This window comes from Zea mays, chromosome 1 (assembly GCF_902167145.1).
Source record: "Zea mays cultivar B73 chromosome 1, Zm-B73-REFERENCE-NAM-5.0, whole genome shotgun sequence".
NCBI classification, from domain to species: Eukaryota; Viridiplantae; Streptophyta; class Magnoliopsida; order Poales; family Poaceae; genus Zea; species Zea mays.
Genome location: NC_050096.1, coordinates 243,812,218 through 243,884,306, shown reverse-complemented (window position 1 = coordinate 243,884,306; position 72,089 = coordinate 243,812,218). Strand labels below are relative to the sequence as shown.

The 72,089-nt window shown below is 45.6% G+C and overlaps 1 protein-coding gene and 2 pseudogenes across 1 annotated transcript; 1 reads left to right on the top strand and 2 right to left on the bottom strand.

Moving 5' to 3' along the window:
* Positions 1–32,554: 32,554 nt before the first annotated feature.
* Positions 32,555–33,759, top strand: LOC100285715 (small heat shock-like protein). Its single transcript, NM_001158606.2, has 2 exons — positions 32,555–32,853; positions 32,948–33,759. Exons 1-2 carry the CDS (start codon positions 32,754–32,756, stop codon positions 33,448–33,450), a joined length of 603 nt encoding a protein of 200 aa, NP_001152078.2. The 5' UTR covers positions 32,555–32,753; the 3' UTR covers positions 33,451–33,759.
* Positions 33,760–34,487: 728 nt separating this feature from the next.
* LOC118473193 (probable isoaspartyl peptidase/L-asparaginase 2) lies at positions 34,488–34,858 on the bottom strand (annotated as a pseudogene).
* Positions 34,859–35,657: 799 nt separating this feature from the next.
* Positions 35,658–39,595, bottom strand: LOC103643536 (microtubule-binding protein TANGLED1-like; annotated as a pseudogene).
* Positions 39,596–72,089: the final 32,494 nt, after the last annotated feature.

Genomic DNA, 72,089 nt, shown 5'->3' with positions numbered 1-72,089 from the left:
GGCGCATGATGATTTCTTTAATGTCTTCCCCGACCTTCAAATCATTTTTCACGTAAAACCACTCCTCCATCCAGGCCCTGGGCCATCTCTTCCGAAACGTTGGCACTGGGTAGCTTGCGCCAGAGCGAGCAACGAAGCTGTAGCAACCAAAATTGTTATGATATTGTTCTTTACCCTAGGGTTTCGTCTCATACGAAAGTTCATGCATACTGCAAAAGCATCTTGCACTTGGCTCTAGACCTTGGCTTCTCACAGCCCAAACAAAGATTCCCATTCTAATAATTGCTTCAGGAGTGATCTGGTGAAGAAAAATCTGGTATGTCTTCAAAACTTCAACCACAAACCTGCTCAACGGGAACCAAAGCCCAGCTTTGAAGAAGCTTTGGAAGATCACAACTTCGTTTTCTTCAGGAGCAGGAACAGCCCTGTCTACGTCAGCCCTCACAATAGACATATCTCGAAAATACCTTCCTCTCATATTATCAAGATGACTCTGTTTGATAGTTGATTTCCCGAAGACTGCATGACTTGGTCGCCAGGGCCGATCTTCAGAGTCTTCGCCTCCACTCTCCACATCATAGCTGTCACTATCATCAGTATCTTCAGACAAGCCCTCCAAAATTTCTTTAGTAATCTTCTCTGTATTCGTTTTCGCTATTGACTCAACAAATCCAGCAGTCTTCTCCTCAAGAAGCTTCTCCTCTTCGGTTAGCTTCGTCTCAGCAACTGTCTTCTTGTCTTGAGACATCTTCTCTTCGGAAATGATGAAAACGTGTCCTTCAAACTGAAGCTAAAAAGCTTGAGAGCTATCAAGCGCTAGTAAGCAGCAAGTTAACAAATTGAGAAAATAAGGCAAATGGCACAAGCAGCGTATCAAATGCAGTCGGTGTGAGATCCTATTTATACGCCCAGCGCACTCCAAGTTGGAGGGCCCCGTCTGTCATTGATTGTTGCTATTCTAGCAAAGGGAAGGTGTTTTTCGGACCTTCGGCTTAGGGACTTCGTCCATGTCGCAATCTAAATTCGTTATTCTAACAAATTAATATTGCGAGGGGCTATTGTTGGGGGCCTTCGTCTTTCGAAGGTCCTCAAAAACATAATTTAACAATGTTTTCCGAGTGTAATATGTGAACAGGCGCCTTCTGTCTCGGATCAGAATCACATGGTGAGAAGAGCATGAACAACACGAAGGTTGATGCAGTGCCGAAGCAACATGCAAGGGAGCTTCGGCATAACGGTGGAAAAGGGGAACCGACTTAAAAGGGAAAAGGCTATTTAGACCTCGATGGATTACCTTAAAGTTATTAGCAAATGTAAAGGGCCTGGATGTAATTTTACACGGGCTGTGTCCCGTGCCTATAAATAGGTGAACAGTACCCCCGTACTGTTCACGCTGACTTGTACTTGCTCGTGCGTCACGCTTGTACTTTTACCTTCTATCAAGCCGAAGGTACATTTGTAATTTGATATCATTTCTATTTTTCCATGATAATAAAATGGGAATGAGTTGATAATGCTATATAATTGTTCATGTTATATCTTATATTTCATATGATTCTCCTTTTATTAACATACAACAATGATGAAGGTATGTCCTTCATGACCTTCGTCTGAAGATCATTATATCCTAAGGGAAATAATGTTTCGAAGGACGAATGACATTACCATTTAATATTTTTGTGTTGCCTTGTTCTTAACTCATAGCACTTGAGAACAAGTCCCCAACAATATGCTTATTGGATGCATCAACAATCTTTTTCTTAGGCATTTTGATATGAGTTGTATGTTTAGAGCTAGAAGCCTCATTACTATACATATAAGCATGGTGAGAAACAGAATGAGATTTCTAGCATGAATTCTTTTATTTTTGTGCTCATGATAGATTTGAGGATATAAAATGTAACCTTCACTATCCTGAACCATGGGAGCCTTGCCCTTAACAAAATTAGAAAGCCTGTTCTTAGGGACATTAAGCTTGATGTTGCTTTGGCTCTCTTGTTGGAAGTCAATGCCATCCTTAATGCTAGGGCGTCTCCCATTATAAAGCATACTACGAGCAAATTTAAAATTTTCATTCTCTAGTTCATGCTCGATAATTTTAGCATTTAATTTGGCTATGTGATCATTTTGTTCTTTAATCATAGCAAGGTGATCATTCATAACATCAATATTAACATCTCTACATCTAGTGCAAATAGTGACATGCTCAACAGTAGATGTAGAAACATTGCAAGCATTCATTTCTTCAACCTTAGCAATTAAACTAGCGTTCTCAGTTCTAAGACAAGAAATTGAATTATTGCAAATATTAAGCTCTTTAGACAAGTTTTCACATTTTCCTACTTCAAGAGCATAAGCATCTTTTAGTTTAACAAACTTCTTATTTTCCTTAACAAGCAAGTCTTCTTGGTATTCCAAGATATCATCCTTCTCGTTAATGGTTTCTATTAATTCATTAATTTTCTTCTTTTGATCTTTGGTAAGGTTTGCAAAAAGAGAAGTTAAATCATCATCATTATCACTAGAGCTACCATCATCATCAGAAGTAGTGTATTTGGAGGTTTCTCTAGAATGTACCTTCTTCTTTTTGCTATCCTTAGCCATGAGGCATCTGTGGCCGACGTTGGGGAAGAGAAGGCCTTTGTTGACGGTGATGTTTGCGGCGTCCTCGCTGGAGGAGGAGTCGGTGGAGCTCTCGTCGGAGTCCCATTCTCGCCCCATGTGCACCTCGCCACCATTCTTCTTGTTGTAGTATTTTTTCTTTTCCATCTTCTTCTTCCCTTTCTTGTCGTCATCCCTGTCATTGTCACTTGTATATGGACATTTAGCTATAAAGTGATCGGACTTACCACACCTATAGCAAACCCTCTTGGAGCGGTGTTTGTAGTCCTTCCCCTTCCTTTGTTTGAGGATTTGCTGAAAGCTCTTGATGACAAGAGCCATGTCCTCGTTGTCGAGCTTGGAGGCATCGATTGGGAGTCTACTTGGTGTAGACTCTTCCTTCTTCTCTTCTGTTGCTTTGAACGCAACGGGTTGCACCTCGGGTGTGGAGGTGGCGCCTTGCTCCAAGTTGACAATGTGTTTGGAGTCTTTGATCATATGTTCAAAGCTCACAAACTTGCCAATGACCTACTCGGGAGACATCTGTTTATATCTAGGATCTCCACAAATTAATTGAACTTGAGTGGGATTACGAAAAAAATAAGAGATCTTAAAACAACCTTGACCATTTCATGGTCATCCCACTTGGTGCTCCTAAGGTTGCGGACTTGGTTGACCATCGTCTTGAGCCGTTGTACATTGTTTGTGGCTACTCTCCTTTGTTGAGGACAAATCGACCGAGTTCTCCCTCAATCATTTCGCGCTTAGTGATTTTGGTCACCTTGTCCCCTTCATGTGCCATTTTGAGAACGTCCCAAATTTCTTTGGCACTCTTCAACCATTGCACCTTGTTGTACTCCTCCCTACACAAGGAAGCGAGGAGTATAGAGGTGTCTTGGGAATTGAAGTGCCTTATTTGGGTGGCCTCATCGGAGTCGTAATCCTCGTTGCCCACCTGTGGTGCCTACGCTCCAAACTCAACAATATCCCATATACTTTCGTGGAGTGAGGTTAGATGGTGCCTCATTTTATCACTCCACATGCAATAATCTTCACCATCAAAATAGGGTGCTTTGCCTAAGGGAACAGAAAGTAGAGGAGCGCGTTTAGGAATACGATGATAGTGAAGAGGCATCTTACTATATTTCTTACGCTCTTGGCGCTTCGAAGATGTGGACTCGTCGCCGGATGTGGAAGGTGAGGAAGAATCAGTCTCGTAGTAGACGACCTTCTTCATTTTATTTTTCTTCTTGTCACCCTTCCTATGTGACTTGATGGAGCCGGCGGAGTCCTCCTTGTGCTCCTTGTTCTTGTCACCGACCTCCTTCGATGGGGTTCTTTCTTCGATCTTATTTCCCAAAGATCTGGCCTTTTCCTCGGTCACTATTTCCCTCTTGGCGTTTTCTCCTGACATCACTTCAAGTTGTTACACTCTAATGAAGCATCGGGTTCTGATACCAATTGAAAGTCGCTAGAGGGGGTCGTGAATAGGCGAAACCTGAAAATTATAAACTCTAAACATGCACTTCACCCGGGGTTTTAGGGTTTAGGGTTTAGGGTTTAGGGTTTGAGATAAATTATAGTGAATTCGGAGTGCGGAATATAGTTCTTCTTGCTATGAGTTGCTCAATCAATGCGGATTACTTTGGGAGCCAACTCAAAACAATATAAGAAAGAGAACTTGAGAGAGAGAGAGAGAGAAGAGGTAAGAAACAAATCGAGTGATGAAGATCAACACAATTGAACACGGTGATTTGTTCCCCAAGGTTCGGTTCCAAGGAACCTACTCCCCGTTGAGGAGGCCACAAAGGCCGGGTCTATTCCAACCCTTTCCCTCTCTCAATCGGTCACTTAGATCGGTCAGGTGCTTCTTCTTAATCACACGGATCACTAAGACTCCGCAAGGATCACCACGCAATTAGGTGTCTCTTGCTTGCTTTACAAAACACTTGAGAAGTTTAGAATGAGAAGAAGAAAGCAACCAAGCAACAAGAGCAACAAAAGAAACACAAATCACCCTCTCTCAAGTCACTAAACGCTTTTGATCACTTGACTTGATTTTGGAACTTGGAGAGGATTGAATGCTTTGATCGTGTCTTTGGAGTGTATTCTTTGCTCTTGTATTGAATGAGAAGAGTGAGAAGCTTGGATGGCTTGAATGGGGGTGGTTGCGAGGTATTTATAGCCCCAACCGCTATTCCAGCCGTTGCTGTCGTTGGGCACACCGGACAGTCCGGTGGTGCACCAGACACTTCACTGTCCGGTGAGTGCCACGACAGCCAACCATTGGAGTTTGGAGCTGTTGACCGTTGAAGTCTTCTATCTTCTTGCGGCACCGGACTGTCCGGTGGAACACCGGACAGTCCGTGCGTCCTGTCATCACAGACTGTCTTCTGACTTCTGGTACTACAGACTGCGCATGCAGTCGCGCAGTCGACCGTTGGGCGAAGTTGACCGTTGCTCCGTTGTCTCACCGGACAATCCGATGGTACACCGAACAGTCCGATGAATTTTAGTGGACGAGCTCTAGGAAAACCTGAGAGCAGTTAGTTCGCGAGGTGCTCCGGCCTGGGCACTGGACAGTGTCCGGTGCGCCACATGCTGCGCCAATTCTGTTTTGCTCCAATCGTGTAGAATTCTCCCAAGTCATTTTCTTTGTATGTTTATGTGAACTTTATGCACCTGAGAAAAAAATATTCACTAGGCAAACTAGTTAGTCCATATGGTTTGTGATGGACGTCAAACACCAAAATCGATTATAGGAAATGTTGAGGGCATTTCCCTTTCAAGCATACACCACCACCGAACACTCAAAGAAAATATGCTATGGGGATTCCACAAGGCCACAACATAAGCAATTTGTGTCCCGATTCCAAACTCTTAACTTGAGGTTCACCTTTGACAAAATCCTATTATTAACAGTGAGCCACAAAAACACTTTAATTTTTTGAGGAATTTTAACTTTCCAGAGGAACCTGTAAGGGACTTTAGCTCCCTTGTTTCTGTAAAACATGTACAAAGATTTAACAATGTAACCTTTTGTATTAAGAAGCCATTTCACTCTATATTTATCTCCTGTTAACACTTGGTTATTACAGGAGTCTTTTAGATCCTCAAGGCTTGAATTTCCTTCCCCCAAAATTCGCCTTCTAAACAATAAGTTACTCCAATTGGAGACCAATGCTTCATTAACATTAATCTCTTTATTAAGAGATAGATCAAACGATCTTATGTATATCTCATAGAGAGGCCTATCACCATTTCGGGTTACTCTCCAAAACTAGTATTACATCCGCCCCACTTCTTTTCTACAAAATCTGTAGAAAATGTCTTCTGCTTCTAAAAAACCCTGCCAGAAGTGTGAATCACCCTGCCTTTTCTTAATCAAACAAATGGGTTTGCCTCTAACATATTTTTCCTTAACAATTCTTTGCCATAAACCATCAAAGGTTTCAAGCTTCCAGACCCATTTAGCTAATAAACATAGATTCATATCATTTAAACTCAGCACACCCAATCCCCCTTGATCTTTTGAAAGGCAAACAATGTCCTAATCAATCAGATGATATTTACGAGTTGCCTTGCCACCTTGCCATAGAAGACATTTCCTGTAAATGTCCATTTTTTCTAATAACACCTTTGGGAGCAAGATAGAGGGAGAACATGTACAAAGTTACATTAGATAGATAACTATTGATAAGCACCAGTCTACCACCCAAATGCAAGATCCGTCCTTGCTTGGATCCCAACCTTATTCCCATTTTTTCTTTAGAGTCAATCCATTGAGAAATAACGAGTATTTTTATCAATAGGAACCCCTAGATTTCTCATAGGAAGATGTATATTGGGACAAGTAAAGATATCATCATATATCTCTTTGTTTGCTTCAGCATCCCCAAAACAATAACCCTCACTTTTTTTGAAGTCTAATTTCAGGCCTGACATCTGTTCAAACAATATCAAGATGAATTTCAAGTTCGTGGCTCGCTCCAAATTATTTTGCAAAACAATTATAGTGTCATCTGCATATTGAAGCATTGCACAACCTCTTTCTATGATATGTGGAATTAGTCCTTCAATAAGGCCCATCTCTTGGACCTTCCTGATCAGACATGCTAATCCATCTGCAGCGATGTTAAACAGAAGTGGAGAGAAAGGTTCTCCCTGTCTCATCCCTTTGTGAGTTGGAAAAAAGGACCAGTTAAATCATTGGTTCTAATGGCCACCTTACCTCCTTTCATTGTTTTCAAAACCCAACCCCCACTTCTCACCAAAACCTTTTAGCTCCAACATCTTATATAGAAAATACTAATTAACTTTATCATAAGCCTTTTCAAAGTCAAATTTGAAAAGAATACCACTTTACCTTTTCTTTTTAACTTCATGAATAATCTAATGAAGAACTACTACACAATCCATAATATATCTCCCCTTAATGAACCCATATTGCTGATCACTAATGACTTTTGAGATGCAATTAGCCAATATATTGTTAAAGACCTTGGTGATGATTTTGTAACATACATTCAGTTAACATATTGGCCTGGAGTTCTTCATTTCTTTTGCATTATTAGTTTTAGGTAATAGAGTCAACATACTATAATTTAGTCTCTTAATGTCCGGAATTCCTTTCCAAAAGTTGATACACATGTCAAACATTTCTTTTTTAATGAAATCCCAAAAATCTTGGAAGAACTCATCTGGAAGGCCATATGGGTCGGGAGCACTATTGCCTTTTCTTTTTAACTTCGTGAATAATCTCATGAAGAACTACTCCATAGTCCATAATATATCTCCCCTTAATGAACCCATATTGTTGATCACTGATGACTTTTGAGATGCAATTAGCCAATCTATCGTTAAGGACCTTGGTGATGATTTTGTAACATACATTCAGTTAACATATTGGCCTAAAGTTCTTCATTTCTTTTGCATTATCAGTTTTAGGTAATAGAATCAACATACCATAATTTAGTCTCTTAATGTCCGAAATTCCTTTCCGAAAGTTGATACACATGTCAAACATTTCTTTTTAATGAGATCCCAAATATCTTGAAAGAACTCAGTTGGAAGGCCATATGGGACGAGAGCACTATTGTGTTTTAAATAAAACACCACTTTCTTGAGTTCCTCAAGAGATAAAGGAGAAGTGAGCTTGACCCTATCATCCTCATTAAGCCTATCCATCACAAAGTTATCCATGTTAGTATGAGTTCCACTAGGTGGACCAAAGAGATATTTGTAGAAATTAGTAGCTATTAAATTGATCTCCTCCTTTTCAAAGACCACTTGATCATTGTGAACCAATGAATGTATTTTCATTCTCCTTTTATTACCCTTTACTTTAAGAGGAGGAGCAGGATGATGCTGCTCAGCAGATTCCTCCTCCACCTCCTCCTCAGCACCATCAGTATTGGGTACTACCCCCTGACTACTTTGATCCATACTTTTCTAGCATGCAACAGGAGATAAAAACACCATCACTCCTCAATTCCAAAAAAATAAGGAGTTACATGGAGGGACAGTTCAGTGATCTCAACTCCAAGTTTGAGGGAGTTGATGAGATATTCGATGATGTCATTATAGGTATTCAAAATTTCTAGGAGAAAGTGAAGACTCGGATTTATGATCCCATAATGACAAGGATGAGCAGCATGTAAAATGAACCAGCTTAACATCGGTAAAATGAACATGCATTTACATCAGTCTCAAAACAACTATTTTGAGAGAAGGTCTAAATTACAGTTTGGGGTGATTTAAGGTAAAATGGACTGTTCAACTATGGATGTTACGTCTGTTTACCAAAACATCTAGAATAAATCAAAATTAAACAAAAACTGATTAACAGTGATAAAATGAACATGCATTTACATCAGTCTGGAAACATTGTTTTGAGAGAAGCTTTAAAATGCAGTTTGGGGTGATTTAAGGTAAAATGAACTGTTCAACTATGGATATTATGTCTGGTTACCAAAAACATATAGACTATCCTTTCGGTTTGGGGGTGATTACCAGTAGATGTCGCTGTTGCATGAACGCCGCTGTTGCAGGAATGCCACTGTTGCAGGAATGCCACTGTTGTAGGAATTCAAGTGGAGAGAGGGGATTGATGGGCGCTACCAGTCGTAGTGGGTGTACAGGTCTTCTGCCGCGCGGTAGGCTTTGGAATGGGGTGGAGGCATCGGTTTGGACATCTTTAAGGGCACGGGATCCTCGACGTTGATGGTAGATGCACGCATCGATGGTAGTTAATTACCAATCAGTGCGAGATGCGCGCGTTGGGGAGGGATTGTGGAGTGGAGTGCCTCCGTCATGCACGCTGGCGGATGCGAGATGCGCGCGTTGGGGAGGGATTGCGCGCTGCGGAGCCGGCGCACATGGGAAGTAGATGCGCGTGTTAGGGGAGGGATTGCGGGAAGGGCGTGGAGAGATTGCAGGTTGGGGAGGGATTGCGCGCTGCGGAGCCGGCTGGCATGGGAAGTAGCCATGCGTGTTGCCGGATGTGTGGGAAGCGTTGTCGGATGCCATGCGCGGGACAGATGTGCGGTGGCCGGTGGGGATGGGCGGGGGCATGGTGAGTAATGTGGACGCCCATAGTACGTTCATATAGGATAGTAGATATTAGTATCTAAGAGCATCTCCAAGAGCTTATATAAAATATTAGCTAAATATAGAGTTTTCTAAAAGACTTCTAAAATAGATAGCTGATTGGAGAGTGGGGTATACCAACGGAATCACCAAATTACGCGTTTACCTCCCGACGCTCGGAGGCTCCTACGTCGCCATCGCAAGCACCCACGCCGCCATCGATTGTGGCAATAAACCAATACGTACGACGTATTGTCTAGAACAATGTGTTGACATTTTACAATTTTCCAAGAACTTCTGGCAGACAACTAGACCATTGTGATCCTTAGTGCAATTTAGTAAGCAACCTCCATCTGCTTGTATTTAAATCTGTGAAATTATAAAGGTATGCAACATACATCACTAAAAAGGTTCTTTTCAAAACAGGTTCTACTCACATCTGTGAAACTAGATATATTTAACTCAAATCTGGTGTCTTCCCGTTAACCAAAAAATGTTCTATTCACTTATATGCATATAACATTATACCTTTCATAAATAATAACTAATAAGGCACTGCTATGCCCATCATTCCCTTCAAGAAATGTGAAAAGTGTCCATATGCAGATAACAGTCAGTTGTATGTACCAATACATAATCCAGATCAGACTCATGAGTAACAAAGCACTACTACGCTTTCAGCAAATATCTTTGAAACATAGACTGTATCCTATGATTTGCCTCCCAGTAGTTTAAAGAAACACAAGATTTCTAAACATGGACGACTTCCACCTCAGGGCAATACATAATAATCTCTGCTCGTGCATGAGAAACAACGAAAAAAGGTATAATTTATTCACCAGATTGAACGACTTCCACCTCAGGATGATTTGCCTCGTGTTTCCACCGTGCTTGGCACAAATTGTGAAAGATCTGCAGATCCAATCCTTATTACAGCTGATTCCTCAGCCTCCGTTGGATACAGATGCAGCGACCTGAACTTGGTTGACTCTGGGCGAGGAAAGAAAGTGGCGTCGGGGGCTGAACACGACGGCGAGGTTGCAAGGGCGTGGCCACGGGAACCCATGCCGGATGGTGCGGGAGCGGGAGGGCGCGACATCTCCACGACGGTGAGGTCTCTAGGGCGCGGCCATGGAAACAGAGTGGGGGCGGGAACCTGAGCAAGAGGGAGTAGTAGGAGGTTTGGAGCGCACGTCACAGGGAGATAGCGAGGCCCGACCGCTAGCCAAAGATGACGAGCGATGGGGAGGCGATGGCGAGCGAGATGAGATGGCGAGGTAGATGCTGTTGGAAGGCGTTTGCATGACGAATTTCTTTTTTAGCGAGCTTGGGTTATTTAACTAGTCTGTTAAAGTTGCTCTAAGAAAGCTTATCTTACCTAAAATAAAATTATTCTCACTACCAAATTATTTTAACTACCAAGTTATGTAATTATATGGTTTGTTATATTTGAGATATTTGAAGTTAAACTTATTTTTGTGTGTTTGATATTTTGAGTGATTCATATATTAGAATTGAGAGTGCGGCTACCCGCAAGGCGATATAGATAACCCATGAGTAGATTTTTTATGTTTAGAATATGAATGATAATAGACTAATAGTATATACCCGCTGTCATTGCTCGGCCACACGATCCGCCTCGCCCGCTCCTTGGCCGGCAACCTAGGCACCGTCCGCTCATAGGCGCATCATTTGGCGATCTCCAGCACGTGTGGGAGCACATCGCGTTGGGGCTCTCCCGCGTCACCACCACGTGGTTGCTCCCCATCTCCTCAGCCGCCACACTGACGGCCGGCCACCGGTTGCTTGGTCGCTTGCCGGTTGACTGGTTGATTGAAGTCCCTGTCTTCTTTTCTTTTGTTGTTTGCTCGTCGGTGCAGCAATGAAGCTCACAGTACTATTTTTTAGGAGAATTAAAGAGAGTTGTTGGAGTATGAACTTTTTTAGGTACTCAAGTCTTTTAGTAAGCTTCAAATCCATAGTGTTGACGCCTTTTCGGAGCGCCAAATACTCAATAAGAACTGGCGGCGGTGCTCTCTGGTCAGGCGCGGACGGTCCGCGGCACAGGGCCGGACGGTCCGCGACCTGGCGTGAGGCGGTGGTGCTCTCTGGTCAGGCGCGGACGGTCCGCGGCACAGGACCGGACGGACCGCGACCTGGTGCAGGAGCTCGGGTTCCCTGCCTGACGGCCGGACGGTCCGCGCGTGCGCAGGGGCGGCGGAAGATCGCCGGCGGCGCCTGGATCTCGCTCCCGGGAGGGACCCCGTCGGAGAGGAGAGATCCTAGGAGTTGTCTAGGCTCGGGCAGGCCGACCTAGACTCCTCTAATCGACGTAGAGTCGAGGAGAGGCGAAGAATTTGGGGATCGAGAGGCTAAACCTAAACTAGACTAGAACTACTCCTAGGATATAATGCGGAATAGAAGTTATATTGATTCGATTGATGATTACAAATCGGCCGTAGACCTCTCTTTTTATAGAGGAGGGGGGCTGGACCCTTTACACGACTGGATTCCGAGCTAATTCCGCAAATCTAGCCAACAAACATAGCACAAAACTCAGAACCCTAAACTGATCTGCGCATGCGCGGACCGTCCGGCCTCAGGGTCGGACCGTCCGCCAGGCTCAAAATGGTGCTCAACATATGCCCCCCTGCCTTTTGGTGGAGCTGAGCAAACCAAAAGCAACTAACTCGATGTGATTACATCGGTTTTCTTAGGCATCTTGCCACATACTAGGATGGTACTGTTTGAGGAAACTTCCATTTAAAGCCTTAGGCAAATCCTTGCCTTGTAATGTTTGTAGCAAATAGGCGTTGCCAGACATCACCTGTTTTACTTTATAAGGACCCTCCCAGCTTGGCGACCATTTCCCGAACTTCCGGTCTTTATTCCTTAGAGGCAGAATAGTCTTCCACACCAGGTCCCCTACTTGGAATGATTTTGCTTTGACCTTTTTGTTGTAGGCCCTGGCTACCATGATCTTGTCCTTTTCTATTGCTCCCAAAGCTATCATCCTCTTGTCGGTCACCTCATCAATATTATCCGTCATTGAATTATAATAATCAGTAGCAGTTAGATCATTTTGTCTGGCGAACCTGACAGCATTCAAACTTATTTCCACAGGCAACACTGCTTCCTGCCCATAGACAAGCTCAAAAGGAGATACTTTAGTAGCCCTATGTTTAGATATTCTATGAGCCCATAAAGCTTCAGACAAAATCTTATGCCAATGTTTAGGATTATCAGATATCTTCTTTTTTATCAAATTAATCAATGTCCTATTACTAGACTCGGCCTGTCCATTGGCCTGAGCATAATATGGGGATGAATTAAGCAGCTTAATTCTGTATAATTCAGCAAATTCACGTACCTCCTTTGACATAAAAGAAGTACCTTGGTCTGTAGTCAAGGTCTGGGGAATGCCGAATCTATGAATAATATGCTCAGTTATGAACTCAATTACCTTCTTGTGCGTCATGTTCTTTAGAGCAACGGCTTCAGTCCATTTGGTGAAATAGTCAGTGGCAACTAACACAAACCGATGCCCCTTTGATGATGAAGGATGAATTTCTCCAATAAAGTCTAATCCCCATCCTCTGAACGGCCAAGGCTTGATGATAGGATGTAATTCGGCTGCAGGGACCAACTGTAGGTCGCCGAATTTTTGACACACTTGGCAACCCTTGTAGTACTTGAAACAATCAGCTATCATACTAGGCCAATAAAAACCAGACCTTCGCAACAACCACTTCATCTTTGGAGCTGATTGATGAGTACCACAAATTCCTTCATGTACTTCGGCCATGGCTAATATAGCATCATCTGAGCCCAAGCACTTAAGCAGGATGTCATTGACTGTTCGGCGGTAAAGTTCACCACTCATCAAAACATACTTGAAAGCTGTTCGCCGAATGTTCTTATCTGTCCTGATATTGGGATCTCGTAAATAATTAAGTATAGGTGTCCTCTAATCACTTGCATCGGCTTCATTGTCAGCCGAATCGATTAAGAGAACATTTCTGGTAACCCCGGACGGTCCGGCGTCATCACGCGGACGGTCCGCAACCTGGGAATTTGGCTCTGCACTGGTTATCATATTTGCAGTTTTGTGAAATTTCCCTCTCTTTATCCGATAACCTGATGCATCTTGTGCCAAATCGTTAGCTCTATGATTCTCAACTCTAGAGATATGCTGAATACTGAATTCGTCAAAAGAATGGATTATGCTCCAACATTTCTCAAGGTAACTATTTAGAGTACCATCAAAACATTGATATTCTTCTAACACTTGTTGGACAACCAGCTGAGAATCACCAAATACCTTCACATGTTTTACTCCCATACCATTTAAAAGTTCTAAGCCGAATAGGAGGGCCTCATATTCAGCTTGATTATTAGTGCAATAAGTTTTCAATCGGCTAGAGAAGTCAAAGGAGACATTACTTGGTGAAACAAGCACAATGCCAATTCCTTGCCCTTCATTGCAAACCGATCCATTAAAATATAAAGTCCAAGGAGTAATAGTGAGGTATGACATGTCTAGTTCATGAATATCATTAACCCGATGTTCTACAATGAAATCCGCTACAACTTGGCCTTTCATAGATTTCAATGGTTCATAGGCCAAGTCATATTCTATGAGTGCATAAGCCCACTTACCAATTCTACCACTCATAATTGGGTTATGCAACATGTATTTGATCACATCGGCTTGACCAGAAACAGTGCAATGACTAGACAGTAAATAACATCTACATTTGGTGCATGCATAAAACAAGCATAAGCATAATTTTTCAATAAAAGTGTACCTTGTTTCAGCATCCACCAACCTTTGGCTTAGATATGTCACCACATGCTCCTTTCCCTCAGTTTCTTGTGTCAGAACAGCCCCAATGACCTTATCCTTAGCTGCAATGTATAATCAGAATGGTACTCCTGCTCGTGGTGCTTTTAATACGGGAGCCGAAGATAAGTATTTTTTGATGAGATCAAATGCTTCTTGCTGTTTTGCCCCCCAAGCGAATTCAGCATCATTCTTAAGCCGAAGAATAGGGGTGAACGCATCAATCTTCCCGGCTAGGTTAGAAATAAACCTTCGTAAATAATTCACCTTGCCGAGAAACCTCTGTACCTCGACCTTACAGATCGGAGGTCCCACATTCCGAATAGACTTGATTCGGTCAGGGTCTATCTCTATACCATGTTCATGTATGACAAATCCTAAAAACTTACCAGCCGACACTCCAAAAGCACATTTACGTGGGTTCATTTTCAAACCATACTGACGCATTTTATCAAAGGCTTTGCGCAAATCAGCTATATGAGAACTAAACTCAGCCGATTTGACTACAATATCATCAATGTAAACTTCCACAGTGTTTCCTAACAATTCATGGAAGATCAAATTCATAGCCCTCTGATAAGTAGCACCAGCATTTTTCAGACCAAATGTCATGACAACCCACTCAAATAAACCAATGAAGCCTGGACATATAAAGGCCGTTTTAGACGCATCTTCTTCGGCCATGAAAATCTGATTATATCCGACATTACCATTAAGGAAGCTAATAATTCTATTTCCTGATGCATTATTGATTAATGTGTCGGCTATGGGCATGGGATATTCGTCTTTAGGAGTTGCTCTATTTAAATTGCGAAAATCAATGCATACTCTAAGTTTACCTGACTCCTTCTTCTCCACCGGCACAATATTGGAGACCCACTCTGCGTATCTGCAAGGTCTGATAAAATCAGCTTCTAGCAGCCGGTTGATTTCGTCCTTGATGCGTGGGAGAAGATCTGGACGAAATGTTCTAGCTCTTTGCTTGAAAGGTCTGAAACCAGATTTAATAGGCAGCCGATGCTCTACGATCTCTCGGCTTAATCCAGGCATCTCAGTGTAATTCCAAGCAAAGCAATCTGAATATTCCTTCAATAGACCGATCATCTCATCTCTAGGATCAGTCTCCAGGGTCTTGTTTACAAAAGTCGGCCTTGGAGTTTTACCATCTCCTATGTCAATCTCCTCCAAAGGATCGACCGATGTAAATCCCTGTCCTAGTTTATCAAGATCTCTGAATTCCTCTATCATGTTCCCCACAGAGGAATTAGAAGATCTTTGTGTGACGGCGGACTTTCCGGTCTCAGGGACCGGATCATCCGTAACACTGTCCTTTTGCTGTGATATATGTTCGGTCTTAAAGTCCGAACCCTTTTGTGAAAGACCAGACCATCCGGCCTTGGAAGCCGAACTGTCCGTGATCAGAGACTCATGAACTTTGTGTGTATTCAACATTTAAACTTTATTTAGGATTTAGCCGATTCTCCATCGGCTCTAGCATTACAGGAATGAAACCTTTCTTGTCTATACTTATGAATTGATAATCAGAAAAATCTACTCATGTGAGACATGTAGCAGTCTCATAAGTCCAGAGTACAGGGGCATCGGCCACAGCGATGCAGGCCGATACATCAGCATGTACTTGTTCTATGTCATCGCCTACCCATTGTATTAGCATTTGATGTAATGTAGAAGGTATACATTGATTGGCGTGAATCCAATCTCTGCCTAGGATTAAACTGTAATTTCCTTCTACATCAGCGACGAAGAATGCAACAGCAAGGGTCTTAGTCCCGATGGTTAATTCAACGGACGTGACTCCCCTGGCTTTGATCGAACTATCAGTTCCAACACCGCTGAGGGTCATGTTGGCCTTGACAAGTTCGTCATCTTGTTTACCTAATTTTCTGTACAATGAATAAGGCATTAGATTTACAGCCGCCCCTCCATCTACCAACATCTTAGCAATCGGTATCCCATCAATGTGGCCGCGCACGAAGAGCGGCTTTAAATGATTTACCGATTCTTTTGGTTTAGTAAAGGCAGCTTCTTTAGGACCAAAATCAAACTGGGCAACAACAGGTTCATCGTCGCCGATAATAGTACAATCGGCGGAAAATGTAATAATATTTACATCCATACCTGGGCGTTCTGGAGAAGCCTCGTAGTCGACCAGGTCTTCTCCCAGCAGGTCGTCCTCCTCCATTGATGTTGTCGTGTCGTTGGAGGCTTCCTGGTGAACGGCGGACGGTCCGCGCGCGGGGGCCGGACGGTCCGCGCCTGGTGCAGGTTGTCCAGAGGCCTCTTGGTGAAGAACGGACGGTCCGCGCGCAGAGGCCGGACGGTCCGTGCCTGGTGCAGATTGTCCAGCCTTTCTGGCCGGGCTATCTGCCATACCTGCAGGGTGCTGCACAAGTATTGTTTGATTTTCTATTTTTGTGGCCGTTTGTTTTTCCTCAACGGCCTTTGGTCTCCATTTCTTTTGCGGTGGCGGGTGAAAGGGAATTAGGCTTACACCTAGTCCCTAATTAATTTTGGTGGTTGAATTGACCAACACGAATAATTGGACTAACTAGTTTGCCCAAGTGTATAGATTATTCAGGTGTAAAAGGTTCACACTCAGCCAATAAAAAGACCAAGTTTTGGATTCAACAAAGGAGCAAAGGGGCAACCGAAGGCACCCCTGGTCTGGTGCACCGGACTGTCCGGTGTGCCACCGGACATGTCCGGTGCACCAGGGGACTCAGACTCAAACTCGCCACCTTCGGGAATTTCCAGAGGCACTCGCGCTATAATTCACCGGACTGTCCGGTGTACACCGGACAGTGTCCGGTGCGCCAAGGAGGAGCGGCCTCAGGAACTCGCCAGCTTCGGGAATCGCCAACGGCTAGTCCGCTAAAAATCACCGGACTGTCCGGTGTGCACCGGACTGTCCGGTGCGACTCCGGAGCAACGGCTACCTCCGCGCCAACGGCTCTCTGCGGTGCAATAAATGCGCGCGCAGCGCGCGCAGATGGCAGGCTTGCCCATACTGGCACACCCGACAAGGAACAGTAGATGTCCGGTGTGCACCGGACACCCTGGAGGGCCCACATGTCAGAAGCTCCAACGGTCAGAATCCAACGGCAGTGATGACGTGGCAGGGGGCACCGGACTGTCCGGTGTGCACCGGACTGTCCGGTGCGCCATCGAACAGACAACCCTGCCAACGGTCAAGTTTGGTGGTTGGGGCTATAAATACCCCAACCACCCCACCATTCATTGCATCCAAGTTTTCCACCTCTCAACTACTACAAGAGCTCTTGCATTCAATTCTAGACACACCAAAAGAGATCAAATCCTCTCCAATTCCACTCAAGCCTTTAGTGACTAGCGAGAGAGATTTGCCGTGTTCTTTTGAGCTCTTGCGCTTGGATCGCTTTCTTTCTTTCTCACTTGTTCTTGTGATCAAAACTCAATTGTAACCAAGGCAAGAGGCACCAATTGTGTGGTGGCCCTTGTGGGGAAGTTTTTGTTCCCGTTTGATTGAGAAGAAGAAAAGCTCACTCGGTCCGAGGGACCATTTGAGAGAGGGAAAGGGTTGAAAGAGACCCGGCCTTTGTGGCCTCCTCAACGGGGAGTAGGTTTGAGAGAACCGAACCTCGGTAAAACAAATCCTCGTGTCTCACTTCATTATTTGCTTGCGATTTGTTTTCACGCCCTCTCTCGGACTCGATTACATTTCTAACGCTAACCCGGCTTGTAGTTGTGTTTATATTTGTAAATTTCAGTTTCGCCCTATTCACCCCCCCTCTAGGCGACTTTCAATTGGTATTAGAGCCCGGTGCTTCATTAGAGCCTAACCGCTCGAAGTGATGTCGGGAGATCACGCCAAGAAGGAGATGGAGACCGGCGAAAAGCCCACTACAAGCCACGGGAGCACTTCATCGGAAGAATCCCGCACCAAGAGGAAGGAGAAGAAGAAGGACTCCTCCAAACGGAAGGAGAAAAAGTCTTCCTCTTCTCACCACAAAGAGAAGAAGGAAAAATCTTCTTCCCACAAGCCGCATCGGAAAAGCGACAAGCACAAGAGGATGAGGAAAGTGGTCTACTACGAGACCGACACTTCATCAACATCGACCTCCGACTCCGATGCGCCCTCCGTCACTTCTAAGCGCCAAGAGCGCAAGAAGTATAGTAAGATCCCCCTACACTACCCTCGCATTTCCAAACATACACCTTTACTTTCCGTCCCATTAGGCAAACCACCAACTTTTGATGGTGAAGATTACGCTAGGTGGAGCGATTTAATGCGATTTCATCTAACCTCGCTCCACAAAAGTATATGGGATGTTGTTGAGTTTGGTGCACAGGTACCTTCGGTAGGGGATGAGAACTATGATGAGGATGAGGTGGCCCAAATCGAGCACTTCAACTCTCAAGCAACAACAATACTCCTCGCCTCTCTAAGTAGAGAGGAGTATAACAAAGTACAAGGGTTGAAGAGCGCCAAGGAGATTTGGGACGTGCTCAAAACCGCGCACGAGGGAGACGAGCTCACTAAGATCACCAAGCGGGAAACGATCGAGGGGGAGCTCGGTCGGTTCCGGCTTCGCAAAGGGGAGGAGCCACAACACATGTACAATCGGCTCAAGACCTTGGTGAACCAAGTGCGCAACCTCGGGAGCGTAAAGTGGGACGACCACGAAGTGGTTAAGGTTATTCTAAGATCTCTTATTTTCCTTAACCCTACTCAAGTTCAATTAATTCGTGGTAATCCTAGATATACTAAAATGACCCCCGAGGAAGTTATCGGGAATTTTGTAAGTTTTGAGTGCATGATCGAAGGCTCGAGGAAGATCAACGAGCTTGATGATGCCACCACATCCGAAGCTCAACCCGTTGCATTCAAGGCAACGGAGGAAAAGAAGGAGGAGTCTACACCAAGTCGACAACCAATAGACGCCTCCAAGCTCGACAATGAGGAAATGGCGCTCGTCATCAAGAGCTTCCGCCAAATCCTCAAGCAAAGGAGGGGGAAGGATTACAAGTCCCGCTCCAAGAAGGTTTGCTACAAGTGTGGTAAGCCCGGTCATTTTATTGCTAAATGTCCTATATCTAGTGACAGTGACCGAGGTGACGACAAGAAGGGGAGGAGAAAGGAGAAGAAGAGGTACTACAAGAAGAAGGGCGGTGATGCACATGTTTGTCGGGAGTGGGACTCCGACGAAAGCTCAAGCGACTCCTCCGACGACGAGGACGCCGCCAACATCGCCGTCACCAAGGGACTCCTCTTCCCCAACGTCGGCCACAAGTGTCTCATGGCAAAGGACGGCAAACGAAAGAAGGTTAAATCTAACTCCTCCACTAAATATGAGTCTTCTAGTGATGATAATAATAGTGATGAGGAGGATAACTTGCGTGTTCTCTTTGCCAATCTTAACATGGAGCAAAAAGAAAAATTAAATGAATTGATTAGTGCTATTCATGAAAAGGATGACCTTTTGGACTCCCAAGAGGATTACCTAATTAAAGAAAACAAGAAACATGTTAAGGTTAAAAATGCTTACGCTCTACAAGTTGAAAAATGTGAAAAATTGTCTAGTGAGCTAAGCACTTGCCGTGAGATGATTGACAACCTTAGGAATGAAAATGCTAGTTTGAATGCTAAGGTTGATTCACATGTTTGTGATGTTTCAATTCCCAATCTTAGAAATGATAATGTTGATTTGCTTGCTAAGATTGATGAATTGAATGTATCGCTTGCTAGCCTTAGAGTAGAAAATGAAAAGTTGATTACTAAGGCTAAAGAACTAGATGTTTGCAATGTTACAATTTCCGACCTTAGAACTAAAAATGATATGTTGCATGCTAAGGTTGTAGAATTAAAATCTTGCAAACCCTCTACATCTATTGTTGAGCATGTATCTATTTGTGCTAGATGTAGAAATGTTGATATTGATGCTATTCATGATCATATGGCTTTAATTAAACAACAAAATGATCATATAGCAAAACTAGATGCTAAAATTGCCGAGCACAACCTAGAGAATGAGAAATTTAAATTTGCTCGTAGCATGCTTTATAATGGGAGACGCCCTGGCATTAAGGATGGCATTGGCTACCAAAGGGGAGACAATGTCAAACTTAGTGCCCCTCCTAAAAGATTGTCAAATTTTGTTAAGGGCAAGGCTCCCATGCCTCAGGATAACGAGGGTTACATTTTATACCCTGCCGGTTATCCCGAGGACAAAATTAGGAAAATTCATTCTAGGAAGTCTCACTCTGGCCCTAATCATGCTTTTATGTATAAGGGAGAGACATCTAGTTCCAGGCAACCAACCCGTGCTAAGTTGCCTAGAAAGAAAACTCCTAATGCATCAAATGATCATGCTATTTCATTTAAAACTTTTGATGCATCCTATGTTTTGACTAACAAATCCGGCAAGGTCGTTGCCAAGTTTGTTGGGGGCAAACACAAGGGGACAAAGACTTGTGTTTGGGTACCCAAAGTTCTTGTGTCTAATGCCAAAGGACCCAAAACCGTTTGGGTACCTAAAGTCAAGAACTAAACTTGTTTTATAGGTTTATGCATCCGGGGGCTCAAGTTGGATACTCGACAGCGGGTGCACAAACCACATGACAGGGGAGAAAAAGATGTTCTCATATGAGAAAAACCAAGATCCCCAACGAGCTATCACATTCGGGGATGGAAATCAAGGTTTGGTCAAAGGATTGGGTAAAATTGCTATATCACCTGACCATACTATTTCCAATGTTTTTCTTGTTGATTCATTAGATTACAATTTGCTTTCCGTATCTCAATTATGTCAAATGGGCTACAACTGTCTATTCACTGATATAGGTGTCACTGTCTTTAGAAGAAGTGATGATTCAATAGCATTTAAGGGAGTGTTAGAGGGTCAGCTATACTTGGTGGATTTTGATAGAGCTGAACTCGACACTTGCTTGATTGCTAAGACTAACATGGGTTGGCTCTGGCACCGCCGACTAGCCCATGTTGGGATGAAGAATCTTCATAAGCTTCTAAAGGGAGAGCACATTTTAGGACTAACAAATGTTCATTTTGAGAAAGACAGGATTTGTAGCGCATGCCAAGCCGGGAAGCAAGTTGGCACCCATCATCCACACAAGAACATCATGACGACCGATAGGCCGCTTGAGCTACTCCACATGGATTTATTCGGCCCGATTGCTTACATAAGCATCAGCGGAAGTAAGTATTGTCTTGTAATAGTGGATGATTATTCTCGCTTCACTTGGGTGTTCTTTTTACAGGAAAAATCTCAAACCCAAGAGACCTTAAAAGGATTCTTGAGACGGGCTCAAAATGAGTTTGGCTTAAGGATCAAGAAAATAAGAAGCGACAACGGGACGGAGTTCAAGAATTCTCAAATCGAAGGCTTCCTTAAGGAGGAGGGCATCAAGCATGAGTTCTCTTCTCCCTACACGCCACAACAAAATGGTGTAGTGGAGAGGAAGAATCGAACTCTTTTGGACATGGCAAGGACCATGCTTGATGAGTACAAGACTCCGGACCGGTTTTGGGCCGAAGCGGTCAACACCGCCTGCTACGCCATCAACCGGTTATATCTTCACCGAATCCTCAAGAAGACATCATATGAACTCCTAACCGGTAAAAAGCCCAACATTTCATACTTTAGAGTTTTTGGTAGCAAATGCTTTATTCTTGTTAAAAGAAGTAGAAAATCTAAATTTGCTCCTAAAACTGTAGAAGGCTTTTTACTTGGTTATGACTCAAACACAAGGGCATATAGGGTCTTTAACAAGTCCACTGGACTAGTTGAAGTCTCATGTGACATTGTGTTTGATGAAACTAACGGCTCTCAAGTAGAGCAAGTTGATCTTGATGAGATAGGTGATGAACAGGCTCCATGCATAGCACTAAGGAACATGTCCATTGGGGATGTGTGTCCTAAGGAATCCGAAGAGCCTCCAAGTGCACAAGATCAACCATCCTCCACCACGCAAGCATCTCCACCAACTCAAAATGAGGATGAGACTCAAGTTGATGAAGTAGAAGATCAAGCAAATGAGCCACCTCAAGATAATAGCAATGATCAAGGGGGAGATGCAAATAATCAAGAAAAGGAGGATGAGGAAGAACCAAGGCCGCCACACCCAAGAGTCCACCAAGCAATTCAACGAGATCACCCCGTCGACACCATCCTCGGCGACATTCATAAGGGGGTAACTACTAGATCTCGGGTTGCTCATTTTTGTGAACATTATTCTTTTGTTTCCTCTATTGAGCCACACAGGGTAGAGGAAGCTCTCCAAGATTCGGATTGGGTGGTGGCGATGCAAGAGGAGCTCAACAACTTCACTAGAAATGAGGTATGGCATTTGGTTCCACGTCCTAACCAAAATGTTGTAGGAACCAAATGGGTTTTCCGCAACAAGCAAGATGAGCATGGTGTGGTGACAAGGAACAAAGCACGACTTGTGGCCAAGGGATACTCCCAAGTCGAAGGTTTGGATTTCGGTGAAACCTATGCACCCGTAGCTAGGCTTGAATCAATTCGCATATTATTGGCCTATGCTACTTACCATGGCTTTAAGCTTTATCAAATGGACGTGAAAAGTGCCTTCCTCAACGGACCAATCAAGGAAGAGGTCTATGTTGAGCAACCTCCCGGCTTTGAAGACAGTGAGTATCCTAACCATGTCTATAAGCTCTCTAAGGCGCTTTATGGGCTCAAGCAAGCCCCAAGAGCATGGTATGAATGCCTTAGAGATTTCCTTATCGCTAATGGCTTCAAAGTCGGCAAGGCCGATCCTACACTCTTCACTAAAACTCTTGACAATGATTTGTTTGTATGCCAAATTTATGTTGATGATATCATATTTGGGTCTACTAACGAATCTACTTGTGAGGAATTTAGTAGGATCATGACACAGAAATTCGAGATGTCTATGATGGGGGAGTTGAAGTATTTCTTAGGATTCCAAGTAAAGCAACTCCAAGAGGGCACCTTCATCAGCCAAACGAAGTACACTCAAGACATTCTAAACAAGTTTGGGATGAAGGATGCCAAGCCCATCAAGACACCCATGGGAACCAATGGGCATCTCGACCTCGACACGGGAGGTAAGTCCGTGGATCAAAAGGTATACCGGTCGATGATTGGTTCATTGCTTTATTTATGTGCATCTCGACCGGACATTATGCTTTCCGTTTGCATGTGTGCAAGATTCCAATCCGACCCTAAGGAATCACACCTTACGGCCGTAAAACGAATCTTGAGATATTTGGCTTATACACCTAAGTTTGGCCTTTGGTACCCTCGGGGATCCACTTTTGATTTAATTGGTTATTCAGATGCTGATTGGGCAGGGTGTAAGATTAATAGGAAGAGCACATCGGGGACTTGCCAGTTCTTGGGAAGATCCTTGGTGTCTTGGGCTTCAAAGAAGCAAAATTCGGTCGCTCTTTCCACCGCCGAAGCCGAGTACATTGCCGCAGGTCATTGTTGCGCGCAATTGCTTTGGATGAGGCAAACCCTGCGGGACTATGGTTACAAATTAACCAAAGTCCCTTTGCTATGTGATAATGAGAGTGCAATCAAAATGGTCGACAATCCCGTCGAGCATAGCCGCACTAAGCACATAGCCATTCGGTATCATTTTCTTAGGGATCACCAACAAAAGGGAGATATCGAGATTTCTTATATTAACACTAAAGATCAATTAGCCGACATCTTTACCAAGCCTCTTGATGAACAAACTTTTACCAAACTTAGGCATGAGCTCAATATTCTTGATTCGCGCAATTTCTTTTGCTAGATTGCACACATAGCTCATTTATATACCTTTGATCATATCTCTTTCATATGCTATGACTAATGTGTTTTTCAAGTCCATTTCACACCAAGTCATAGGTATATTGAAAGGGAATTGGAGTCTCCGGCGAAAACAAAGGCTTCCACTCCGTAACTCATCCTTTGCCATCGCTCCAAGAAAAGGACCTTGTCTTTGGGGGAGAGAGTACAAGCCCTAAGCAAAAGGACCGGACTTCGTCTTTGGTATAATCTTAACTCATTCACTTATGACCAAAGGGGAAGATAGTACTTAATGGGCTCTAATGATTCCGTTTTTGGCGATTAATGCCAAAGGGGGAGAAAGTAAGAGCCCAAAGCAAAAGGACCGCACCACCACCAATTTCAAAATTTAGTGCTTTCCAAGAGTATTTTTCAATTGGTATCCTATTGTGTTCAAAAGGAAGAGAAAATTAGTTTTTCAAAAATGTATATCAAAACCCTCTTGAACACTAAGAGGTGGATCTCCTTTAGGGGGAGTTTTGTTAAGTCAAAGGAAAAGCATTTGAAACAGGGGGAGAAAATTTCAAATCTCGAAAATGCTTTGCAAATCCTATTCATTTACCTTTGACCATTTGCAAAAGAACTTTAAAAAAAGGATTTACAAAAGAGTTTGCAAAAACAAAACATGTGGTGCAAACGTGGTCCAAAATGTTATATAAGAAAGAAACAATCCATACATATCTTGTAAGTATTTATATTGGCTCAATTGCAAGCAACCTTTACACTTACATTATGCAAACTAGTTCAATTATGCACTTCTATATTTGCTTTGGTTTGTGTTGGCATCAATCACCAAAAAGGGGGAGATTGAAAGGGAATTAGGCTTACACCTAGTCCCTAATTAATTTTGGTGGTTGAATTGACCAACACGAATAATTGGACTAACTAGTTTGCCCAAGTGTATAGATTATTCAGGTGTAAAAGGTTCACACTCAGCCAATAAAAAGACCAAGTTTTGGATTCAACAAAGGAGCAAAGGGGCAACCGAAGGCACCCCTGGTCTGGTGTACCGGACTGTCCGGTGTGCCACCGGACATGTCCGGTGCACCAGGGGACTCAGACTCAAACTCGCCACCTTCGGGAATTTCCAGAGGCACTCGCGCTATAATTCACCGGACTGTCCGGTGTACACCGGACAGTGTCCGGTGCGCCAAGGAGGAGCGGCCTCAGGAACTCGCCAGCTTCGGGAATCGCCAACGGCTAGTCCGCTAAAAATCACCGGACTGTCCGGTGTGCACCGGACTGTCCGGTGCGACTCCGGAGCAACGGCTACCTCCGCGCCAACGGCTCTCTGCGGTGCAATAAATGCGCGCGCAGCGCGCGCAGATGGCAGGCTTGCCCATACTGGCACACCAGACAAGGAACAGTAGATGTCCGGTGTGCACCGGACACCCTGGAGGGCCCACATGTCAGAAGCTCCAACGGTCAGAATCCAACGGCAGTGATGACGTGGCAGGGGGCACCGGACTGTCCGGTGTGCACCGGACTGTCCGGTGCGCCATCGAACAGACAACCCTGCCAACGGTCAAGTTTGGTGGTTGGGGCTATAAATACCCCAACCACCCCACCATTCATTGCATCCAAGTTTTCCACCTCTCAACTACTACAAGAGCTCTTGCATTCAATTCTAGACACACCAAAAGAGATCAAATCCTCTCCAATTCCACTCAAGCCTTTAGTGACTAGAGAGAGAGATTTGCCGTGTTCTTTTGAGCTCTTGCGCTTGGATCGCTTTCTTTCTTTCTCACTTGTTCTTGTGATCAAAACTCAATTGTAACCAAGGCAAGAGGCACCAATTGTGTGGTGGCCCTTGTGGGGAAGTTTTTGTTCCCGTTTGATTGAGAAGAAGAAAAGCTCACTCGGTCCGAGGGACCATTTGAGAGAGGGAAAGGGTTGAAAGAGACCCGGCCTTTGTGGCCTCCTCAACGGGGAGTAGGTTTGAGAGAACCGAACCTCGGTAAAACAAATCCTCGTGTCTCACTTCATTATTTGCTTGCGATTTGTTTTCACGCCCTCTCTCGGACTCGATTACATTTCTAACGCTAACCCGGCTTGTAGTTGTGTTTATATTTGTAAATTTCAGTTTCGCCCTATTCACCCCCCCCCTCTAGGCGACTTTCAGCGGGTACTGTGGATGTGTGTCATACTGTCATTGAATATCTTTTCCGCCTCTTTCTCCTGGCTCTCCTTTGCTCTTAGGCGCTGTAATTTTCTCTTTTGGGACCGTGTCAATCCCGCTGGGCACCATCGAGGCATGGAGTATTTTGAATCGGCTGTTTTGATGGTAGCCGTATCTTTTTCGGTTGTGTTGGCCGATTCGCCAAAAATCATCGGCCCTTTATTGTCTCCCTGTATGACAACATCTGCAGTGCCTATTTTGATGATGTCCTTTTTTGTTGTTCTTTGAGTTGCTACAGGCATATGCCCCCCTGCCGGATTGGTCGGCCTAGGAGGCCGAGTCGTCCGGCAATCTTGTTGGGCCTGTACTGGCGGCGCCAACCTGTCAAAAACGGATGTTTGGGATGCCCCCCAGGCGGGGTACTGTGGCATGCCAAATAGATATGGTGGCATGCCCCACATTTGATTTGGGACATATGGTGGAGGTAAGTATGTGTATGGATATGGCATAGATGGATAAGGGGGTGGAGGTGTCCATGTCGGTATGTTAGGTCTCAATTGTACAATATGACCTTTCATTTCTTCCAATTGGTGGGGTGATCCAATCGGCCTGACCTGACGTGGCTCATGAATGGGTGAGCGGGGTCGCTTTGCTGGCCGGTCACTGGGACCGGCCTTCTTTTTCACGTATTTAGACAACAATTGATCGAAAGTCGGGCCAGGCTTGATCAGCCGACCAGCTGCTTTAAATGTATTTGTTTTCCACGTACCTATCTCTGGTCGTCGTGGTTTGAAGGTACGTGGTCGCTGCGAGTCCTGAGCATGGCCGGACCGTCCGCTGGAGTCCTCCGGACCGTCCGGAGAAGCGTCGGACCGTCCGCGTCTGGATGGTGGACTGTCCGCGATGCGCAGCACGGGTTCCTGCAACTGTCTCCCTGTCTGCGCTTGCCCCCCAGTGCTAGAGGCTGTGATGGTCACCTTTAGGGTCTCCCCTCCATCGGGAGTCTTCTCGGCCACCACTTTCCTGCAAGAAACTTTACAATCCCCATCGGCCTTTTTAGCATTGTCGATGATTGTTTCCTTGCTTTTGCCTTTATCGGCTGTATTTGGCCGAACCAGGACTTTCTTGCCCTCGAAGTCAATCATGTTCATCGGAAAGGGCTCTGTATCCACCTGCATTTCCTGAAATTTCAATCGTCCTTCGTTAATGGCCGATTGAATCTATCGCCGAAATACATTACAATCATTAGTGGCATGAGAAAATGAGTTATGCCACTTGCAGTACACACGACGTTTTAGCTCGTCGGCGGATGGAACAGTGTGATTTATTTTAATATTGCCATTTTTGAGTAATTCGTCAAATATTTTATCACACTTACCAACATTAAACGTAAACTTAACCTCCTCTTGCCGTTTCTTTTGAACCGGCTGTAAGGAGGAACAAGCCGACGATTTGGCTTGTTTTGGCCAAACCATTTCAGCAGCATACACTTCTACTGATTCGTCATCTGAGCTACTTTGGTCGCATTCTACTATATGTACGTTATGACGCACTGTTTTAGCAGTTTCTTTGCTCTGGCTTTCGCAAGCCAAAGCTCTCTGGTGTAACTGTGCTAGTGTAAAAAATTGGATGCCTTCTAATCTTTCTTTTAAATAATATCGTAGACCATTAAAGGCTAATCCTATTTGCTGTTTTTCTGCTAAATGAATTTGAAAGCATCGGTTTCTTGTATCTCGGAATCTCCGGATGTAATCATTAACCGATTCATCTTTTGTCTGTCGCAATGACACTAAATCTACCAAATCCAACTCATAGTCACCGGAGAAAAAATGATCATGAAATTTTTGTTCTAGATCCCCCCATGATGAAATGGAATTAGGAGGTAAAGTGGCATACCATGCAAACGCGGTTCCTGTTAGCGATAATGAAAATAAACGCACGTGAAATGCCTCTGTGTCGGCCAATTCTCCCAATTGTGCTAAGAACTGGCCTATATGTTCACGCGTGTTTTTCCCTTGATCACCCAAAAATTTTGCGAATTCGGGTATTCTAGTTCCCTGTGGGTACGGGTGGTGATCAAATCGGCTGTCATAAGGTTTCCGATATGATTGTCCCCCAGGGATCATGCTTACTCCGAGCTTATCTCGAAACGCCCCGACTATTTCTTCCCTCACTATATCAATGGCAGCCGGTGCAAGACCACCGACTCTCTGGTCAAACAAGGTGGGGTTGGTTGCATGTTAGTATGTTGTCGTTCCCCCCATTGGTTTGAGCTACGTGGTGCATTTCCATTTGCCCTATATGGCTCATAGGTTTGATCGTTTCTTTCCGACCTTTTAGGTGGGGCCGGAAATCTTTCCTGGGCTCTGGATCCTGAATTAATGGGCTGGTGCACTGCATAGTGCGATGGGAAGTGTTGCTGGGACGGGCGAGGATTCAGGTAATAATCCTCCTCAAAAGACTCATGCGTGGACTGTCCGGATACGTACCCGGACCGTCCGTAATTATATGCGGACCGTCCGTCGTTGTATGCGGACCGTCCGACTAGGTAGTTTGGGTTCTGTGTCATATGTGGTGGCTCGGGTGCGTGTCTGGGTACTTCATTAAAAATGGGCCCGGCCGTGACTGGCCCGGACGGTCCGCGCTCACGTGCGGACGGTCCGGACATGTGCAGATCGGCTGTTTTGCTGCCGATTTGCGGTTGCTCAGGGTACGTGTCCATCGGCATCCCATAAAGGGGTTGTGACTGGTCGTGACAACCTACAGCCGATGTATTACGCGTGTTACCCCCTAATTCTACCTCGTGTGATGGAAAATTTGCAATACTAGATTTGTCAAATGCACGCGCTAATCTCCTATAGTCGTTTTGCATATCCCCTATGATGTTTTGCATTTGTTCACGCTGTTCATCTACATAATTCTTAAGAGATTGTAGCTTGTTTGTATTACTCACATTGGGGATGTCTAGCGTGGGTCGCAGTGAAGTCGGATCTGTCGCCCGATGTCGGACGACTTTGTTGTTCCTGTCCACTTTGAAGTTGGCCAAGAACCTCGCTTTTGCCTCCTGGATCATCTGCTCCTTGTGCTCCTTGAACTGGAGCTGTTCGTCAGCCGGCAATGTATCCAAAGTCGGCTCTATGATGTTGCTTGGGGAAATATCAGAGCTATCCCTTGAACCGGCCATTGAGGGCCGATTTGATAGGTCTAAATATGTCTTCCCCAGCGGAGTCGCCAAAAAGTATGTTGACGCCTTTTCGGAGCGCCAAATTCTCAAGAAGAACCGGCGGCAGTGCTCTCTGGTCAGGCGCGGACGGTCCGCGGCACAGGGCCGGACGGTCCGCGACCTGGCGTGAGGCGGCGGTGCTCTCTGGTCAGGCGCGGACGGTCCGCGGCACAGGGCCGGACGGTCCGCGACCTGGTGCAGGAGCTCGGGTTCCCTGCCTGACGGCCGGACGGTCCGCGCCCTAGGGCCGGACGGTCCGCGCGTGCGCAGGGGCGGCGGAAGATCGCTGGCGGCGCCTGGATCTCGCTCCCGGGAGGGACCCCGTCGGGGAGGAGAGATCCTAGGAGTTGTCTAGGCTCGGGCAGGCCGACCTAGACTCCTCTAATCGACGTAGAGTCGAGGAGAGGCGAAGAATTTGGGGATCGAGAGGCTAAACCTAAACTAGACTAGAACTACTCCTAGGATATAATGCGGAATAGAAGTTGTATTGATTCAATTGATGATTACAAATCAGCCGTAGACCTCTCTTTTTATAGAGGAGGGGGCTGGACCCTTTGCACGACTGGATTCCGAGCTAATTCCGCAAATCTAGCCAACAAACATAGCACAAAACTCGGAACCCTAAACTGTTATGCGCATGCGCGGACCGTCCGGCCCACAGGCGCGGACTGTCCGGCCCACAGGCGCGGACTGTCCAGACCGTGAACCGTCCGGCCTCAGGGCCGGACCGTCCGCCAGGCTCAAAATGGTGCTCAACACATAGGTATTGGAAGATATATTTTTATAAGCAGTGTTACCTCGGTGCCATAGATTATGGCGTCGAGGTATTCGCCTCGATGGCGTGTGCAGATCGACCTGGCGCTGACGTGGCCGAGCTCGGCGCCAAGATCTATGGCGCCGAGCTCAGCTGTGGCTACTGTGGAACAAGGAGCTCGGCTACGTGTGTGCAAGTGGCACATAGGCTAAGCAAAAAAAAAGTTGTCGAAACTACGCATGAACAGGGGAAAAGTTGAGGCCATCTATAGATGTCCAAACGGGCCACCCGGCACGGGCACGACCCGAACCCGATTCGGCCTGGTCCAAATAGTGCCGGGCCAGGCACGACTCGTTAATGGATCAGGTCGGGCTATACCGGCCCACGTGCTTAGCCGTGTGCCCAAGCACGGCACGTCCATGTCTAGATCATGCCGGGCCGGCCCGAAAGCCCACCGTGCTTAACGGGTCGTGCCCAACACTGGCCCGCACTGTTTAGACATCTATATGTGCGTGACTGCATGCATACCTTCTCCCTGTCTCTGTTCTGCGTTCGGTTCGTCTCGCAGTTAAGCCTGCGCTTGTCAAGGAAGGACCTCTTGAACTCTTCCGCTTCTGCGATGATCTCGTTGCGACGCTCCCTCTCCTTCCGTTCATTCTCCTCCAGCATCAGTGCATTCTGGCTGCAAATCAAGCCATCCGTTCGCAGTTCGCGATCTTGTGGTCAGAAACCATCCAGATCGCGCTTGACATTTTGCATGCACTGGCACCAGAAGCGATCGGGTATTCAGAGTAGGGAACTTGTGAATGCAAAACGAGTCACTCACCGGCGCCACTCTCGGCGGAGAATGCCCTCCTCGACCATGAGTGCAAGCACAGGGTCCTGGAGGACGAGGCGACGGAGCGGGAGGCGAGTCGCAGTTGCCTGGCCTTCCCCAGACGGGCGGCGCGCGCGGCCAGGGCACTCGTCTCCTCCGCCCTCGGCCTCAACAACCTGCAGCCGAGCAGGGCCGCCGTGCGGAGGTTCGAGTAGTACGCGGACGACGCGGGCGAGTTCCTGCGATTTGTGGAGCTCGGCTGCTGCGCGTCGCGCTGCCGCGTGCCCTCCGTCGCCGATGCTTTCATCCGGAACCTCGCTGCGGGGAGGAAGCTGCAACACATGGTGGAGCTGGCGGACCGGTGCACGTTCTTCTTGCTGTGGCTGTCGTTTTTCATCAGTGATTCTCCGGTGGAGGAACGCGGGGTTTTTGACTGCTTCGTTCGTCTGGCTGGGTTGGGCTGTCTGTGGCTGGCTTACGGGCCGCTGCCGTGCCGGCCTGCAGCTCGTGCCGGGCCGGGCCATAGCACGCGAGCCTCCATAGCCGCCTAAACCCGGCCCGCTTAACGGGCCGTGTCGACCCGAACCCGTTACTAACCGTATCGGGTCGTGCTTGGACCGGGCCAGAATCGTGTCGGGTCACGGGCCAAACGGACGGCCTGTACTGTTTGGACATCTATAAGGCCATCTGCGCTCTGTTGCCGTGATAGATGAACAATATAGTTGAACAGTGGATAAAGGACAACACACACAAAGTCTGATAAAAAAACTCGACCCATATGGTTGGAAAGTCTGATAAAAAAACTCGAGACCACTATTGTGAAGCCTGATTAAATATGTTTTTATAGATATTTGATAAGTTTGATGTTGTTGATTTATGAGAAATGGAGATTTATTTTGATTTTGTTTAATGGTGTGAGGTGGGGGAATAGTTCACGTGCCTGATACACTATTGCTCCTAGTCCGTTCTTGTGTTTGTCTGCTTTGCATGACGTGACTTAGTGGGTGTTTGTTTGGGATTATAATCTATCCAGATTATATAATCCAACAAATTTTTAACTAACACTTAGTTCAAAATTTATTGGATTATATAATCTAGGCAGATTATAATCCCAAACAAACACCCCTTAAGCGTGCGGCCACACGGACGGACGTGCCGAGCGAGGCTCTGGCAAGCGCAAGGACTCAGCACTGTGCGGAGCAGGTTGCAACCGAGTTTCACACGTAAGCAAGCTAGGCACTGTGCGGAGCAGGTAGCCTGTGAGCCAAGCACAAGGAGGATTTCATATTCCGCGGCAGACTAAGGCGCACAACCGAGCTCGACGCTAAGATCTATGGTGCCGAGTTCAGCCGAGTCAACGTCAGACCGTCCTATACACGCCAGCGAGACTAATGCCTCGGCGGTATAACCTGTGGCACCGAACAGTATTATCTCAACGTCGCAGTTTATGGCGCCGAACAAAGGGCGTAAAAATGGGAATAGTTTTTTCAAAGGTGTAAATGTGAAATTTTTTCGAAAAAAGGGGCTAAAAAAATCGGCCGCACGCGACCACTGTGCTTCGGCGTTCGAGGACGGTGACCGGTGGGCCGGTGACACGCAGACGCGATCCTGCGGAAGAAGACGTGGTCCAGGGCGACGGACAAGGTATCGCGCCAACCCCCCATCGGAGTTGCCCGCCCCAAACTCCACCTGCAAAATTACCCCTCCGTCAAGCGATTCCTACTCCCTCGACCCGCGCTACTGCTCACGATGACCATCTCCCTCCACGCGTGCAAAAAGTGTGCACCTGTGTATATATTCATCTGGCCATCAACGCAGCCTTGCATGTCCTCTGTCCCGTGCCGTGCATACTACTCCTCTCCCAGACTTTCCTTGGATTTTTTGTTTCTTTTTAATTTCTCGTTCGTCCATCTCCGTTATCTCTGAATTTGGAGGCAGAACTGAAGAGAGAGCTAGAAGCGGGTGACCCATGGCTTCCAGCAAGCGCGAATACGAGGACTTCGTGCCTCCGCACAAAACGGAGCGCGAGCCGGCCACCCACACCCTCACCGTCAACCTCTCCGGCCAAGGCAAGCAATGCGCGCGCGCGCGCATACACACTTGTCGGTCCATTCTTCCCCTTGCAAGCAATGCTAATCATTGACTAGCTGGGAATAATGGCAGGGTTCAAGAAGGAGCACGTCAGGGTGCAGATGGTCCACAGCCAACGGCGCCTGATCGTGCGCGGGGAGCGCCCCGTCGACGGCAACCGCTGGAGACGCTTCGGCCTCGAGCTCCTCGTCCCCGACGGCTGCGACGCCAAGGCCATCCACGCCAGGTTCGAAAACGGCGTCTTCCGCGTCACCATGCCTGCCGTCCCGCCGGAGCAAGTCCCGGTCGTCGCCAGCGCTGCGAAGCAAGACGGTGGTGACCGTGCCGCGCGAGGGCGAGAAGACAACAAGCACGAGACGCCGCGGAAGCAAGAAGCGAGGCAGCGCGTGGTGAGCTCGGCCAGAGACCCCGGCGGTAGTAGCAGCAAGAACGACGGCGCCGGTGGCGGTAGCAGCGCTCCTCCGTCGTCATGCCAAGGCTTCCTCAGCAATCCGAAGATGGCCACCACTGTGCTTGCCGTGGTGCTCGTCCTCATCAGCCTCGGCATCTATGTCAAGAACAGCGTCTGGCCGTAAACTCCGTCCTGGCGCGTGCATATGTGTGGTATACGGGATGTGGTAACGATTCCTGGACGCAGTTGGTGAAAGTTCCTCGCGTACGGTACGTATCGAAGCGATTGGAGGGATATGTGTGTTTAATTTCATTTGTTTCTAGAAAATGAGCGAAAAAAATGATTTACCTGCAAATGCTGCAAGAGCATACTCCCTCAAGGTCCAATTAAATGGGTGCATAGAACAATTCCGAGTTGGATTGTTTATCTAGTTTATATAAGATTTGATCAGCTATAATATTTCAAGACCATTTCAAGAGAAACGAACAAAGACCTAAGAATCTGTTCAATTACTTTAGAATAACGATTTCTAGCCAGATTGCTTATGTAATTTATAAAAGTTTAGATCATATGAATTGATTCCGGAACAAAATCAGGAAGAAACGAACATGACCTAGTTTAGGTCACATAACAAAAGTATTAAAAAAGACATTATAGTTTATCGCGACTAGTCAAGACGGTTTTGCCCTTGCGTTAATACTCCTATCTCGCCTTTTCATTGTGTTGCGCACACATTCTTGGGACATGCATTCTAGAGGGGGCATGCACGAGTTCCCACAATGCCATGCATGTGTGTGTAAATATATATATCAGGGTAGTCGCAATAGCGTAGATAGCACACCCTCTATAGCAACATCCATATCATCTATATACTATATTGTTAGAGTATACTAGTTAGTTGTCCGTGCGTTGTGACGGTACACGAACACTGCATTAGTAGTAATTAATTTTGGATCACTTTATGAGATGTGCTCTCCCAACAGGAGGAAAAGGAGGAAAGACCCATTCATTTTTTATTCATCAATTAGAACAAAGTAGAAGAAGCAACTAAACACCATACATGTTCATATATCAAACCCATATATTGTCTAATACCTACACCTGTGATCAATAAGATGTTATTAATCAATTACGAGATTTCCTATGGATACACGATGTGTCAATACTAATACACCATTTTTCCTCAAAAACAATTATATAGGGATATGTTGTTTTGTAAAATTAGTAAAGATTTGTAAATAGTTTATATTGGCTAATTATTGATAATAGTTGTTTTCGGATATTTTGCATCGTGCCCCTGACATAGTAGTTGACGACCTGCTGCAGGGGTAGGCCCTTGTACTCCATGACAATGGCCATGTCCCACTTGAGCGTGCCCGACACAGTGCACACGCCGCATGTGTATGTGCCGAACCTGATCAGCGATGAATCCCCAATGCGCCCGAGCATCTTGCTCATCAACTTTCTGTGGACATGGCCGTCGCACACCCCAACGTCTCCGATACGTACACACTGATGGGCAACCCGTTCATCACCATGCCCGCCTTGTGTACGGTGTCGCTATCCACGCTGTTCGCGCTACACTTGTCCATTCGCGCTGCATTTGTCCATCCCCATCGGTGGGATGAGGTAGTCGAACTGCGCGAGCGCGAAAAGTAGGAAAAAGAACAACCATGGTTGATGAGCAAGATGAGGAGTAAGAAAATGATGGACAACCTCTTTCCTTGGCCAAACACCCTATTGATGCATTTAAGGGGAACATGTTATATAAATAATAAATGTAGAAAAGGGAAGAAAAAAAAGGAAAATCACAACTTGCTTCTCATAGATACTTCTTGTTAATAGACCGAAACGATTCATATGAGATGGCTGTCTTTATCCTTCTCATAGAAAGTTAAGATCAAATATATGTATGAAGGGAAAACTTAATTTAATTTTTCAGCATATACGAAGGAATACAACTTCTTGAAAAACTTCTTAGAAAACTGTGATTTTTTAGATGCCAGAGGAGAGAATGCCTTAAATTGATATGTTTCTTGCTTGAAACGAACAGGACTGAGACCAACCGGATGCATTGGCACCAGGTTTGAGTGAACCAACCGGGTTCATTGAATCCTTTACTTGGAATCATTCTGGTTGGAACTGAAACGCATTGTACCAAACGAGCCTTAGAGCAGGTCTCGTGCTTGTAGAGCCTAACTGCTTGACCTTTCACAGGCGAGCACGTGCTTGCTTCCAAGTTAGTCTCATCGGCACTACTCTTAAAAGTAACGTGTTTGGTCCCGCTGGCTGCTTCATCCTGCTGAATTGTAGCTTTCCGAAAATTGTTGTTTGCAAAATCCCGAGATTCTAGTGCAAGCGCAGTATCTTCTGAAAGCCTCAAGTCCTGACTGAACAACAATCGCAGATCAAGTGTATTGCCTTTCGATTATAGGGTCGAGGAGACCACCCCTGTATTATCACCAAGGATCAACAAAAATTACAGATAACCGTAATGAGTGTGTGTACAAGTACCCCAAGACAAGAGCTTTCCCAGCTGAGAATATCTTATTTTTGAAGAAGATCAACGCAATTCTCTCCTCTCCAATCTGTACCCCCTCTCGTCTTCACATGACGCTGAAGACAAACGAAGATCATCACCTCGATGATATCTTGCTCGACATCGTTCACACCATCAAGCTAACACCTGGCCGCTGCTTCAGCCCGCTCATCAGGCCACCGTCGACACCGACGTCGCTATCCTGGTTCCTGCCCAGCGATAGCCTCGCTTTGATAGGCGACATGAGCCTTGTCGCCAACCTTGACGGCGAGAACGAGCAGCTCCGCGTTTTTGCAGGTGACACCTGCGCCTTCACGGATGGCGGCGGGTCTCGCGGGTAGGGCCTTCCCGTGCATCCTGAGCTTGGATCCCAGCGCACTCGGTGGTGACTTTGACCAGGAACTTGTGCGGCGTCTGCTGGGCCACGACAGGGGACCGCGTCTTGTAGAGCCACTTCTGCTTCTTGGAAGGCGACGACGTCGCGCATGAGTCGGTGGCGGCAGAGGTGGAGGCGTGGAACATGGAGTTCGGAAACATCACCACCTTCTTGACCCACGGTCGGTTCTTGGGGGAAACGCGGTTGGCAGACACGAACGGCCGGCCGACGGTGACTGACGACACGGGCTTGAACTGGATCCGGGACCGCACGCGGCTGCGCGACGGCGGCGTGGCGCGTCAGCGCCCCGTGTCACAGTGCCACCCCGATGGCTCTGCTTCACCCGGCCACGCCACGCGTGGAGAGGCGTCGGCTCGCCCGCCGCCGGCTTCCTGGTCCTGGGAGCCGGTTTCGGGGTCCTCGGGGGCTCCCGATTCATAGCGCCGACAGCCGTCATGATGTCCCGCGCGAACTGGCTGGCCTACACGATCTCTAGCACGGTCTCGCCGAGTAGCATCGCTGGCAGCAACATTCGCCGCCACTGCGTGCCCTCTCCGCCGACGACGCCACCAAACTTGCCGCTTGGGGACCTCTTCTGCGCCGACGCGCCGCCCTCATCCTGCGCCAGTAAGACTCAGAGTAAGAGACAAAATTCGCACGCGTGAGCCAAGGATCTAGGGCCGAATTCAGAGGGGGTAACACGGGGTAGAGAGAGCGCCTGTCATGGCGGCGATTCTAGTGGGCATGCGCAGGGTGGGGCGGGGGCGTGGTCGAGTGGGGCATGCAGAACCTTCCATCCGCGGCCCAGGCAGAACCGTGCACCAGGTGAATTGTGGACGCCTACACTTTGCTCTTCAAGAGTAGTAGAGATTAGGCATCTTAGAGTATATTAGACAACTCCTGCTATGGTTGGTTTAGTATTGATTGTAATCCCGATATAACCTTCCTTGTATCTCGGATAACCTTCCTTATCTCTAGGATAGTCTTCTTGCCATATTCCTATATATTCTCCCTAAAGCTTAATGCAACACATCTAACATATTATACACATTCTCTCCTTTCTACATGGTATCACGAGTCTGTCACACTCGGTTTTGGGGGCAAAACCGAATGCATAGCATATTTGTGCTAGGATCCATTTTCCACACATAAGTTGACGTCACAAGTGTAATATATTACAAGACAATGCAATAAAGGCGTAAAGAGGGTAAAGTAACTTTATTACATCATCCAGACATAAGTGTCTTAAATAGTATCATCATCAAAGTACATCGGATAAAACACGGACGCTCTTCCACAGGAAGATGACTAGCACATCGTTAGACTTAGTACTCGTTAACATCATATGGTAAGTCTTCTTCATCACCCTCTGATCAAAATATTAGCAAGGGGTGAACCCACTTTGGTCGAGGCTCGGCAAGTGGGATGAGTAATGCAAGTTTAACAAGGTAGGCTATGGATAAGCGGTAAGCATTATAGTTGGTCAAAATTTTATTAACAATGCCTGACTTACTAATTGTAAGTGTATCCCAAAATATCCCAATTAAACATAAGCATATGATTATATAAAAACACTTAAGTGAAACCACTTAAGCAAACCATTTATAAATCATCGGGTCACGATTTATTTTCCATCTTTAAGTTCAATTATCATGTGAGGGTTCAGGTTGCTCTTAACCATGAGCACGTCTGACATATCATTTTTACACTCTGCGGAGGTGGTACAACTTTACCCACAAGCCATGTATCCTATCTAGCCTGGGTTGTATGGACCCGTAAACACTGCCGAGGTAAATGGCTAGTGATTCTATATGAGGCTTTCACAAAATATCCTTAGTACAAAGCCACCCGCTAAGGTTTCCACATCAGTATTGATGGCCCTCTAGGCGAGGTAACTTAGCCAAGACTACCACCTCATGTTAACATGAGCTGCCACCAAACCACTGCCGCCCCCTCTTGCCCATCTTTCAGGTAGGGTTGCTAAGCACTAAGTCTATAGAGCTAATTACCAAAGCCAGAGCCATTATAGCACTCATGGTTGCACTGTTATACTAGGTGTTCACTCCATGTTCCATTTAATATGAAATTATCTTGTTTTAACCATCGGGTTAACATCATAATACAAATTTCATTTCTAGAACAATAGTATCATTAAAGAGTGACATCATAATTATCAAGCTGAGTAGTAGCACAAATTGCTAAGCATAGTATTTATTCCAGAGTAATCAAGGAATAGCATTGGTTTTTCTAGGAAATCCTATTTAGGTAAATCCCATCAAATTATGCAAATATCCAAAAACTAAACATTATTATATGCATTACTTGGGTACAAACAGAAATGCAGAGGGAAAATCCACTTGTCTTGCTCGAACGTGTCTTGCGGGTCGTCTTTGAACGTTTCTGGTTCTTCTACCACACAGTCAGCTTCTAATATCGATTCGCATATCGTACATACAAAGGAAAACATACACCATTACATGGGTAACATTCATCATTACATGAAAAAGCATATACCACAGAAACTATACATAAAAATAGTGCCTAAAATATGCTACTTCACCTTTTCTTTCCAAAATTTTGAATGGGCCGATATAGCGAGGAGATAATTTGCCTTTAACCTTAAATCTATTCATTCCTCTCATTTGTGAAACCTTAAGATATACGAAGTCTCCAACTTCAAAGATCAATTCTCTTCTATTGTCAACATAGCTCTTCTGCCTTGACTGTGTTGTTTTTAGATTTTTCTCTGACAATCTGCACTTGCTTTTCTGCTTCTTGGAGAATTTATGGACCAAATACCTGACTTTCTCCCGTTTGATTCCATAGCGGTGTTATGCATTTCTGTCCATAGAGTGCTTCAAACGGTGCCATCTTTAGACTTGCTTGGTGACTATTGTTATACGAGAATTCTGCATAAGGCAAACTCTTATTCCAACTTCTACCATGTTTTAGAGCACAAGCTCTTAACATATCTTCTAATACTTTATGTGTTCTCTCTGTTTGTCCATCTGTTTACGGATGGTAAGCTAAGCTGAAATTTATCTTAGTATCCATAGGCGAGGGGAGGGGAGAGAGGTCTGGCTCGATCGGTTTATATAGAGGCCTAGGGGAGAGGAAGGGGCACCGACGGAGGGAGAGGGCCCATATGTTGTCGTCGTCATCCCGCCCCTAGGGAGATCACTATCCACTGGGGGCAACACCCTCGTAGGATGCACGGAGCCATCTAATCCGCGGTGTTCGTCGTCGCGTTGTCAAGCACAACACCAGATCAGAACTCACCATCAAGGCCCCATCGACGACATTTGTCCACCTTCCCATCGAGTACCCCAACTGGAATTGGCCCATTGCACGTCGTTGTCGTGGCGGCTGTGATGGGACTATATCCTCGCCCCCGGCAACACTGCACACCGCCATGGAGGTGGATGCGACCTCCACTGTCGGTTGAACCACGACTGGGCAGTCCTCGAGACTGGCACGTCGTAGGGAGGACGGGTCAGGTCTCGCTCCACCTCGGATCTGTGTTGCGCTCTGCTTGCGGCAGCCTTGGCGCCACGTCGCCCTTCGTCTTCTCCCACGCTGGTGGCCACCCCTCCACTAGTGTACCCTGGTGATGTATCAAATCTATTGCTGCTGTCTTTTCTTTTTTCCGGCCAGTGATCAGGTTTGCGTCTCCATTGCCTGGTGGCTCGCGCGTCATCGACATCGGCCTCGACAACATCGGCTCCTTCATCTTATCCGACCGTGTTGCATGGAGCGGCTAGCGGCTTGCCAGGGAACGCCCATATGTTGTTTTTGCGCCTCTTCGTCGGCCATCAATCTCTCGGTTCATTGCCGCCACTACTGACTAGGTGGTTTTGCCATCGACATCGCCATCATCGTCTTCGCCTCGCACGCCGTTGGTCTGGCCAACCGATCGCGCGACCTCACCGTCCCGTGACATCTATCGTCTGCTATGAGTTTCTTAACCAAGCACGAGGGTTGTCGTTGCGTCACCTGTTCGGGTAGCAGCATCGTCGTTCGTCGTTGACCCCCGTCGTTGCATCTACATCGCCATCGACTCCATCGATGTGTGTCTCCTACGTATGGTCTACGAGCTGTTTGACACCTGTGAGCTGTGTAGGCACACCCATCGATCTACGTTGCACCTGCATGCTGCGTCAACACCCTCTGTCTCTGGTCTACACCACATTCGTCATCGAGTTCTTCACCGACAAGTATCATCGTCGCGCTCCACTAGCGTCGTCGAGTCTCTTCTTCATGTGTGTCGTGTCTCTCGTCGCCGCGACTCCAGGATCCTCAATGTGTTCCCACGCCTAGCTCTTCGCCTTCTTCCCGCACAACCTTGTTGTTAGCGTCATCGTCTCATCCTCGACTAATTTGTCTACTCCGCTTTGATAATTGTGAGCTCTCGCCTTACGCACCACAACCGTTAGAGATGGTAATAGGGACCCAATCTCAGATTCCTCGTAGGAATTCCCCTATTAGAGGGACGAGTATGGGGATAATTTAGTTCCCACAGGGATCTAAATGCGATAAATTTAGTCCTCGTCAAGTTCGCGGGGATGGGGAACCATCCCCCGTCCTCGTTCCCCGCATACCGGCCCCGTGAACCTTTTTTATCCAAATTAGTTAATTTACTTGTTATAATTATACTAAAAACTCAATATATAGCATATTATAAATTATCAAACTAAACTTTAAAGTGGATGTCTCTCGTAATTTTAAATCATGTATGTTAAATTTATATTAATTTGATATAATCAATTTAAATCTATCTCTAAATATTATACTTCCTATCAAGCATGGATTCTCTATGCGGATAAATTCCCCGACGGGGACAGGAATGAGAGAAAAATCTCCCCCACGAGCGTTCGTCGGGGTGGGGATGGGGATTTTTTTCTCCCCTTAGGTGTAAGGAAAATGGACCCCGGGCCATTTGGCTAATTGAGTTTTGGTGTTTGATGAACAACACAATCCATGATCTAATAAGTTTTCTAGTGTTTGTGTTTGTAGTTCACAGGATGCAAGATTTACTTGGACTATGGAATTGAGGAAAGCAATACCTCAAAAGAAGACATTAAGAAGATCCAAGAAAAGTCCAAGTGTGCTGCTGCAGACTGTCTGTGCGAAGGCGCACCGGACTGTCCGGTGGCACACCGGACTATCCGGTCCCCACACGTCGGACTGTCCGGTGCACCAAGGAACTCCAGCCCAACGGCTAGTTCCAGGTGGCACTAGGAGAGAAGACCACCTGACTGTTCGGTGTGAGCGCCAGACTGTCCGGTGTGGAAAAGCCTGCAGCACCAATGGTCACCTGCTCTGAGAGAGCAACGGCTAGGCGCACCGGACATGCTACAGTGCGCTGTCCGGTGCACCGCAGAGAACTGCATCTTTTCTCCAACGGCTATTTTGAAGTTGGGGCCTATATATACTTCACCCAACTGGCTATTTGAAGGTGTGGGAGCCCAAGCAACATACCAAGGCATATAGTGCACATTTCCAAGAGCTCAAACACCCACGTGCTTAATAGAATCACTCGATGATTAGCGTAGGTGCTTTGCGAAGTGCTTAGGTTAGTTAGACCGCTTTAGCGCTTGCTCTAGGTGAATCCTAGTTAGTTGAGTCAGTTTAGACAAACCACACAACCCCTCGACTCTTGCGTGAGTCGTTGTAATTGTACCGAATGGGGCGAGAGTCTTGCGAGACCGTGACAACCGCGTTTGTGTCACGGCCGCCACCATGTACCGGAGGGAACGAGGCCCGTGGCGTTTCGGCCGGAAGCTCGATAGTGGAGACGGCGGGGAGCGTCCGAGAGGAGCCGGAAGCGGAGCACCACTTGCGCGTGGAGAAGGCCCGAGGCTCTCTACAGAGTTACTCGACCGTGGTGCTTGGCCCTCGCGTGGGCTTCCCTTTGCGTAGGGGCACCAACGAGGATTAGTCGGGACCTTGCGTGGTTCCGGATACCTCGGTAAAAATACCGGCGTCATCCACGAGAGTTTGCTTCTCTACTTTGCTCTTTAAGTTTCCGCATTTATATTAAGCATTTAAGTTTCAATCTTGTATTCATACTTATTTAGTGTAGATTGAAACTTAGCCTTTGCGGTAGAGATAGCAACACTTAGATAAAACCTAGATTGCACTTTCTAGTTTGATTATTTGCATAGGTTTTGCTCTAGGGATTTATTTGTGGCCTAGTTTAGTAAAAGTTTTAGAAGTCCTAATTCACCCCCTCTTAGGCGTCACCCGTTTCCTACAAGTGGTATCGGAGCCCAGCTTGGCTCATTTGAAACGCTTTAGCTTCACCGCTAAAAGAGCCGACGCTTTTTTTGAGGAAGGGATGGATACCCATAGGCCACCACACTTCGACGGTACTAACTTCCCATATTATAGTGCTAGAATGGATTGTTACCTAGAGGCCATTGATCTAGGTGTTTGGAGAGTCACTCGTGACGGGATGAAACCCCTCAAGAATCCCGAGAAACCCACCACGAGTGAGGAAAAAGAAATTCATTTAAATGCTAGAGCCAAAAATTGCTTGTATGAATCTCTTAGCATGGATATTTTTAATCAAGTATTTACCTTGAAAACTGCTAATGAGATTTGGCTAAAATTGCATGAGCTCCATGACGGCACATCCAATTTCCGTGAGCAAAAACATTGCCTAGTCTTAAATGAGTATAATTCTTTTGCTATGAAAGATGATGAGCTTGTTAGAGACATGTATTCTCGTTTGAATCTAATTATCAATGAGCTCAATTCTATTGGCATTAATAAGCTAGGTGATGCGAACATTGTAAGGAAGATTATCTCCCTGCTACCACAACAAAGATATGGGAGCATCATCACCATCCTTCACAACATGGAGGACTTGAGCAACATGACCCCGACCATTGTGATTGGGAAAATCACGGCTTTTGAGATGTCGCGAAAAATGTGTCGGGGAGAGGAGCCAACTTCCTCAAGGCCATATGCTTTTGCATGTGATGAAAGGAAGGGCAAAAAGAAGGCTCCCACTCCAAGTTCCTCAAGTGAAGAAGAGGAAGAAGAAGAAAGTGATGATGATGAAGATAATCAACCATGCACACCATCCTCCGAGGACGAAGAAACAATCCGATGCGTCGGAAAGGTAATGAGGATGATCCGCAAGATTAATCTAATGGGTGTGCCCCTGTAGGTCGAGGATCTTCTCTTCAACATTGACAGGAAAAAGCAAAGGAAGAGAGGATGCTTCGCATGTGGGGAGAAGGGCCACTTCAGAGACAACTGTCCAAATATGGCCAAACCCAAAAAGGAGAGGAGCAAAGGCAAGGCGCTAACAAGTGTTAGAACTTGAGATGATTCTTCAAGTGAAGATGAACCTCCAAGGACGCGCAGCCACCGGTCCTCATCACGCTCATCACGGTCATCACACAAATGCCTTATGGCAAGAGGTAACAAAAGCATTCCATCCTCTAGTGATGATAGCAGTAGTGATGATGAAGGTGAGGGAAAGCCCTCCATAGATGAGCTTGCGGAAGCCGTTGAATTTTTTCAGGATTTTTGCACTAAACAAAAAACTCAACTTAAAACCTTGAAAAATAAGTTGGTTAGCTCTCAAAATGATTACAAAGGTTTGCTAGAAAAATTTGAAACTTTTGCAAACTTAAATAGTGAGCTATCAACTAAAATTGAGCTATTAGAATCTAGTGCTCCATCCACTGCTACCGATGATAGCCTTATTAAAAGGAATGAAAAACTTAAGGCTAAGTTAGCTAGCTCCCAAGAAGCTATTGAAAATTTGCTAGAGAAAATGGAAATTCTTAGCATACACAATAATGAGCTAACTACTAAGCTAGAAAACATTGGTAGCACCCCAGCAGCATCTTTAGTTGAAATACCTGAAATTATTAAGAAAGATGCTTCTACTTCCTGCTTTGATTTGATTGATGATTCTAACCCCTGCAACCAAGTTCTTGTTAAGAATGTTGTGGTAGAAACATGTTCGGATGAGGTTGCAAAGGAAAATGAACAATTAAAGCAAGAAGTGGCTCGCCTTGGCAAGGCTTTGTATGATAAGAAAGGCAAAGCCAAACAAATCCGACCTCCACAGGATAACACCACTGCGGGAGTGAACAAGCCTGTAGAGGGAGAAACTGTGACTTGTAGGCTATGCCACAAGAAAGGCCACAAGTCTTTCCAATGCAAGGCGATGACCGGGGATAAACAAAGGCAAAAGCTCAAGCAAAAGCCATCAAGCAAAATCTCCAACACCTACATAAAAAAAGTGAATAAAAAGGATGCTACATCATATTTGATCAAGAAGAAAAAGAATGGAAAGGTGATAGCAATCAAGGCCAACAAGCAAGCCAACAAAGGAAAGGGGGCCAAACGCATCTGGGTGCCAAAGGAAATAATTTCAACCATGAAAAGCACCAAGAAGGTTTGGATCCCGAAAGGGAAGTGAGTGGACCAAAGGTCTTCGGGAAATTTGGAGACTTGGCAAATTCGGGATGTATATCATGGGATACATCATATTGGATCAAGTTTATTGCCAAGTGGGTTAGTGAAAATTTTGGACCCAAATTTCCCACCCATGACTAAGGTAACTAGATTTATTGTATCTCTTGTTTTTAGATATGCGTATCTATTTACTTTGTATCTAGTTTACCTTTCTTGCCTAGTATTACATTTGTCATTTACTTTTGTTTAAAATCATGCATACTAGGTAAATCACATGGTAGGATTGCTTGCTTTCAATTCATATACTTAAGCAAACCTACATGGTTTAAAATGTTTAGTTAAAAGCACGACACATAGCTTCTATATCACTCCATAGTAAATGATGCATCAATTGAAAATTTTGATTTCTACAAGTTGTATCATTTAACTTATATGTGACAAAGTTCGGATTATGGATAATTTGCCCCTTGCCCCTCTTGATATCAAATCAAAGTGCATGTCTCCTACAAGTATTCAAAACTTGTATGCACACCTTCAGGGGGAGGTTATTCTATAATCTAACACTTTGAGACTAACACCTTTTCAAGTCTATCTCATGTGACAGTCTCATTGTAAGGAAAATGAGGTCCCGGAGAAAGACAACAATCTTCCACTGCAAAATCTCCAAGAACTCTCATGTCTCTCAAGCTCGCCATTGACTTTCAATTGGTATCTTTTGAGACTACATCTAGTATCATTTACATGTCTTCTCCAATATTTGATTAGACTATATTTCATATCATATACTTCCATGTTGCTAAAAATGCATAAGTAGTTAACTCATATTCTGTTACCTATGCATAAGGGAAGTTAGTCTATTCAAATCATGTCTTGCCCCTCTAATTTTCACATGCTTTTTCCTAAGTAGAGGATCTCTGTCAGGGGGAGTATTTCTTCATCTCTAAAGGGGGAGAAAATGCTTTCTAAAGAGAACACTCGTTTAGGGGGAGTAATTCTGTCAACTGGTACCATTCATGTGGTTTAATTTAGTATTTTTCAAGTGGTATCATCTGATAAAATTCTTGATGAGGGCAAGCCTTTATTTACTTCCTACATGCTTTTAATGTCTTCCTTTATGGTGGTTGATGCCAAAGGGGGAGAAGTTTAGGGACAAAAGCAATGAAAACTATATCAAACACCAAACACCACAAATTTTAAATTTTATATCTACAAATGGTTTTTCAAGTGGTTTTGGTTATTTGGTCCTAAAATAGGAAGTAAGTGAATTATGGAGTTAGGGGGAGGCTTAAGTCCATAATATCGCTTTGTGGGGACAATCATGCATCCTAGCAAGTAGATTGCATATTTTCATTCAAATACTTGTTACTATTTGCTTGCTTTGGTTGTGTTGTCATCAATCACCAAAAAGGGGGAGATTGTAAGGAAAATGGACCCCGGGCCATTTGGCTAATTGAGTTTTGGTGTTTGATGAACAACACAATTCGTGATCTAATAAGTTTTCTAGTGTTTGTGTTTGTAGTTCATAGGATGCAAGATTTACTTGGACTATGGAATTGAGGAAAGCAACACCTCAAAAGAAGACATTAAGAAGATCCAAGAAAAGTCCAAGTGTGCTGCTGCAGACTGTCTGTGCGAAGGCGCACCGGACTGTCCGGTGCACCAAGGAACTCCAGCCCAACAGCTAGTTCCAGGTGGCACTCGGAGAGAAGACCACCGGACTGTCCGGTTTGAGCACCAGACTGTCCGGTGTGGAAAAGCCTGCGGCGCCAACGGTCACCTGCTCTGACAGAGCAACGGCTAGGCGCACCGGACAGGCTACAGTGCGCTGTCCGGCGCACCACCGGACTGTCTGGTGTGCCGCAGAGAACTGCAGCTTTTCTCCAACGGCTATTTTGGAGTTGGGGCCTATATATACTTCACCCAACCGACCATTTGAAGGTGTGGGAGCCCAAACAACATACCAAGGCATATAGTGCACATTTCCAAGAGCTCAAACACCCAAGTGCTTAATAGAATCACTCGGTGTTTAGCGTAGGTGCTTTGCGAAGTGCTTAGGTTAGTTAGACCACTTTAGCGCTTGCTCTAGGTGAATCCTAGTTAGTTGAGTGAGTTTAGACAAACCACACAACCCCTTGACTCTTGCGTGAGTCGTTGTAATTGTGTCGAGTGGGGCGAGAGTCTTGCGAGACCGTGACAACCGCGTTTGTGTCACGGCCGCCACCGTGTACCGGAGGGAACGAGGCCCGCGGCGTTTCGGCCGGAAGCTCGATAGTGGAGACGGCGGGGAGCGTCCGAGAGGAGCCAGAAGCGGAGCACCACTTGCACGTGGAGAAGGCCCGCGGCTCTCTACGGAGTTACTCGACCGTGGTGCTTGGCCCTCGTATGGGCTTCCCTTTGCGTAGGGGCACCAACGAGGATTAGTCGGGACCTTGCGTGGTTCCGGATACCTCAGTAAAAATACCGTCATCATCCACGAGAGTTTGCTTCTCTACTTTGCTCTTTAAGTTTTTGCATTTATATTAAGCATTTAAGTTTCAATTTTGTATTCATACTTATTTAGTGTAGATTGAAACTTAGCCTTTACGGTAGAGATATCAACACTTAGATAAAACCTAGATTGCACTTTCTAGTTTGATTATTTGCATAGGTTTTGCTCTAGGGATTTATTTGTGGCCTAGTTTAGTAAAAGTTTTAGAAGTCCTAATTCACCGCCCATCTTAGGTGTCACCCGTTTCCTACAATAGGGACGGGTATGGGGATTCATTCCCCGCGGGGAATTCCCTGTTGCCTTTCCTAATAACCGTCTTGGAGGTCTTCTCTACTGGTCCCTTCAGACCCGACACTTGGTTGGGGCCTTCTACCTAGTACGTCCGGTACTGGCAACACCGACACATGCATTCGTCTATGATGCGTTTTGAAGCATGGCAAACCTGGAGCATGCCTCATGCACGACGGTTTGACAGCATCATCCTCGGTATCGGCTACTTCCTCTACGATTGCCTCGACTGTGTCACCGTCTTCGTCTATGGTGCCTCCTTCTGCGCCACTGACCCATCGTCACCTTGGTGCCTCCTGAGCCTTCCCGCGTGCTGCACCCGCGCCCGTGACTTGTGCGGCTTGTCTTCTTCGGCGTCCTCGACAGCTACATCAACCACAACTACCCGACGCACGTCACCTCGACAACGGCTTGGCGCCCTTACACTCGGCTATCTCGACATTATCGGCATATATGGCTGCTCCAGCCGTAGCATTTGCACCGGTATTCTGACTGTTGGAGGGGATATCTCCATTGTCCTCCAGTCTGTCTGTTCATGTTGCTAACACTACGACTGTGGAGTATGTTAGAGTATATTAGGAATGTTAGAGTATATTAGTCAACTCTTGATATGGTTGGTTTAGAATTGATTGTAATCCCGGGATAATATTCCTTGTATTTAGGATAACCTTACTTATCTCTAGAATAGCCTTCTTGCAATCAAGTCATATACTCTTATATATTCTCCGTGGAGGGTCAATGCAATACATCCAACACATTATACACAATCTCTCCTTTTTACATATACTATAGTAAATCTTTACAATGATGTATCTATATCTATAGTTGTTTTTAATATTTAATACACTCTTTGCACCATCTCGGTTTCTACGTACAGGCTTACTTCAGGTTCATAAATAGTATCACTCTCTTTCTTTATTGAATCTGTTGCCACGTAGGATAGATGGTGACATGGATTACCTATAGAGAGCTGAGTGTGCACCATTCGTTCATCTAGTCCAGCCATTACTCTCACTCATGTGCTACTTGCTCCCAACCAGAAGCTTAGCATTATGCAGCTTGAAGGCGTGCTAGGCGCCATCGTGCAGTCCGGCGTCATGGACCAAAAGCTCAGCGGTGCGCATGTCGGAGGCGTGCTGGACGCTGTCGTGCAGTCTAAGCGCCGTGGACCAAAAGCTTAGCGATGTGTAGCTCGGAGCCTCGGAGGTGTGTTGGACGGTGTCCTGCGGTCCGTCGCCATGGACCAAAAGTTTGGCGATGTGCAGGTTGGACTGGAGGCACACTGGACAACATCGTGCAGGTGGAGAAGCAGTCCAATGATGTGCAGATCGGAGCCGCGTTGGATGGCATCGTCACACAAGACAACCTCATGGAACACCTCACGCCGAACGTCCACGCCAAATAGTGTGATCAATGTGGCCGAGAGTCCATGATGAGGACGTCACTACACATAATGCTTCTCTCCTCATGTGTTTCAAGGACCTATAACAAGAGCTCCGCCTGTGTTTGATGACTTAGCAAATGGTAGAGCTCCACCTGTTGAATTCAGTGTTAATGGAAACTAGTACCATCTTGGACACTATCTTACAGATTGTATTTATCCTGATTAGGCCACACTAGTTAAGTCCATCTCTGCTCCTGTCAGCAACAAGGACAAATGTTTTTTTAGAAAACCAAGAGAGTTGTAGGAAATATGTTGACAGAGCTTTTGAGGTGTTGCAGGCTAGGTGGAAGATTTTGCATTATCATGCTAGGCTTTGAAAACCAACAGATCTTCACAACATAATGACGGCATGTATCATCCTGTATAACATGATCCTTGGGAATGAAAGAGGTTGTAATGTATCACACATTGAAAATTTAGAGTGACCTGGACCTTTGGATCCACCAGTACACACCATTGCCCAGCTCATGGATGCGTATGCTCTGATCAAGAACAAGAAAACAGAACATTCAGGCAAGAGCAGGAGCTCTGCAGACGTAAAGCAGCAAGGCTCCTTTGACGTAAACCTCTCGCCTGCTGTGAGCGGGGCGAGGCGGCCGCTCGGGCCGGCGATGGCCGGTCTCCGATCCTTTCCCGTTCATCCCGGTGTGCTCTTCGTCTCCCTGGTGGTTACCAAGTTGATGTGATCTCCTTCTTCCCGCTCTCCTGCCCCCTCGTCTTCTCGTTTCCTTTAAGATGGATCTGGCGAAGTTGGATTTTCAGCCGGGACTCGCCTTTGAGGATTCTATTCGGCACAGTCTGGTTGGCCTCTCCGGTGTGTCCTGAGCGCTCAGGCCTCTCCTCGGCTTTCTGGTTGGTGATTTTTTTGGCGATGCATTTTCAAGCTTGACACATATTCGGTTGGCTACCTTCTCCAAGCCTCTCTGGGTGGATTTGTGGCTGCCTTCGATGTAACTCAGCTTTCTGATCGGGTTTTCCGTTTTTCGGTATTTTCAAAGGCCGTGGGTTTTCAAATCTACAATTCAAAATATATTGATCGCGCAGAGTTCAGAGCCTTTTTCAATCTCTGGAATCATGGTGACCCAAATTGGATTCACGAGTTCTGGAACTTTATTACCGAAGAAAATGCTAATTGGTGGACTATTCGGAGCAAGAAAAGTATTTCTTACGCTGATATTGTTAAGCTCCCTCTGTCTGGTGCAAATACAGTTTCGATTCTCAACAATAAGGAGTTCTCGTACCATGTTGGGAAATCTGATCAGGCAAGAATTTCTGTCTTCAGATGCTTGGGGTCTTCTGCTCGTAATTCAGGATCTCGAGGCTTTCGGAATTCGTCATTTCGGCGTAATTCGGGATCATGGGGCTTTCGGAATTCGGTGATTGCGAAGAACAATCCCCATGAATGTTCTTCATCACAGGGCGTCTTCCTCGGTGAGTTACTCTGGCCTTAATGAAGGTGTTCATGGCAGCGAGCGTCGCAGGCGAACAGTTTTTTCAGAATTCAAATTCAAATTTCATTCTACCTCGCAACCTTCAATGGCGGCCCATTCTGAAGGGGGGTCTGTCGGGCCTAGGTCTGGGCCGTCGACCTCACGTTGTCCTGGGTCGCCTGGCACTGGCCCATCTACTTTCCTTTGCCATTTTTGTAAAGTTAAGGGGCATATAGAATTATTTTGTCATTTAAAGAAACCAAGTTTCGGATTTCCCTTAAATTCGTTCCCTTCCTTTGAGAGTCGTTCCAATTTGGCTGGGAAATTAAATTTATTAGACTACAGTTCTTGGTTCCGCTCTCCCGCTGTGCCTCTAACCGGTGGACCTCAAAGTTTGGTTGCTTCGAAGAGTTCGCCAGGGCGGTTTTATTAAAAAAATCTGAACAGACACCTCTCGCGTCTCTGGAGCTCTCGTTGGGTGTCACTTCACCAAAACCCCAAACTGCTGTTAGTTCCCCCATCTGCTGGCGATCTTTGGTCCCTCCTGCAATGGCGTACCGACGGGTGGATCCGGAGCCTTTCCTGCCTCCGGGCTTCAGCGCCATGGTGGTGCAACACCGTGAAATTATATCCAAGTCAGTCTCTAGGAGGCTCCCACCAATGCATGAAGACTGGGCAATCTTAATTATTCACCCTTTAACGGATCATGAGGTTCTTTTCCCGCGGTTAGGGATGTGGTTAGAGAATATCTAGTTGAGCATCGGAGGCTTGGGGTGAGAGACATTCAGCGCTCTCATCTGGGTCAAGTTATGGTGCAGTCTCAAAGCGTGCTGGATAGAGATAATCTTGTTCTACTTGGTCCTCAGCAATATCTTGATGCCACTTTTACTGATCTAAGGCATAATGATGCCTGGAACCAGAGGGCCCTTTTCTTTAACCGTGAATGCTGGCTGATGTTGTTGGGATTTTCCCTGGATTATCGCTCCTCGGAGTACTTGCAAACTGCCATTGGTTCTTTCGGCAGATTGATTTTGTGGGAGGAGGACAGTGAAAGCTCTCTTGTGGGTTTTGGTGTTTAGATGACAACCCAATTAAAGGACTAACAAGTGTGCTAAGTGTTGAACAGGTGTTTAATGCAAAGCTAACAGGGTTCAACACAAGTGAACAAGTGTGATGGTCCAAAGACTAGATTATCTATAGATAATGGACATCACAAGTACTATGGGCATTGCTTAAGTAAGACTCGATGTGCGTAACTCAAAGACAACCGATCAAGCCAAGGATGGAGACAAGAAGAGCTTCGAGGTACCGAGTGCACGGGAGACGGTCAAGGAGACCAGGAACCCAAAGCCAGGGGTGAAGAACAAGACTTGCAAAGTCAAGGTTGATCGAGTTAAGAAGAGTTATGGTGCATCAAGGATCACTACATAAGGACATGACTTACAACCAATGAGGCAACATCGATAGTTATGTGGTGGAAGTCATAAGGCTCAAGATCAAGCTCGGGAAGTAAACAAGGGGGTTGGAGCTCAGATATGTTGAGCGCATTGTTACTCTGTTGGAGTGCTGTCGAGAAGATTGTAAGCATCCACGACATCGTTGTAACTGATATCAACATAGTGGAAGGCTCTATCTGTCGCACTGACAGATCTGAGCAAATAGAGGAAGGAGTTGAAATAGACTCCAAGCCAAGGTGTGGCTAACTCCAACGAGGACTAGGCAAGCATTTCAGGCTTGGCCGAACCTCGGGATAAATCCCTGTGTCTGTGTGCTCTTCTCTGTGCTGTGTGCTGTTTCTCTGTCTTATTTGTTGTTTATACTTGCACTTCAATATTTATATGTGGTACAAGTTGTCTTCGAAGTGCAGGGTATTTTAAGACAGGACTTCAATTCCGCTGCAACCTACTCAAAGGGTCTTTCATTCCACTGTGATCCAGCCTTCGAGTAGAGTAAGAATTTCCTGTTATAAAGTGATAATTATTATTCGCCTATTCACCCCCCTCTAGACGACATCTAGATCATGTTCCCGGACATATGGAACTTTCAATTGGTATCGGAGCTAGGCCTCTTCAGTGGCTTAGCCGTCCGGAGATGACGATGTCGTCACAAGAGGTAACTCTAGAACTTCTTCTAGGCGATGGTTCTAATTATAAATCTTGGTCTGCCTCTATTTATAATGCTTTCATGCATATTGATCCTGATTTGAGGCAGATCTTTAGTAGAAGTATTTTTCCTTCTGATATTAGTAAAAAACCTTCTAAGGCTGAACTAAGATGTTTATCTCTCAATGACCATGCTTGCAACATCTTAGTTAACTCTCTTTCTAGAGGTGCTTATTTTGCCATCATGAGTAGTGATAGTGATTTGTTTGTTGATGCTCATGATCTATGGACTAAAATTAAGTTGAAATTTTTTAAGTCCATATGCACTGCTTCTGCTCCCTCTATTGATGTTGGTACTAACTTGCCCAAGGGAGAAGAACAAGAACGATGGACACCAAGTGATGGATCCACCTCACCGATAGGTTCATCTCCCACTAGTTATACATGTCTTGTTGCTAATGATGAAAGTGGAGACGAAAGCGATGATGAGGAGGAATATGAGGATGATAGCGAGGATGAGTCTTCATCACCACAAGGTACATTTTCCTGTATTGCTTCCACTAATAATAATGACATGGAAAATGAGACCGACGATGTGGAAGAAGAGGAGATTCGCCGGTTCTACACCCATCTCAACAAAGAAGACAAAGTGCTCTTGGTTAAGCTATTGAGGAGGAACGAGGAACAAGGCGAGATGCTTCTCAGGCTGGAGGAGACTCTCATCAAAACCAACGACAGCCTAGAGAAGATGACCAAAGAACATGAGGAGCTAAGGTGCTCTCATGATGATTTGGTCCAACGGTATGATTCAGTTTTAATTGAGCAAAGAAATATTGATGATGTTTTATCTTGTGTTGCTCAACTTAACATTGAAAATGCCATGCTTGAGAGGCAAGTAGAATTGCTAAGTCATGATAAACTTGCTCTTACTGAAAAATATGATGTGTTGTCTTATTATCATGATAATCTTTTGGATAGACATATCATGCTTGATGTTGCTCATGAGGTTGTAATTGCGAACTCAGATTCATGTGAACCTCATTCTTGCACACGTGCACATTTAGATAATATATCACCATGTGCTAACCCCTATTGCTCAAAAGAAGGCCAATTTTTGAATGAGCATCAAGCTGCAGAATCAAAAGAAAAGTTGCTCATCAATAAAGAAAGGAATAAGAAAGCAAAGCAACTAAGGAGAAGACACATTGCTCAACCTCCTCAAGATATCCACGGACGCGTGGTGAAGAAGCTTGAGACGGGAGAAACCGTAGCAAGTGTTAAACTCCATAAGAAGGTTGTTCCTAAAGCAATAAATGAAGCAATCAACATGAACAAGGAAAAAAGTAAAGATTCAATTAGTCATGTAGTTTGCACTGATCATCTCTCTATGTCATCCAAGAGCAAAAAGGGAAGAGGAAAAGGAGGTGCTTCAAGTGCAAGGAATTAGGCCACTTCATTGCGTCTTGTCCGCACAAAGACAAGGATGAAGGGATGAGGAGATGTTTCATATGCAATGATAAGGACCATATGACCACTTCATGTCTACTCATGAAGAATCAAAGACGTGAACCTTCCAAGATGACCCTCACTAAGAAAAAAGACACACAGCAAGCGCATGTCAGGTTGAGCGACGCTTCTGCTACATGTGTGGTGAGCATGGTCATCTACCTAAGGTATGTAAGAAGGGTAAGGTTCCTAAGCAAGTAAATTTATCTCAATCTTATTCACTAAGGAGACCCAAATCATACACTCGTGCTATATTAATAATGAGATCACCTAGAACTAGCACAAATGATATTTGGGTACCAAAGGCTCTTTTAGATGAATGTTGTTGGGGACTTGTTCTCAAATGCTAAGAGTTAAGAACAAGGCAACATAAAAAGTGTTAAATGTTAAAGTCCTTCGTCCTTCGAGACATTATTTCCCTTCGGATATAATGAATTCAGGACGAAGGTTGTGAAGGAAAGACCTTCGTAAGCACAATAAATGATGAGGAAGAATTCGTATACGAAATACTAAAAATAACACAAACATTTAAACGTTATTATCAACTCATTTTTGTTTGCATTATCATATCCAAAATAACAAATTATAGAAGTACCTTCGGTTTGAAGGAAAGCAAGGGTACAAACGTGATGCAAAAAGCGAATGCCAAGTCAGCGTGAACAGTACGGGAGTACTGTTTATCTATTTATAGGCAAGGGACGCAGCTCATGTAAAATTACATTCATGCCCTTTATGTTTGCTAATAACTCTATAGTAATTCTTCGAGGTCTAATTTGCCTTTTCATCTTTAAGTCGGTTCCCCTTTTCTACTGTCATACCGAAGCTTTCCTGCGCACAGCTTCGTGATCACCTTGTCCTTCGTCATAATCATCTTTCGTCTCGCTCAGGCTTCATCCTGACCATGCTCTGTATGCTCATGATCCGAATCCGAAGATACCTGTTCACATATTTCACTTGGAAAACATTGTCAAATCATGTTTTTGAGGACCTTCGGAAGCCGAAGGCCCCAACAGTAGCCCCTCGCAATATTAATTTGCTAGAATAATAAATTCAGATTGCGATATGGACGAAGGCCTTAAGCCGAAGGTCCGAAAAAACACCTTCCCCTTTGCTAGAATAGCAACAGTCAATGACAAGTGGGGCCCTGCCACTTGCGACGTATTGGGCGTATAAATAAGAACGCACCGCGAGCGCATTTAGCACGCTTTCTTGCCGTCAGTTCTTGCCTTCCTAATTTTTAGCTCTTTGCACACCAACGCTTGCCTGGCTTTTTAAATTTTTAAGCTTCGTCTTTGAGAGCACTTTCTTAGCATTTTCGAAGATGTCTGAAGACAAGAAAGCTGTCGCTGAGTCGAAGCTAAGCCTTTCCGAAGAGATGAATCTCGGCTTCCTTGAATCGATAGCAAAGACAAATACAGAGAAGATTACTAGGGAAATTTTAGAGGGTTTGTCTGAAGACACTGGTGACAGTGACAACTATGATGTGGAAAGTGGTGGTGAAGATTCCGAAGATCGACCTTGGCGACCAAGCCATGCAGTTTTTTGGAAAATCAAGCATTAAACAAAGCCATCTTGTCAATATGAGGGGTAGATATTTTCGGGATTTATCTATTGTCAGGGCTGACGAAGGAGAGAAAACTTGTCCGACTCCCGAGGAAAATGAAGTCGTGATATTCCGAAGCTTCTTTAAGGCTGGACTTCGGTTTCCTTTGAGCAGTTTCGTGGTAGAAGTTTTGAAGATATTTGAAATCTGCCTCCATCAAATTACTCCCGAAGCAATCATAAGGATGGGAATCTTCGTATGGGCCGTGAAGAGCCAAGGTTTGGAGCCAAATGCGAAAAGTTTCTACGGTATGCATGAGTTATTGTATGAGACGAAACCATGGGGTAAGGAGCAATATCACAACAATTTTGGCTGTTATAGCTTCGGTGCCCGCTCTGGGTCAAGCTGTCCCGTGCCAACTTTTCGGAAAAGATGGCCTGGGGACTGGATGAAGGAATGGTTCTATGTGAAGAACGACTTGAAAACGCGAGAAGATATTAAAGATATCATTATGCGCCCTATCTGGCAGCGCTTCTGCCTTCGGAAACCGAAGGTGGAAATTGACGAAGCAGCCGAAGAATGCCAGAGAGCCTTCGGCGTGGTTTGCTCTTTTATCAGGACAAGGGATTTGATCCAAGAACACATTGCCTTCAGAGTATAGCCGCTTGCAGAAAAGTGGGAGATGCCAAAGGAAACCGTCAGCGAACCTATCAAAGGTGGACTAGTTAGGTTAAAATTCACCTTCAAATATGGAGATAAGTTCGTCGAGCCAGATGATGACTGGCTGAAAAGTATTGAGGCCATAAGCGATGAACTGCTTGGGCCATACTCGAAGGCGAAGATACTGCACTGTCCGCAGCCTTCGGAGGCCGGAAGAAGAAAAGGCTGAATCGAGTATTTGATGCTATTGGGTTCATATATCCTGATTACCGTTACCCAACACGAGGTCAAAAAAGGAAAGATACGACTTCTGCGAAGGAAGTTGCTTCAGCCGCTCTTAGTGAGCCAGCGCCGAAGAGGAAAAAGATAAAGGTTCTTACGCACCGGCCATGCTATATTGAACCGGCCACAGTGCCCGAGTTTGTCGGTGAATCCTCTTCGGCCCCCGAAGCCAAGGAGCCGACCCCCTGCCGAATATTGAAGAGCCGGTCATAATGCCGGAGATAGAGAAAATAGAAGAGCCGAAAGCTAAAGAAACAAGGACATCTGAAATTTTAAGTCCTTCCGCAAAATTTGAAGTACCAAAAAGCCAAAAGGGTCCAACATTGACCCCCAAAAGGAAAATGATGGTTAATGTACTGGATGTATTGGAGACAATAAAGTCTTTGAGCACTTTTTGAAAGAAAATTGCCGAAACTCCCGAAGTGCAAATCGAAGCCTTTGGTGCCAAAGCTTCAAAGCACCAAGCTAAGACTGAAGCTGGGCCATCAGAGCCCGCCAAGGTGAAATCCTTGGGAACCAAAGAAACAGAAGCAGCAGAACAAATTTTAACTGAAGAAACTGGCACTACCGCCCCCGAAGCATTTTCTGAAGCTTCCAATTATATTTTACGACATGCTTCGGGGAAAGAATTGACTGAAAAAGAAAAGCAAGAGGCTCAGTTCTATGCCCAAAAACTGAAATATCCAAAGGGGGCGTTGATATTCAACGACAGTGGAGAAGAAGACTTCTTGTATTGTCTCCCTGACAGCAAGGAGATTTCTGTCTGTCGGGAGATGAGCAAAAGCTTCGGATTCCCAACACTAGAGGACGGACTCTCAGTTTTGTCAAAGAACGAGCTGGCCGACAACTTAGCGTACAATAGTTTAAAGGTGAAAAAATAAGATCTTTGTATTATTTCTTGAAACCAAAATTTTTCATTTGCTTAAACTTATTAACACACATTTTTTCCAGGGCCTTATACTTAGCAATGCCCTCAGGGCACAAAAAGATGCCGAAGACGAAGGGTGTACCATAGCCTTGAGCAACCTTCGTTCCGAAGTAATTGAACTAAGGAACGAAGGTCTCGAAAAGGATAAAATATTACACTCGTTAGTGAATAAAATAAAAGAAGACGAAGCTGCTTTTAAAGCTCAAGCTGAGGCTCAGAAGCGCGAAATTGAGGATCTTCGGAAACAGCTGGTCAGAGCTAAAGAAGAATGCACACTTGAAGAAACAAAACGAGAAATTAGTGAACAATGGGCCAATCATTTAGAAAAAAACGTTGAAGAGCTTCGTGCATCCAAGAAAAAGTGTTATGAAAAATCTATAGAATGTGTTAAGAAAATAAGAACCAGCTTCGCCAGCGTTGGCGCATTCTCAAGTAAGGAAAACTTCATAAGGGGTGACCCCGAAGGCCCAATTGGATGGATCAGCCACGAAGCTGAAGCTTTTGAAGAAGTTTTGAATAGCCGTGGAGACATATGTGCCTTTTCGGGTGCCAGGGGGATTGCCACTATTTTGGAGAGGAAAGGCTGTGACCATGTGAAATTCTTGACACAATCCGAAGGCGCCTTATCCTCTGAAGATATAGAAGACCCCTCAGCCGAAGCGAGCCTGGTCGGTGGAAAATTTTTCACCGACATCTAGGACAATGGTGGCCGAGAGATGGCCCAAGAAATTATACGAAAAAGCGAGAAAGGTATTCATGAGGCTAGAAAAGTAGCAGAGGCCACTGAGAAAAGTGCGGATCTCGAAGGGCAAATAGGTATTGACTAGTAGTTTTTGGCTCTTTGTTGTAATTTTTTGATTTTGAACTTGTTTACGCTTTGTAACACAGCCGCACTTTCTCCTCCCTCAGAGCCTACCGAGCCATCGGCGGACCCCCACGTGAAGGGGGACGACGAAATTAGAAAAATGGCCGAAGCCATCATGGATAAAGTTGTTGATCAGCTACTAAACGAAGGTGCAGAAGTAGTTCTAAGGGAAGATTAGATGTTATTGTAAGAACATTTAGAATATAATGTTTGTTGAGGAACATGTGTAATATTTTGTAACTTTGAATGTAATATATAAGCTATTTATGGTTCTATTCTTTATGATGCATGAAACTTCACATACATACCGTTTTTGAGCCTTCGGCGAAAAAACACCTTCCCTTCTTTTCATGCTTCGTAAATAATATCCGTATTTTCATGAAAACATCCAATCCTCGTAAAATCAGTAACCAATAGATCTTTTCATTTTAGAGTTTGACGAAGGTATAGTTCTTCAATAATTATTGTGCAATGACACTATTTCTTCAAAACAATCTTCGAGTATCAACACTGAAACCCCCTTCTTGCATTATTGATGCAATATGATGTATGATGTTATGCTATGCAAATGATGTGATGTTATGCAGAATGATATTTGCCGAAGATCGATGTTTTTTCACTGCAAGCCTCCCTTAGGAGCTTCTTCGCCTTTTACTTCAGCGGAATCAGCGTTTATTTTTCGCTGCAAGCCTCCCTTAGGAGCTTCTTCGCCTTTTACTTTCAGCGGAATCAGCATTTATTTTTCGCTGTAAGCCTCCCTTAGGAGTTTCTTCGCCTTTTACTTTCAGCGGAATCAGCGTTTATTTTTCGCTGTAAGCTCTGCATTCCCTTCGGAACGACTTTTGAGCAGAAAACTTACGCTGCGCTCCCTTAGGAACGACTTTTTGTTATTTCGAAGATTCACCCCGTAACCATAAGTTCTTATGCTTCGGCAACTTTTTGGACTCCGTTATTCTGTGGAGAAGATATACTTGTACTATAGCAAAGGCGAAGCTATTACAAGAAATTGAAAACGACAAAAACACTTAGACTTTCAATAATTGTTCCTTATTAAAAAGAAAATGATACTGAATGCAAAAACTGCCTGCCGAGGTAGGATATTTGTCAATAAATGTGCTTCGATTCTGGCACAGTACTATTGACTGTGCGAGCTTCGGACTCTTCTCTGAAGTCTCGTTGGTGTTGAGTATGCTGACTCCCTTCTGGCTGCTGGCCTCGTTGCATTGGTGGTGGAGGTGGAAGCTGTTGCCAAGATGCCTGAGATTGACTTGCTGAAGCAACAGAAGTTGCAGGGTGGTTACCCACATACTCTGGGATATAAGGCGAGTGGTACGAAGCAGTATGCACGACTTGCTTCGGCTGGGTCTGTTGGGCTGCAGCTTCTGCTATTTCTTTTTGTTTCTGGATGGTGACATGGCACATCCTGGTGGTGTGGCCCTTGTCCTCACCACAGAATAGGCAATAAATTTTCCTTGGATGATCCCCAAATCTTCCTCCGAAGCCCCTGGCACCTCTGCCCCTTGGAGCTGGAGGCCGAGGATAACTCTGCTGCTGCCCCAAAGTCTGGGAAGCCTGGGAGGAATATTGCGGCCTCTGCTGCTGGCTTCCCCTGTCATCAGTCTGAGTGGAATGAATCGATCTGACATGTCTAGGATGAAACCTCCCTCCAAAGCCCCTGGCTATTTCGAAGAATCTGTAAGCTTCCTCCCTTCTCTGTCGAAAGTCATTGTCAGCGCGGATGTATTCATCCATCTTCTGAAGCAATTCTCCAGAGTCTGAGGGGGTTTCCTGGCAAAGTATTGGGTTGAAGGTCCTGGCCGAAGCCCCTTAATCATGGCCTCAATGACAATTTCATTGGGCACTGTTGGCGCTTGTGCCCTCAGGCGTAAGAATCTTCAGACATACGCCTGAAGATATTCTTCGTGATCTTGGGTGCACTGGAATAAGGCTTGAGCAGTGACCGGCTTCGTTTGAAACCCTTGGAAACTGGTGATCAGCATATCCTTCAGCTTCTGCCAAGATGTGATTGTTCTTGGCCGAAGGGAGGAGTACCAGGTTTGTGCAACATTCTTGACAGCCATGACGAAAGACTTCGCCATGACTGCAGTATTGCCACCATAGGAAGATATTGTTGCTTCGTAGCTCATCAGAAACTGCTTCGGATTTGAGTGGTCGTCGTACATGGGGAGTTGAGGTGGCTTGTAGGACGGAGGCCAAGGTGTAGCCTGCAGTTCTGCTGACAGAGGAGAAGCATCATCAAAAGAAAAATTTCCATGATGGAAATTCTCATACCAGTCATCTTCGTTGAAGAAGCCCTCCTAATGAAGCTCTCTGTGCTGGGGCCTTCGGTTCTGCTCATCTTGAGTAAGATGGCGAACTTCTTCAGAGGCTTCGTCTATCTGCCTTTGCAAGTCAGCTAGCCTAGCCATCTTTTCCTTCTTCCTTTGCACCTACTGATGGAGCATCTCCATATCTCTGATCTCTTGATCCAATTCATCCTCCTGAGGCGTTGGACTGGTGGCCTTCCTCTTTTGGCTTCGGGCCTCCCGAAGAGAGAGGGTCTCATGGTTGGGGTCCAACGGTTGCAGAGCTGCAGCCCCTGTTGCTGAAGCTTTCTTTGGTGGCATGACGAAGGTCTATGCTTGCCGAAGGTGTTCGAAACTCAAAAAGTGGAAGTGAGTTCACCGGAGGTGGGCGCCAATGTTGGGGACTTGTTCTCAAATGCTAAGAGTTAAGAACAAGGCAACATAAAAAGTGTTAAATGTTAAAGTCCTTCGTCCTTCGAGACATTATTTCCCTTCGGATATAATGAATTCAGGACGAAGGTTGTGAAGGAAAGACCTTCGTAAGCACAATAAATGATGAGGAAGAATTCGTATACGAAATACTAAAAATAACACAAACATTTAAACGTTATTATCAACTCATTTTTGTTTGCATTATCATATCCAAAATAACAAATTATAGAAGTACCTTCGGTTTGAAGGAAAGCAAGGGTACAAACGTGATGCAAAAAGCGAATGCCAAGTCAGCGTGAACAGTACGGGAGTACTGTTCATCTATTTATAGGCAAGGGACGCAGCCCATGTAAAATTACATTCATGCCCTTTATGTTTGCTAATAACTCTATAGTAATTCTTCGAGGTCTAATTTGCCTTTTCATCTTTAAGTCGGTTCCCCTTTTCTACTGTCATGCCGAAGCTTTCCTGCGCACAGCTTCATGATCACCTTGTCCTTCGTCATAATCATCTTTCGTCTCGCTCAGGCTTCGTCCTGACCATGCTCTGTATGCTCATGATCCGAATCCAAAGATACCTGTTCACATATTTCACTTGGAAAACATTGTCAAATCATGTTTTTGAGGACCTTCGGAAGCCGAAGGCCCCCAACAAATGTTATGTATCCATCCCGAGATGGGTACCAAACTGTGCCAGCTAGACCATGCAGGTGCCTCGAGATGGACTGGAGACCCTGTGATAGCTTAAGATGGTTAATTCAAACTCTATGCTTAAGCTATCAATTTTATTGTCTATTTATTGACCCAAGGTTGAATTAGTGTGCAATACTAATCCCATGTTCATCTCGAGTTAAATAAGTTGTAGAGGTCCTTAATCATTATTGGTGAATCAAGCAAAGGACTTTGATGAGAATCTACAACCTGCTCTCCAAAGAACGGTACACGTGTAACTTAAGTGCATTATTTCTAATCAGTATTGCTCTTAAGTTGGATTGTCGTGCTATACCTATCCTTGGAGTAGTTATGCTTTTGAGATTGCTTGTGTTGAATATCTTTCAATTAATGATCCATGATTTCCAAAGATCATAATCATGCTTGCTCAATCGTGACTGTGTGCTTTATAGGTTATATATCTTGAATCATTCAATGGGTAGCTTTTCATTTGATATATCCACCATGATTAACTCTCTTGGTGTATGTGGATAAACATGTATCTTTTTGTAAGTCATGCTATGTGGTTTTTAATGATTAACCTATGTGCAAGCATGATAGTTTTGTTTAGTCCATGTTCACATGATTACTTTGTCTTGGTACTCTGTGTATACCAAAACAAGAAATCCATGTTGTGTCTCTAATGCACCCTCTCGAGCTATGAGGTGCATGAGAAAAAGGAGCCCTAAATTGGTGACAATAGGTTCTCTCACTCCACACTACCTAAAAGAATGAATCTCATGGCATTCAGGTAAAAGGCAAAGGTATGGAGAATGGAACTATGCAATTTCATTGAATATCTTGAAGTTCTGTTGATTGTGATCATAGCTATGTTCTTGCCTTTCAATTGGTAGTATCTTGGCTTAGGTGCCTTATGCTTTAAAATGTAGTTTCCTTTGGTGTACCTAAGAAAATACTTCTTAATCATGGTGTGCTTAGACATTGTGCTTTATATGCATGATCTTGTCGTTTTTCAATTGGTATATGTGTTGCAATGATCGTCATGTGTGAAGCGTGTCTAGGTTGCTTTTAAAATGTTATATATCTTGAGGCATGCATTGTTTCCACTAGTCATAAGTTGTATTATGTCATCTATTCAATTGGTATCTTTTTGTGATGCAATTGATATATTATGCCTAGACCAAGGTATGTTGTGATCCCCTCTAGTTCTGAGGACGCTAGAATGTGCAAGGTGCAAGTCATTCAAATACTTGATGCACAACTTTAGGGGGAGCACACATAACTTGTGTCTTTTGAGACTAACTGTTTCTTGAGTGATCCTATATAGTCTCAAGGTGGAAAAGGGAAGATGAGCAAGAAATGGAGCAATTAGGACTTGGGTACCTCCACAAGTCGAGTAATTGGTATCTAAAGTTGTGAGTAATTGCGTATTTAAAGGTTGCTCGTGCTCTATAATAGTTGGTGATCCTAGATGCTTATCTTTAAATATCATGGAGCTATGACAGTGATGATTTTTCAATTGGTAGCCTTGGTAGTGTGCTTCAATTGGTATCTTTTGGTAATCACTAGAATAGAAGCTTCATTTTGTGCCACAATACTATAACTTGTTCTAAGTTTGGTGTCTTAGCAACAAGAAAAGGTCAGGATAAAGGATCAGGCACAAGTGTGAAGGAGCTCCCTAGAGATAAAACTTTCAAGATGGAAATCTTAAATTGATGGCAAAAGGAACTCCACCTACTTAGATGGAAAGTACACGGTAAAGGTACAAAATGAGGTATTGACCTTTTGCGTATTTGTATCTTAATTTTCCTCCAATGCTTGTGTTGCATATGTTTAATGTGTAAGGGGGAGTAATGTTAGTGTGTTGCATTTTGTCGGTGTTTTGGGTCCGACCGCACACCCGGGGTTGCCCCTCAAGGTGTTTTAGGAGTAGGACAGTGTCGCCGACTATAGCTAAATGGTTCGTGCCGGATGCACGAGGAACAATGGACAGTGTTTACAGGTTCGGGCCGCTTTGAGATGCGTAACACCCTACGTCCTGGCGAGTATGCTTTATGTAATGGGTTACAAGGGAGTTCTCTAAAGCTAGAACGTAGAGAGCTGGGGTGGATGGCTGAGTAGTGGGATCAATCGTTCTGAAGGGGTGCCCCCTAGGCCTTATATATTCGACCGTGAGGCAATACATGCGGATGAGATAACAAACTGTGCCTAAGAGATAGTGAACTGATTGAGTCTATCTTCCTATAGTTCTGCCGACTTATCCTCGCCTGGTTCCGTTGTATGGGGCTCCAGCGCGGGAAAGTCGGATCTTCCGTTGTGGTTGCTTGCTCAACGTTGTTGGGCCGTCCGGCCTCGCACCGATCCAGCCTTGTGTCACTCTGCTTTACTGATCGTCCCTCCCCAGGCCCATGAAGGAGTGACCTTACGATTTATTGGGCCCTTGGGCCTTTCGTGAGGTCTTTTATTCTTCCAGTGGACCCGGGGGATATCTGTCCCCCACAAGCCCCCGATCTTTGGGTTGATTTTGAGATAATCGGCCCAAAGATCCTAGGTCCAGCTTGCGGTCTTCGTTTATGACAAGAAATGCTTTCCGGGCAGTTTGGAAAACACGATTTCTTACTGTCTCCTTCTGCTTTGATCACTCGAAAACTGGTGCTCTGTCTCACGCTCGTGCCTTAGAGATCAGCATTTCGTATTGTTGGACCCTGAGCCTCATTGGGTGCACCAGAGGTGCACCCAATGGGTGTAGCCCCCGAGCTTCGAGTGGATTTTTGAAAATAATCCACTCGATGGTCTTCATCAGAAATCATTTTTATTTTCCACTCGCACTTTGTTGGAGGTCAGCCTTGCCTTTAGTCTTGCCGTATGCTTTAGAGGTTAGCATTATCTTGAATTGAAACGGTGATTCATGGGGTGCACCGGAGGTGCACCCAATGGGTGTAGCCCCCGAGCTTCGAGTGGATTTTTGAAAATAATCCACTCGAAGGTCTTCATTTCGTGTCCTTTTGCTGAGAGTCATTCTTTCTTTTTCCGAATGCCTTAGAGGTCAGCATTATGTCATCGATATTATGCTTTAGAGGTCATCATGTATTTTGTCTTTGAGGCCGAGTTCGTGATCCGCCCATATCTTGCTAGGTGGTGCAATTTATTTGATCTGCGACTGATTGGACGTTTGATGAACGTCCCCTGGCTAGTCTTCATGTCACCTCTGTCGGTCAGATTTTGTACTTCACCGGCTATATTTGGCTTTCCTTTGATCCTTACTGATATCTCATTTTTGTCTTGAGGTATTCATTGCATGCCCTTCACGGATGTGACAGTTTTGAAAAATATACTGATAATTCCTGGGCGTCCCCCCAATGGGTGTGGGCAAGGGACAACTTGGTACGCTGAGTGTTTTAGTCGGCTGCTTCTGAGTAGTAATGTGATGTGATGGCGGGTGTAATCATATCACCCGCGCAGTTGACTGGAGTCCCAATGGGTGTTGCGTTGCGTGAAACGGCGTCAGCCGCCTGACGTATCTTCAGACGGGTTGAAGCGTATATTGAATATTTTGCGACTGTTCAGTGACCGTGGTAGGAGGTGAGCGGTTGCCTTCTTCTTCTATAAATAGTGCCTTTGCCTCTCCGGTTTTTTCACATCTCTTGCTGTTCTCTGCTGCTTGCTTTCTTCTTCTCCCTTCATTTTCACCATGGGCAAGAGTAACAAACGCAAGCGCGAGCCGACTCCTCCATCGGAGGACTTTGGCGATTCGGAATACTCGGAGGAGGAGTTCTCCTCTGAGTCCGAGGGGTCTCCGGCTCCCGTCTCTCCCCCAGCGTCGTCTGACGATTCAGACGACTCCTAGAGGATTGCCGCGAAGGTCTGGACTTATATCTAGGCCGTCGAGCGCTCCGGGCTCGAGGGCTCGGATGAGTCGGAGTACTCCTCGGGCGAGGAGGACTCTTCGGACTCGTCCGAGGAGGGCGGTGGCGGCGATGGCGGAGATGACAACGACGACGACGACGGAGGCGACGGTGACGACGACGACGATGGCGGTGACGGCGGCAGCAGGGGCAGCAACGGCGGCAGCAAGGGCGGCAATGGCGGTAGCAGGGGCGGCAACGGCAGCAGCAGCAAGGGCAGCAACAGGGCCAGTGGCTAGATGCCACTGGTCTTTAGATGTTAGTATAGGTTAAAAGTAGTATAATGAAATAATGTAGTAGTATTTAGTAGTGTAGAGTAGTAAAGTGTAGCGTAGTAGTAGCAGTAGGGAAGTATCAACTCATAATGAGTTGATTTGTAAGTATTGTAACTTCCCTTAATGAAGAATGATTTCGTCTCCTCTTTATAGTCAATTGATCTCTGTTGTGATATTTATTGTCCGTGATGTTATCTATCTGGTATGCTTGTGTCATAAATTGAAGTTCTCGAATCGTTCCTCCGTTTGCCTTATCTGTGAAGTCGATTCCTCTGGCTGAGTAACTCGGTCATCATATCGTCGCTTTTGGGGGTGATGGCCAAGCTATTATTGTCAACATTTACGCTTCTGAGGTAGCGCCCGGATGATGACGAAGCCACATCAACTTTGGAATGACTGATGACCATGTCGGCGCTCTTAGAGGTAACAGCCGAGTGACTTATGACGACGTCGGTGTTTTAGAGATAACTACCGAGTGACTGAAGACGACGTCGGCGTTTTAGAGGTAACTGCCGAGTGACTGAAGACGACGTCGGCGTTTTAGAGATAACTGCCGAGTGAATGATGGTAACGTCGGCGTTTTAGAAATAACAGCCGAGTTAGAACGGACTGCGTCGGCCACTTTGTAGATAATAGCCGAGTGATGATATGGCACACCGGCGCTTTAGAAGTAACCGCCGGGTGATGACATGGCACGCCGATGTTTTAGAAGTAACCGCCGGGTGATGACTGGGCGCTTTTTGAAAACGGTATCTGACCCGAGAGTATCCCATATGTACTGCGCTTTCAGCCGCCTCTGCTTTCCGTGCCCTAGTTCTTGCTTTCCTGCCTTCAGATCTTCTCTGTCTTTTTGCAATTCGGCTCCCACTCTGTTCACCGTTGGAGTTGAGATGGCGCCCAAGCAAAAGGCCTCGAGTTCATCCGCTGCGGTGATTCCCCCTATCGACCCCAATAGCCAGTTGCCTTTCGCAGGTAACCATATGTCTGTTGTTTCTGAGCCTGACCTTCTCCATCTCGTGTCCATCGGGGTCCTTCCTCCGAAGGAGCTCTGTTCTTGGCGGATTTGCCACGTGGTCACTGTTCCAACAGAGGATACCCACGAATCCGTGATTTATGTTCCTTTTCTTCTCCGCGGTCTCGCTCTTCCTATTTCTCCCTTTTTCCGCGGTCTCCTTGATTTCTATCGCCTTAATTTGACCCATATGAATCCCAATTCCATTCTGCAAATTTCCATCTACGTTCATTTATGCGAAGCTTTCCTTGGCGTCCTGCCACATTTTGGACTGTGGAAGTACTTGTATCACTGTCGCCCTGGGATGGCCGGGGGGCAGCATCAGCTGGTGGGGGGTGCGAGTTTGGAGATGCGTCGTGGGAGGAAGACTGACTATCTTGAAATCCCACTCAAGGATAGTATCAAGGGATGGCGCTTGGAGTGGTTTATTGTTGAGAACCACGGAAATTCTCTCCCCCCACGGTCAGGGAGACAGTCGGATGTTCGTACTCCGAGTTGGACCGAGTCCCCTATGGATCAGGAGGTGGCTGAGGCAGGGGCTTTGCTGGCTGAAGTTGGACTGCTGAAGGAGAGGGGTCTGATTGTAGAGGCTGTGGTTGCTGATTTTGTCTTCAAGAACATTCAGCCGTTGAAAGACAGGGCATACCCGGCCTATCTGTACCGAGGTCTAGCTGACTCAACTCGGGTCACCAACAGAAGAATTCCTGCTGTAGACTTAGTGAACCGGCTTGAAATGATTCTTAGAGGCAAGGTATCAAATGTTGGTGCCCCTGTGGCATACTCGGCCTAGAACCTGCCTCCTTCCAAGGCCTTCACTCATTTTGTGTCGAATCCACCTGTTGCTGATGGCGGTTTGGGCCTTAGAGTGCGACCCTCTGCCGAAGAGGTTAGTGCTTTGGTTGCTTCGCTCGGAGAAATTCCTGACGATGAACGGCAGGTCCACTTTGAGGTGCCTTTGGATCCTAGTGATGCAGAGATAAGTGCTATGCTTGATATGCTGGCCGAGGACTCTTCTGATGCTGCTCCTGCTGGGACATTGGTGGTGGTGCCTCCCCCGGAAGCTGGTACAACCTTGGATATTCAGAGACCTGTCAGTGTTCGCCCGAAACGCCCTTGCCGAGCCAATCAGCTTGATTCTCCTGCTGATGAGCAGAAAAAGAAAAAGAGACGTCTTCGGCGAGTATCTAGTTTGGATCGGGATGTTGGTCATTCGGTTCCTGCTGCTGAGGAAGTGCCTGTGCCTGAATTTACTGACGCTGACCCCAATGGGTGTGATCCATCTGTCGCTGATCCCAATGGGTGTGCTCCATCTGCTGCTGATCCCAATGGGGGTGTTGTATGTGTTGCTGATGAAAACGACTGGGCGGAAGAAGATGAGGTCCCTTTGACTCGGAAGAACAGTCGGCAATATGTCGCCAGTGGGGAAAGTAGTGGAGTTCGTTCTCCTGCTCTGTCTGCCCTCATTGGTCTACAAGAATTGTCCCTGGCGAACTTTGATCAGACTCTTGAAGATATGGTTCCAGAGGATCTGTTATCAGAGCCAGCGGATGATGGTGCGACAGATGTTTGTGCTGATGTGCTCGACGCCGAGTTGGGGTCATCCCGGGCAGCGTCCCGCGCTTCATCGACCTTGGAGCGCGGTCTTGAGGGTCAGGAAACTGACTTGGATCGTCTTGTTCCCATGGAAGTAACTGAGGGACCTTCAGCCTTAGAGGCGGCTACTGTAGAGAACTTGGTCCTCAAGGATGGTGTTGACACTTACCCAGGCCCCGAGGGTGTTGCCGGGGATGATCCGGCTCAAGTGGGTAGCGCAAACTATGGCCCAGCCCCCGAGGGTGTCCGAGCGGGGTCTCCCTCTTGTACTTCCATGGATGTTCACGCAGGATCTCCTCCACAGTCTGGTTGCATGGTGGTAGCCCAAGCTTTGGGTCAGGGATTCGCTTTAGAGGCTAGCGTTCTCGTCGACCAAGTTTTGGGCTCTGTTGATGGCACTGAATTGGTTCCTGCTGGTTCATTGTGAGCTGCTTCGGGTGGTGACCCTATGCCAAGCCATCAATTGATCTCTCACGATTTGGGAGTCCCTTCATTCTTCTCCAACCTCCAGGTACTGTGATATATTCTAGCCTGACTTTTACACCGTATGAACTGCTGTCATTACACTCATATGTTCTCAATATCAGGCATTGGTGGACGGGATGGCTAGTCAGCTGAGGTTGCAAGGTGTTTCTGTTCTAGAAGGAGCTTCGTCTCTGGCCCGTTGGAATCCGGTGTTGCTTCAACAGCGTGTCTCTGACTTGGAGGCGACGAATGCTGGTTAGTGCTCTTTTGCTTCCCTTCGTCTGCCTTATTGAACTGCTTCACACTTTGACCCTTTTTGCTTGATTGTTTCTCGCCAGATATGGCTCGGCATATTTCTGTTCATGAAGAAAAACATTCTCAAGGTCAGGCTGAACTGGTCCGATGGTGTTCTGATTTTGAGGAAAAGTGTTCTCAAAGCCAGACTGAGCTGGCCCAGGTCTCTGCTGCTCTGAGTGACGCTAACACGCTGAACTCTACACTTCACGCTCAGCTTGATTCTGAAAAGGTGACTTATGAAACTGTGCCTTGTATTGCTGTGTTCTTATTGCTTGCTTGATGTTTGAAGGAGCTGATTCTTGTTTGCAGGAAGAAAAACGTGCCCTTGTTGTTTCTCGCGACAATCTTGACAGACTACATCGTGATTCTAGGAACTCGTTGACCATCCTAGAGAGGAGTCATCGCTTCACCATGGAGGAATTAGACAATCATCGCTGTAAGCTGCAGGAATCCACGGATGACGTGATCCATCTCAGGCAGTTGATATCGGCTAAGGATGCTGCTATCAAAGAACTGCGCGCTTCCAAAAAGTCCATCGCCCAGGAGCTAGAGACCGCCTAGTTGGCTGTCAAAGTTGTTGAAGAAACTTCCATTACTCTGAGGGCCCAGCGCGACAGAGCCATGGATAAAGCCATTCGCGCGGGGCGGATCTTGATGAGGAGACCCGACGTGGTTGTTCCCGACGATATAAGGGCTGATGTGAACGCTGCTCCTGATTCCTCAAGTCGCCCTTCTTCGTCGGTTGCTCCTGAGAAAGATGTTGCAAAATAGAGAAATATTGCGTGCTTTGAGCGCGCGGTTATCATGATTTTGTTAGAGGACACCCGTTCGGCATTTGAATGCTACTATTACTCTCCTATTGTTTTAGAATTCAGCAGTACGTAAATTTGCAGGAGTAAAATGCTGTGTGATGATTTTGAAACTTATTTACGGGATATAGAGGTCACCCCTATATGAGTAATCGTAAGCATGCGAAATCGCCTTAAGTCGTTGCTGACTTAAATCAATTGCTTCTGTTAATAGGGCATGTTGGGCCTGTGCTTCGTCGCCGAAGGTCTTTTGGGAAGAAGCAACCTTCGGCTGAAGCTCTTTGTGTAAGATGGTCGAAGGTTCCTCTTCATGAAGCTTCGGTATTACAAACCGACTTAAAGATAGAATGACCTTTTAGTCCATAAAGGTCTGAGTCAATGTTGTAAACTTTCATAAGGGGCATACTTGTAATCTCTCACAGGCTGCGCCCTGTGCCTATAAATAGTGAACAGTATTCCTCTACTGTTCACGGATTCCGGTATCTGCAATCGCATTATTCGGAAACCAATCTTTGTCAAGGCAGAGGTATAACTGTATTCAATTAAATATGCTGAATAAATGCAATATGATTCGTTTACGATTCGTTTACCTTTGATACTCTATACTTTATGATATTTTATACAATCTATTAAACTGCAATTATGAAGATTTAACCTTCGTAATCATATTGTCACAAACCTTCGTCCAAGGTCCATTAATCCCCAAAGGAATAATGCCCTTTGTTGGACGAAGGGCACCAGCATTTAACACTTTATGTTGCCTTGTTCTTAATTCATAGCATTTGAGAACAAGTCCCCAACAGGGCATAGTAGTAGTCCCAAGTTAAGTAAGCGTGAGCATGTTGCACCGTCTTAAGTCGTTGTCGACTTAAGCCAATTGCTCCGTTAGCAGGGCATAGTGGTCACCCCGAGTTAAGTAAGCGCGAGCATGTTGCACCGTCTTAAGTCGTTGCCGACTTAAGCCGATTGCTCCGTTAGCAGGGCATAATGGTCACCTCGAGTTAAGTAAGCGCGAGCATGTTGTACCGTCTTAAGTCGTTGCCGACTTAAGCCGATTGCTCCGTAAGCAGGGCATAGTGGTCACCCCGAGTTAAGTAAGCGCGAGCATGTTGCACCGTCTTAAGTCGTTGCCGACTTAAGCTGATTGCTCCGTAAGCAGGGCATAGTGGTCACCCCGAGTTAAGTAAGCGCGAGCATGTTGCACCGTCTTAAGTCGTTGCTGACTTAAGCCGATTGCTCCGTTAGCAGGGTATAGTGGTCACCCCGAGTTAAATAAGAATGCAGGTCGATCATGAACAAACTGAGTATTCTCGAAGCCTTTTTTATTGATGACATATTTCCCATTTTACAGAGTACATTGTCGTCCCGATAGCTTTTGAAATACAGCTAGGGATAAAACTTCCTGAGGTGTTCTATATTCCAGGAGTTCCCAATTTCTGTGCCATCCATTTGAGTGAGACGATATGATCCCGGACGAGTGACTTCTGCTACTATGAATGGTCCTTCCCATAAGGGTGACAACTTGTGCCGTCCCTCCCCCGTTAGAATTCGGCGGAGGACGAGATCTCCCACTGAAAAGGATCGTCATCGTACGACCAAGTTACTGGTATGGTCTGCAGTTGCTGTGCTGGTAGATGTTGTTGCTTTGACAAGTATTGGCAAGCTTCGCACCTCTGAACTAACTCGATTGCATCACTTTTCGCTGTTGGCCAATAGAATCCTGACCTGAAGACCTTCCCGACTAGTGTCTTGGATGCTGCGTGTATTCCACATTGTCCAGCATGGACCTCATCTAGAAGTTGCTTCCCAGTAGATGAGAGAATGCATTTCATGAGGACGCCTGATGCACCCCTTCTGTATAGTGTTTCCCCAATGAGTGTGTAGTGAGCTGACTGCCTAGCGATGCGCTCGGCTGCATTTTTGTCATCCGGTTCCTCTTCATTTTTTATATATCTAATGATCGGCCTTCTCCAGTCATCAGAGTCTGACTCTGGTTGATTCACAATATTACACTCTTCTGCCTGATCCATTGAGATGCTTGGCTGTGATATTTCATGTACAAAGACTCCAGGTGGGACCTGAGTTCGACTGGATCCTAGCTTGGACAATACATCGGCTGCCGTGTTTTGATCTCTTTCTACATGATGAAATTCCAGACCTTCGAATTT

Coding starts and splice junctions, on each gene's coding strand:
- LOC100285715 (NM_001158606.2), top strand. CDS start 32,754: ATGGCTTCCAGCAAGCGCGAATACGAGGACTTCGTGCCTCCGCACAAA. Junction 32,854..32,947: donor CGTCAACCTCTCCGGCCAAG/GCAAGCAATGCG, acceptor GAATAATGGCAG/GGTTCAAGAAGGAGCACGTC.